A 72,089-nucleotide genomic window follows, 5' to 3' on the forward strand; every position below is an offset into this window, starting at 1 on the left:
GTGACGCGCCCGTGAGCTCCGCCGGCAGCCAGCTGTGCCTGAGTGACCGAGCCCCAGGCCGAGAGGCCGGGGGCACCCCACCTCCGAAGTGGCCCGAGCGAGCCCCAGGTTCCAGGCCCCGATAAGCGGCCGCCAAGGAGTGAGCCGGTGTGTACCCGGACGCCCACCCCCAGACACAAAGAACCACCAACGCACCGACACCTGAGGGAGTCCACCACTGGCAGGGGAAGTGGAACATTTGTTCTTGTAATGCACTTGTAGAGAAATGCAGCACATTTGTAGCAGTGTTACTCCTTCCACTCTTCAGTCTATTTCTGGATTTCTCTTTATCAAATTTGAGATAAGGCAGCAGTAAGTTCTGTAAAACCCATAGTGCTTAAAAGTCCATTATTGCATTCATAATGTACAGCATGCCTTGTGGGTTTTTAGCTGTGATGGTGATCATTCATTTGGTTCCTATTCTGCTGCACTGAATGACAATGATCACTGATCTAATTCACAGAAGAGATCAGGGGCTACTCTGCTGATATCAAAGCCGGTAAAGGCACAGCAGACATTTGTATTACTGTTTACTGTCCTTTTCTCCAAGCCTGACACACACACACACACACACGCGGGTGTGTGGGCGTGTTTCTGTTGTGTGTCTGTCCAGCAGGGGGCAGCAGCACTCTGTGTGTGAGCCTGGCTCCAACTTTAGCACACAAACAGCCAAATCAGTTTTCTGGCTGAATGACCCCCCCCCCCCCCCAACCATCCAGCAGCTGAAACACACACCAGCTTCCACCTTATTATCGTCCCATACACCAACATCGCCCTCTTTAAAGCCGACTGTAACATGCTACATTTTCCATTTATTACCGGTTTCAGAGGCAGCGCTGGCTGCGTGCTGTTGTGCTCATCAGTCCGTGGCATAGGTCTCCATGGTAATAATCACAGTATGTGCGCTTGTTGATGTTGACAGTAAACATATCTCTCCACGGGGGCGCTGATGGTTACAGCCTAATGAACAGGACGTAGCGGCTGTCAGCCTCCATCCTGCGCTCTTCCTCTAACAGTCACATTTAAAGGAAGCACAGCCGTCCACTGGGAGGCCGGAATAATGTACATGATACGTATGATACAGACACGCCTCCCAAAGGAGGCTGGATATGTGAGAGCAAAGCTGGGAACTCGTCGCCTTCAGTGTGTGTGTGTGTGTGTGTGTGTGTGTGTGTGTGTGTGTGTGTGTGTGTGAGTGTGCGTGAGTGTGTGTGCGTGTGTCTGTCTGTGTGTGTGCGTGTGTTTGCGTGCGTGTGTGTGTCTGTCTGTGTGTGTGCTTAGCTGTGACCTGGAGGAGGACCTCTTCACTTATTCAGGGTAAAAACAGTTGATCTTATTCTTTGAACAAAACCAGGACTCTTCTTCCTCCCCCCTCCTTCATCCTGTGTGCAATAATGGCCGGTCCTGTGAGTGACAGCCACAATTTCCTATTAAGTCTCTGGTATCCCCTCAGCTGTCATTAGAAAAAACAAAATCCTCCTCCCGTGCTTTGGAGAGACGAGGGGAGGAGACGCGGGACAAAAGGGACAAACATGAAAGAGAAAGCGGGGGTACAGATCTGCCTTTCATTCCCACCAATAAGGATCTGATGTAATAAGATATAAAACGATGCTGCTAATGAGGCTGGCAGACAAAAGCTGGAACATAGACGGGGATGTGAGAAATGAGCAGTACGTCTCAGGGTTCCTGTGTGACTAATATTATTCCAAATTCCTAATCTGATCTGGAAAATTATGAGTCAGTACCTGTGTTCTCTGCTTGTTCTTATCATTCTCAGGCTCCCTCATCTTTTCCACTTTGTCTCTTCCAACCACCAGCCTGAATGTATATTTCAGTAGATGACAATGGCTGCACAGAGTCTGCTGTGCTGCCGCCTGCAGTCGGTACCAGCAGGGGTAAAAGTGCTGTGGCTTCAAAGACGGGCACATCGCAGCCCCAAGAACACAAGTGAAATCCAATGAATATCAAGTTTGCCTTATAGCAAGGTCAACAAAGCATTACAACCAAGGGCGTAGATTTGGTTTTGGCATTGGTGGGGATGGATGATTCAACCACCAAACCCTGCCCTGTTTCTTTTTTTCCCTTTTTGTTTTTGCAGGAGAAACATACTTGCCTACATATGCTATTCTACCTGCTTTTAAACCATTTAAAACTACAATTCATAATTTTATATGTGAATTATAGATTGTTAAATTACTTTAGTATTTTAGGCTTTAGTTTACTGCAGACATATTCCATATAAATCAGGTATCATGCAAAAATAAAAATAGCTTCAAATAGAGTCATGACAATAAAATAATATGACTTTAAGGACTTAACGACATTACTTCAGTTACACCAACATCTCTGACACATTAGCACAAAGGGAACACTGAGTAACCTGGTGGGTTTTGTCCATAAAACTATTCATCTAAGATTATCACAAAGTAAAAGATCTCTCAGCAATATGAGGCAACATTTTAGCCTCTACTGCCCCGATCAAGTCAGTGAGCTGACATCTTTTATGCTAAACATGAACTACTGTTACAGCTACTGGTGTCCCACACAACAACTCAATGTCCACTATGTGAAGCAGCCAAACACATGCCTGCTCCTCTCATTAACTGAGATAAACTGCTGGCATATTGGTTTTACATCTATACTGTCCAGTTTCTGCTGGTGGACATACAGCAGCATTGTTTAATCTGATTTGAGTCATTGTTGACCTTAGCCATGGTTTTAGTCTCCTGAGAGCACTGAAGCTTCTTTCAGCCTCAGTACCTGCGTTTTATCCTCAGATTAAAATTATTACTATGTGCTTGATGTGCCTCACCTTTGGCCCTGGCTCCTCCCCTCTGACTGCACTAGGACATACTGCCACCTGATAAAATAACACATTGATTCTTGCCATATAAAAAGTGAGACATGTCAATTCTGATTCTTTGTCAAATATACACTAATGAATCAATTTACATCAGCAGCCTAACAACTGTCATGATAATAAATACTAGTTAATCTATAGCACCAAATCATCAGCCAGTCACCCGTGACCTCGACTCTTCACCTCTGTCTGAGCTACAACATGGCAGAGCTGCCTCTGTCACCTGATGAATAACAGTGAGACACTCCACATACATGCAGTCACACATGTGCTTCAAATACAGTCATGAACCACCAAGTCATCAAAGGAGCTTGCAAAGAAAAGCGTCTGGACTTCTTTAAGTTGCTTGAAGACGTTTCACCTCTCATCCGAGAAGCTTCTTCAGTTCTAAGGTCAAATGGTGGAGAGTCCCAGATATAAACCTAGTGGGAGTATCCCCCCACAGAGGGACAAAAGGACCCCCTGATGATCCTCTAATCCCCTGAGCCAAGATGTGAAACTGGGTGTGGGTCTCAATCAGCCAGAGTTTCGGGTGTGTTCATTGTGAAACCTGGCCCCACCTTATCATGCGAATTCCTGGGATCAGATGGCCCAGGATGTGAGTGGGCGTTAAGGCGTCTGGGGAGGGATCTCAAAACTGGATTATAGATGGCAGAGAGTTGGTGTCGTAACCCCGCCTCTGTTCAAAGATGGTCGCTCACAGTGGACATAGATGCTTCTTTCACTCCTCTTTCAAACCATCTGTCCTCTCTGTCCAAAATGTGAACATTGGCATCCTCGAAAGAGTGTCCTTTATCCTTAAGATGCAGATGGAAGTGTTACTTCAAGTCATCATCCAACTTCACCTGTGATCTTGTCACCATTGCTCTCTGAGCTTTGTGTTGGTTCTTCTGTCACCTGACAAATAGGACATAGATGACAATAAGAATAAAATGTGGAGCTGCTTCAGTGTGTCTGTCACTTTGTGCAGATCTTGGCTCATCAGTAATGTTTGTAGTGTGAGTGCATTTTTAAAACAAGTTGTGCAAACTGCACTACAAGGTGGAATATTTACAAAATAATGACTATGACCTATGAATACGTCAGTGCCATTAAGATGAAATTATTGTGTCACCAACATTTTAACGTTAGACATATAATTCTAACAGCCTCTGTAAACTAATATCGTGGCTGCTCGAGGCTCCGTTTTCTCTGACAGCTTCACTTAGATTAGAATTAGAAAAGCTGCTCTGAGACTGAGAGAACTAACAGTGCTGCCTGCTGTGCAAACACGTTATTCATGGTTACATACAGTTTTAGACTGATGTGGGCCAAAGCCTAGCATAGCCTGTAACGTTATTGTGACGGACACATTTTATGAGTGAACTTGGCTTTAAGTGACTGACAGGTTTCTCTGAAAAATACTTTCTTACATCCAGGTTCTTCCTCTTTGCTGCCGTCCTCCTCTCCTCGCAGCGCAGGCTTGCCGCTGCTGAAACTAAGCAGAGCTCCCTGAAAGGCTCAGCCAATCACATTGGCCATATTTGTCACATGAGGTAGGACTCCAGTAGAGAACGTAATTTAACTCTTTCTGCACCGCTGGGTGAATGAGACGCTGACAGATCGTTTTTTTTCTTTCTATCGGGTTTGTTTTTCTTTACTCGAAGAGATCAAATTATTGGTGGGGACAATTCAATAATCGCTGGATATTGGTGGGGACATGTCCGTTCCGTCCATGCCAAATCGACGCCCTTGATTACAACACACATTCAAGTTCACACAACAAGGCTAAATTTAAGGAAAAGAGCAGGGAACAGTCGAGACCTGTTCCCCGAACCAAAGGTTTAGGGCAGCAACGCACAGGCAGCATACACAGAGGTAGGACATAAACACATCTCCACATCCAAGAGAACAAATTATATTTCATTTTTGTTTTTTTCCTGACATCAGCAAACATTTTCATTTTTTCATTTCATTCAAGAAGTTTCCCTCAAAACAGTTTCCATGTGATCAGAATTCACAGGAAGAATAACTGTGTTGTGTCCATCACACAGTCCTTACTTCTCTGTATAGGCGGTGATGATCTATATTTTACAGTAACAGTCGTTAAGAGACTCCAGTGTAATTACCCTGGGTGGGTGCTGTGACTGTGGACTAGCAGCTTTATTACAGAGAGGCTGCATCGAGAGGCAGAAAGGAGTCAAAGAGAAGCTGGAGGGAGCCGGAGACTGACCTGCAGAGAGCGCTGCAGACTGATCGGCTGAACATGATGAGCCATGGGATTAGCGGCTGATAGAGCATTGTGGTCATGTGGTTTATCAAATGCACAACCGCTCCTATCTGTTTTCATGGCACACAGAGGAGATAAAGACGTACATCCTGGTTGTAACCAGTGTTGGGGAGTAACGGAATACATGTGCCGCCGTTACGTAGTTAAAATACAAAATATGAGTAACTGTATTCCGTTACAGTTACCGTTTAAAAAGGTGGTATTCAGAATACAGTTACTTTGTTGAAATAAAGGGATTACACTGCAGTATTTTCCTGTTTCACATGTTCGGCTCTGCCCTCTCTATTTTTGACAAAACCAGACATTAAGAGGCTCCAATGCCTGTGTCTCAATCTCGCGGCCCATCTCACCCCTACTTGCGGCCGCATAATGACGTGAAGAAATATTTTTTTAAATTATTCACAAAGAAGATTTAATATGAAGGCAACAGGCAGAGTGTTACAGGCATCGCCCTAAAGCATGTAGCCTCATGGGCAGTGTAGTCCGTGCTGCAGGGAGAATGGACTGCCATACCCGTGATGTGTCTGTGAGCGAGGAGGGAGAAAAAGGAAAAGTACGAGCTGTCACCGAGCAGAAAGCTGGAAGCATGTAAATATAATAATAACCACTGCAGCCAAACAGAGAGCCTGACGAGCCCAGTTGTAAGTAAGCTATTAAGACTCGACTGTACACTGTGTTCGTGTTTTCCTCCGAAACAATAAGTTCTGTTGGAGCAGCCTTTCAACGCCTCTCTCTGTCTCTCGCAAGAAAAGTTGACCCACACAACAAAGTAAAGCTATTTTTCGGCTACGAGCCCGACACGAACCCGACGTATTAGCCAGAGGTCCCTGTACTACAGTTCGGAGCCGCTGACCTGTTTTATATACGCGCGGAATAGTTTTCTATACGAGATCGCTGCAAAAAGGGCAGCCTTAGCTAATGTCCACCTACTGTTACTCATTTATATTAAGATTTAAACATCTAGTTGGTGTTGGTTTGGAGAGTAACCTGCAGTAATAGTAATAAATCACACAGCAATGGGACATTCATGTAGTTGTAAAAAGCATGACAATATAATAGGTAATCCAAAGTATTCAGAATACGTTACTCTCATTGAGTAACGTAACAGAATACATTACAAATACATTTTGGAGCATGTCACCTGTAATCTGTAGTGGAATACATTTTAACAGTAACCTTCCCAACACTGGTTGTGGCAGGCCGTTTGTTGGGATCAGTATGTGGACTTCAGAGACATTCGAAGTAGACGTTGACAGGTAAAGTGGAGGGGATAGGGACGGGGGCATTAGCATGAACTTGATAGGCAAATGGCACCAAAGTAACCAGGGTGGTGCTGGCTTCAGTAAGCACAGTGGAGCTGTAGCTGAAGCTCAGCCTTGTGTGGAGCAATCAGTGCAGCCACATTGGACTAATTAAGTCTCCTAACAAGCTTTGCTGCTGAGGATCCAGATCTTTGTGACACAGGGAGGCATCGTCTCCTCCTTTCTCTCATTTCCAAGAATGACACCTGGACCTTGGACACAGTTCAAACCTGTTGAGTCTCTTTGTGTGACGTACCGCAGTGAGGAGACAGCCATATCTCTCAGAATACAATTCCTCATATTTCATCATAACCTCTGGCATCTTCTTCAGCTTGCCCACTCCACTGACCGGGGACTGAATTGAGGCTGATGCTGCAGCTCTCCGGGTCAAAAGGTTTGACTCAAATTTCCAGGCAAACTCTCGACGCTTAATTACATGTTTTTCTTCCTCTAATCATCCACCCACGCACCCTCGGGCCCAGCCGACCCTTCTCACCTGATGTTTGTAGCGGTGCAGTACACATCAGCTGTGGTCTCACTCAAAAGGATTCAGAGAATATAACTCAGCAGGAGAGGGTTATAACCATGACATTTAATGCAGCACATTTCAAAAGCCTTGTAATTTCTGTGTACGAGCTGCACAGCATCGCTCAGTTGTATCAGCACCACAGGATAAATTGCTTACAGAAGACTGAAGTGCCCTGCTCATATTTAAAAAGGAAGAGTTCAAAATGAACATTGTTTCCGTGCCTCAGCTCCATCCGGATGGCTCAGGATGCAGCGTCGTTTAAATACGAGCCCTGGAGAGGGAAAGGAAAAAGGGCTGGTGTCTCTCTCTGTTTGTGTGTGTCAGAAGGAGGAATATTACAGGAAGGGGAAAGGGAGAGAAACAAATGTGAGAGCTGTCGTGCATGAAATTAAAAGATACCTTGCAAATGCTTCTGGCTCTGACGCTTACAGTGGCTCCTCCTGGAAGACTCTCTGTCTCTCTGTTTGTCTGCAGGGAAGGCAGATGTGAGGCGGCGCAACCTTTAAGGAACATCCAGATCGATGAAGCTCTTCAGTTCCCCAAGAACTGAACGCTGCTGTTGCCTCGAGCTAAAAGCTCAGGATGGGGATCCTGGGATATGGGATATTTGCTCTGCCACTTGTTTTGCTTTGAACTCCACAGTATTGTTGGAGAAAATCTTTGCTGGGACTACCTCCCCCAATCCATGTGTGCTTGTTTTTGGTTTGTACTCCCAGAGCAGACTGCCTGCAGCCAGAGCAGAAATGTGACCCAGCCCCACACTTTCCCTGGCTGCTGGCCACAAAATCATTCCTACTTGAGTGTCTGGCTACCACTGGATGTTTGAGGACAAGACTATATTGATTTTAGGAGCATAAATGCCTTTGAACTTTGCACCTTCTTCGCTTGGTTTCCACTGTTTTTTTCACAGGTTTAACTGAGGATGTGTTAGAAACTAGGCCAGCAAAACAGAGTGGAGTAGAGCATTACTGCTGCCATTACACACAAGTCCTCTGGGATGATTTTATTGTCTTTTTGTTTTTGATTTATTTGGGTTATCTTTGTCTAATATTAACGTTTCATCTGAAACATGTAAAGGTGACAAACATGCAAAAAACATATAAACTCAACAGGGGCAAACATACTTGCAGGTACGAGGAATTTCCTGTATGTGTCAGTGATGCTGAATCAGTGCCATAGCATAGGAACTCTGCTGTGTGTCCACTATGTGCTGCAGTGTCGGCGGGATCATCCATGATGGATAACAGCCACCTCCTCTCCACCGCAGTTTCAGCTGGGTCCAGTCTTCCTGCTCAGTTAACTCAGTCTGCTGGTGCCACCCATCAAACCACAGCACACTTCCTTTTGGGTTACAGCCTCTGCGCTCGTCTTCTAGCTGAGCCTGCTGTGCGCCCCCAGGTACTCTCACTCCCCAACCCCGTCAGATTCCCGTCCCAGGATAGACACAGTTCAAGTAGCCGTCCTCTTCCATCGTAAGTCCATCACTATCTCTCTGATCTTCTTCACAATAAGAAACACTCCCACACAATCATCCTGCCTATCACTCATACATACAACCAGCTCAGAATATTTCTGATGTTCTAATATACTGAAATATTAAGGTGTTCAAGGTGAACAGGAATGGAGACGGCCCAGTCCACTGTGGAGCTCCTGTGCCCAGTGCCCGTCTGTCAGGAATCCCAGAGAAGCTGGGCCTGTTCACTGGTACGACTGTCAGTAGCTGGATCATGTCAAATGCACTTGAGATATAAAAATGTGATGGTCACTGTGCAACTGCTATATTGGTGGCTGATTTGTTTTTGTTTTGTTTTTGAATGTCAGAAATGTATATTTGTGAATGTGGAGATGTTATATTGGTTTCACTGGTAAAAATAAATAATTGAAATGGGTATATATTTGTTTTTTGTTAAGTTGCCTAATAATTCTGCACAGTAATAGTCACCTGCACACACAGATATCCCCCTAAAATAGCTAAAACTAAAAACAAACTAAAAACTACTTCCAAAAACATTCAGCTTTGATATTAATGAGTTTTTCGGGTTCATTGAGAACATGGTTGTTGTTCAATAATAACATTATTCCTCAAAAATACAACTTGCCTAATAATTCTGCACTCCCTGTATTTTCTAGTCTTTGTCTTAGAATGAAGTTGGTTTGGAAACATATTCAGCGATGCTTCATCTCCTGCTTTGAGTTTCTGTGGGCGCCCCATGCTAGCAGTGTTCAAGCGTTTTGTTCCTCCCCCCCCCCCCCCCCCCCTTTTCATACTGCGCCCCCCTGTAATGGCTCTGCGCCCCCCCTAGGGTGGTTACTCAGAACCAGTTTCCAACTTGTCTTTACAAACTGTGGCTAACTGAAAGAACTCTATTCTCATAATCACCTGCAAATAAGTCATCAGAGCAGACTGCGGACACCACATGCACACTTTAGTTTCCTGGATTTCAGATCATTTTGTTTTTTAGGAAACCTACCACAGAACTGCATTGAAAAGCTCATTATGTGTGTAATTTTAACTGAATGTGATTCTGAGATGGCTGTTTATGAATTGTTGAGACTAGTAGTTAAACATATGCTATTTTATGACCAGTAGTCAATGTAGTAAATTAGTTTAACAGCTGTGGGCCATATACTATCCTTTAGTTCTAATGGTGTGCTATGTATGTAGTTTAGTCTTTATTATACTCTTGAATAAAAGAAACATAATCATTTGTAGTTCATTAGATAAAGTGTGCATTACTCTGTATCCTTGATCAGCTGTGAATGTCTTACACTGTTTTCTTGAAATGTTTTATTGCTGAATCATGTGAAGAAGGCTGTAAGAGGGAGACTAGGTGTCTGGGCAGAAGAGATAAAACCACATTCCTTACCCCCCTTCCTACTTCACACAGAAAGACAGGGAGGCAAGGTCAGGAGCCAGGCTCGCTAAGAATTAGAAAAACATGTGAAGATGCAGCTTTTATGACAAAAAGGGGGGCTGTGACTAGCTATAAAAGTCTGTGAAAGTTGCTACCATTTTGAGACATGCTGTCGAACCTCTGCAGGCATCTCTCCCGTCCGGACGTTGTAATGCTCTGACTGTTGAATTGTATGGAAATAAATGATTGTTGATTGAGCATTTATACACCGAGTATTGTCCTTCCTTCAGCCCAAAGATTCAAAGAATTGGGAGATTTCAACAGAATGATAAGCTTCTTTCTATTTACATTTCAGAAATCATTTCCCAGCCAGTTATCTTTTAATTATAACTTCATATTTCTTTAGTCGGTTTCACGATGAGCCTATAAATCAGTCGTTTATCTCTCTGATGTTTCATAATGATGACTTAGATATGTCTGTGCTGATGCTGTACACGTCTTTCTGTGATAAATTAGAGGTACAACTGATGAACAGCCACATGGATGTGTAGCTGTTGGAAAAGCTCTCAGTAACCAGTTCAAGTCTAGTTAACCAGAGTTCTACTCATTGTTCTAGTCATGATACAGATATATCTCTGTACCAAGCTCCTCACTCTATCTCTAAGGCAAAGCCCAGACACCCTTTGGAGGAAGCTTTTATCTGTAATCATGCATTTGGTCATTATCATATCTCATGGCCATAACTGTATAGGGCGCCGTTTGTAAACTGAAACATGTCGAAATTAACGACAACTTTTTTCCACATTTAGCTGTAAATCTTACAAAAACAGTCATTTTTTACAACATTTAGTAAAATATTTGTACCTTTTTATATTTAAACACAATTTTAAATGTTCAATCTAAATGTTACGGGAAACTAAATATTTAGCTAATATGCAAATTTATTGTACGGGTCAACGGAAATACCAAAATAAAAGCTTCAAGAAAACCTCCCGCGCTAAAGTGTGCCGGTCGTGGTCAGGTTGTGTGTCTGCGCTGCTCTCACTTTTCACTGCCACGAGCTGCTTCACTGATTCCCTACCAGCATGTCCAGCGATTTAGCTGAAAACATTGGAAGATCCAACGATTCAGCGGTAGTGCAGTCTCCACCTCATCAACGCCGCAGCACTTGGTAAGTTTATTGTATAGCATTTTGGACGGGTTGATAGCAGTGTTAGCAAAACTAGCAAAGCTAAATTACTTAGCTAGTCCTCAATTATTTCATTTGGTAGGCAGCAGACAGAGATCGAACATCATACAACTCTATTTATTTATTTGGTAGGTAACAGTCGTTCTTGATGTAAATGTTTCCTTAGGAATCCAGCAATGCACCCGGACCAAGTAGACCTGCCGTCTCCACTGGGATACCGCTCGATAGGCCTTCTTACACATATCATTTAGCTGACTGGCTTTGATATACAGTCAGGTTCATAAATATTTGGATACAGACACATTTTCTAATGTTGCTTCTGTACATTACCAGAATGAATTAAAAATGAAACGACTCCAATGCAGCTGAAGTGCTGACTTTCAGTTTTATTTCAATGGGTTGGACAAAATGATTGCATAAAATTGTGAGGGGAAAAAAAAGTATTTTGTAACCCAAATCCAAATGCTATTTATGGTCTCCTCACAACAATTATAAGAAAAATAAACTAGGCCAATATGGCATGTTTGTTAATACAGAGACACACATGTTAATGTAATCTCTGGTCTCCCACTCAGAGACACGGGTCTCCGAGTGTCCAGCATTCAGAGGCTACCTGAGGACTCATGTGAGAGAAAGTCTGCTCACACAGATATGTAGAGCCAAATACTGTCAATAAGGCCTCTGCAATGTTCTGAAGACAGTTAAACTTGTCAGGTAGTGATGTCCAGCAGGTGAACATGCAGCTCCATGAACACACACAGCTGTGGATTCCAGCTGCTTCGATGTTGCATTAACTGGCATCAGCCAGTTAATGCGAGACAAACCAGCTGCTGATTAAAGCTTTCTGGTTTGATCAGAAAATAAAACATTGGTCCAAACACCTGAAAGTCCCAAAAATGCATTGTGTCTCGAGTCTACGGATGTATCCGTGTATTTCCGTGGTGCTGATGCTGCGCTGAGCGGACAGCTTCTGAAGCATTTGAAGTGTCGGAATGTGGAAATTTCGACATCGCTTGATAAAACTGCCAGCTAGCAACATCCCTTTCACCTGTAGGCTAACTTATTTTTAGCCAATTACAAGCTGAATCTGGTGGTTGGGGTTGTTAGTTAAGATACCGTCATTAAGAAGCGGCACAACTAATGTGTCTATGCGAGCTAATTTGCGATTTGCACCGTTGGTGGGGCCATTTATTTTTTAATGCACCTTCTCAGATTAACTGCGTGTCGTGCCCAGGGCTGGACTGGGACAAAAAATCGCCAGGTATTATCGGGGCGATAATACCCCCGACTGTGGCTCAGGGGGTTGGGAATCGCATCTGTAACCGGAAGGTCGCCGGTTCGATCCCTGGGCTCTCTGTCCTGGTCGTTGTGTCCCTGGGCAAGACACTTTACCCTACTTGCCTACCGGTGTTGGCCAGAGGGGCCGATGGCGCGATATGGCAGCCTCGCTTCTGTCAGTCTGCCCCAGGGCAGCTGTGGCTACAACTGTAGCTTGCCTCCACCAGTGTATGAATGTGAGAGTGAATGAATAGTGGTATTGTAAAGCGCTTTGGGTACCTTGAAAAGCGCTATATAAATCCAATCCATTATTATTATTATTATTAAAGCCATAAAGCCTTTGAATGAAAACAGACGCTGTTGTGACAGTGATGTACAGTCTTGTTAGTATATGTATGATTTCTATACATTTTACATCAGATAAAAACTTTGGTTGTAAGATTCAGATAATTATTTGTTAAAAGCGAAACATTTTAAATGAGAATAAGAAAGTAAAGTATTTCTTTGTGCCCCCCTCTCCCTGTTAATGCCCTACCTGCCCTCCTGGCAACACTTTGCTAGACCCGCCCCTGCACAGTTACCAGCTGTCAGCTACACGGAAAAGGATCCTGGTGTTATTTGTCTCTCAGAAACAGTTCATAACTTCAACTCATTCATGTCACCTAAAAGGTAAACCTGTTTCTCCATCACCTGTTCAGCTCTGATGATTTAGTAAGGACATCTCCTGGTTTCATCTTCATGTTTCCCTCTCACCACATATCCAAACCATATCATGACCAGCAGGTTTACAGCTGTGGCTCCAGCAAACATCAGCTGATACTAGAAATTAATATTAAATAAATTCTAACAACAGCTGATCAAATGTGCTGCTGTTGTTTAGCGTGACATCCACTGGTTTCCGCTTTCTGGCGCAAAGTGGGCGATAAACAAACAAGAGAGACGATCAGCTAATCATCTGCAAGTTTTCTAACAGCAACATTTGTTTTTTGCACATCATTAGAATGAAAGTTATTGGCCATGTTTGCATAGCCCTTTTTAAAATGATGCTTTCATGACATTATTGTGTGTTGGGTGGTGGTCCCGGCTATCCAGACTGACAGTGGGACATTGAATGTCACCTCTCCGGTGGGGAGGGAGCCTGAGGTTGTCTAAATTGGAGTCTGTTTTATACCAAATGCAGAAAAAAAATGTTTTAAGAAAGCAATTAAGTTCATGTTCCAAAAAAAATGATTGTTTGCTCGCAGGACACCAGGAGAGATGAGTCCTCCGTCACAGATGGTGTGGTCAGTGAAGATGGTCGCCTGCAGGTTCAAGCTCATTGCATCTGCAACCCACATCCACTGCCACTGTACTTAAGGGAGGTTAAAGACTTTGTCTGCACCTACATTTGGATCACCTCGATCCATGACAGTCATTCAGCAGTGATGCCTGGACTGGAAACAAGCATCCTTAAAACATTGCAACATTCCAGCTCCTGTGTTGGAATGAAAAACAAATGTGTTGTTTAAATCAGAGACTGCACTTGTGACAGAACAACAACTATTTTATTTTGATTATATAAGTAAGTACAAAACAAAGTTGTGGTAGGCCTAAACTTATTTTCAGAATAATTACATCTGGGACTTTGTTTCATTGTAAGATTATAACAGTGATGGCAACATAATTGCTTGTTGTTCAGCAGAACAGTGTCAAGTATGTTGGCTGTTATACTTTGTTGTGTTTGAAAATAAAAGTTGGGCTGATTTTAACATCATTACAAAAAGTGTTGTTAATTATTTTTAATCATATTCAGGTTACCACAAATTGTTTTTTCATTTAGTTGAACTTGAAATGTTTGTCAGTAGGTAAACAATTAGTATTGTACAGTCAGAAATATCAAGTTATTCTTAATACTGCAGACTTGCACTGTATAAGTTGTTCTAACAGTCATCTTAAGTAAGCTTTACTTAGTTTTTTTGAGGCAACGAGTTTCCTCAATTTTTTTGAGTTCTGGGAACTAACAAGGCTGTACAGTGTACTCAAAATGAGTAAGTTGTCCTAACTTGGTCATCTTACGTAAACTTGATCCAATTTTCTTGACTTCTGGGAAAAAATGAGCTTGTACAGAGTACGCAAAATAAATAAGTCGTCCTAATTTAGTCATTTTTAGCTAAGCTTTACTCAATTTCTTTGAGTTCTGGGAACTAATTAGATTTTACAGTGTACATCTGACTGGTCTGAAGCACAACTTAGAGAAGAAAGAGCAGCAATCTTCAGAAGAGTTTTCTTTGGTGTGGCCAAAAAGTTGCCTCGATTTGTTCCACCACCTCCCTCTATATAACGGCAGGGCTACAAAAACCTGCGCAGGTAAACATTTTATATTGCAGTGCAGAAATATTTATTGTCTAAAAAGTGAGTCTGTTCCCTTAACGTAATTTTATTAATTTTATGAATTAATATTGCAGTTTTAGCAGGTGTAAACAGTTTTTAGTGCAGCCATCTGCCTCTGTGTTACCAGTGATTTGGTGCAACTGTATTTGATTTTATGTAGAACGTGCTTTCTGTTCCCTCAGGAGGAACCAGAAGAGCTGTCTGACAGTGACTTTGAAAGTCCAGTCTGACGGAGAAGACGAGGTATGTGACGTGAATGAAAACCTAGTGAGGTTCTAAGCTCAATGACCAGCTAGATTTTGTTACTGCAGTGAGTAATAATTCCTGGGGGGTTTGTTTGATGAGAGCATCATTAATTTGTCCGATTTTAATGATAATAATTATCACAGGTGATTACAGCCAAGGAGGAACATGTACCCAACTTTCACTTGAACTAATGTAAGGATATATAAAGGCTCTGTTAACATTAACATGGGCGATTGTGGCTCAAGAGTTGGGAGTTCGCCTTGTAATCGGAAGGTTGCCGGTTCGAGCCCCAGCTTGGACAGTCTCGGTCGTTGTGTCCTTGGGCAAGACACTTCACCCGTTGCCTACTGGTGGTGGTCAGAGGGCCCGGTGGCGCCAGTGTTCGGCAGCCTCTGTCAGTGCCCCAGGGCGGCTGTGGCTACAATGTAGCTGCCATCACCAGTGTGTGAATGGGTGGATGACTGGATATGTAAAGCGCTTTGGGGTCTTTAGGGACTAGTAAAGCGCTATATAAATACAGGCCATTTACCATTATGAAGCAAGTCATGCTTCTTTCTTTTATTCAGTGGATCATGCGTTGCCTATATCACCAGGTGAAAGTGAGGCCAAGCATCAGGAAACAGAGGGCTGCACTCAGGAGAGTGAAAATGAGGGACAGCAGATGTTTCCATGTAATGTGGCAGAGTTTGTGTAAGCTGTTGTGTAGGAGTTAAAGAAATCCTTCATTCTAGATGTTGTTTAGGATTTTGTTTTGATGCAGGTTTCCAATTTGCATGTTTGTTTGTTTTGTTTTGTTTTTTGAATCACTGCAACTTAAGGATTTACATTTAATCTTCTTTTTTTTTTTAAATGATGTAGTGTGACAAATTCTTCAAGGCTGACATGTTTTATGATTTCTAATATCTCTTGTCTACTTAGCCCTCTTTTTCTGGAGGAAGATGAAGCTCTTGAAGAGGCAATTCAGCGTAGCCTCCTAGAAGAGTCTGATAGACAGAGTGAAGTTCATATTTCAAGGTAAGATTTGAAAGTAACCTTTGATTATTGAATATCTTATTTGCATCTTTACTAATTTAATATGGACTATCACAACATAATTATCTGTTGTAACTCTGCACTTGAGTCAAATGTACAGCAAATTTCCATTTTCCCCCGAGATCTGTTTGTCATTGTCCCATTTTTATATAGTTCTTTTAAGAAGCTCAGCAAAGAAGAAATTGAAGGTCTTCTTAGAGCTCATAGTGAGAAAGTCATTACACCAGGAACAAGACAGCTCCATATCAGTCGAGCCAATGTGTGGTCGACTGCTTTGCGTCAGTTCAAGAGACCCAAGTTTGCAGAAAGCTGTGAGATGCTTTATGTCACATTTGCAAGCGATGAACATGATACAGAGGAAGATGCTCCTGACCTTGGGGGGCCAAGGCGGGAGTTTTTCCGTTTACTGGTGAAGGCCATCTTTCAGGTGGTGCTTTTGAAGGTAATATGATTTCATAGACAAACTAACTAACTTACTTACTCAAGGCCTAAAGGCTTGTTGACGACACCCGTTCTTATAATGTTACAAACGCAACAACCACCTGATCTGAACATTGTTTGACAACATTAACAAGTTAATAAATGACTACAGATAACAAATCTGTTATATGTTCTGTGTGTCTGAAACAGTAAAAACAAAAAAAAACTAATACATTTTTGTCTGCCAATCTCAAGATATCACTTGGGGTCTGTACAGAATATACTTGTTTTGTATTTTTCAGCTACACCAAATGGATGCACACTGAAATTTAACATCCTAAACTTGCAAAATGGAGTATATCGAACCATTGGCAGGATGTTGTCCACAATAATAGTGCGGTGGAAAAGCACCTGCCTTTCTCTCTCCACATGTAGTCAGGAGACATTGTTCAAGTACACCTAACACCGGATGATATAGGTGACCCTGACTTAAGAGAGAATCTGAAAAAGGTGAATTGCAATATTATAACAAGAATATTGTAATATTTCCTATATTCACAAGTCTTCTTGCCTTTTTTATAAGTGCCTAGCCATAGTTTTGCTATAATATATACACTGTTGGTTATTAGAGGCAATTCCATGTATTATATTTTCAGTTTGTTTCCTTTTTGTTAAAAAAGCTTATATTGGTGAAGTACAGCCAAATAAACCAAAACAAAAATGTTTGAGTGCAATTAAAATGAACCATCTGCCATATTTGTACACTGGTAAAAAAACAAACATTTAAAGTGTTTTTCTTAAATATTTAGGTTGTAAATGCAACAACTCAACATGATTTGGAGAAAGCAGTCAGCTGCTGCGACTCATGGCGATATCAAGGTTGAAGGTCTTCCACTCACGGTCACCGTGGCCAATAAAGATCTGTTCGTGAAAATGCAGCTCTATACCTCGCAGTCCTGCAACGGAAAAGCTGTTTCGATCAACTACCTGATCGCTTGTCCTACTATGGAGTGAAAATTTATTTTTTCTGTATCAATTAGTCATTATTTTATAATAAACATTTAGAGTGAGCTACTTTTTGTATTTAAAACTGGAATTTAACCATTATTTAAACTTTTCTGTCTAGATTTTATCACTCCTGAGTAGGGATGGGTATCGTTTAGGTTTTATCCGATACCGGTGCCAAATCGGTACTTTTGAAACGGTGCCGGTGCTCAAACGGTGCTCAAACCGGTGCTTAAAGAATAGAGAACACAAAATTGGTCCAAAAACCTCTCATGCTCAGCTGTTTTTTGTAAAAAGATAACAATGTTAGCCTTTTCTGCAGCTATGGGGCATATATGGTATCACTCTTGGCTGGAAGCAGTGCTTAAACAATGGAAAAAACACAAACTTTGTCCAAAAACCTCTCATGTTTAACTGTTTTCCACTTTTTCTTTGGTCATTTTAGCCTTTTTGGCCAGGGTGAAGGGAGTATCTGCCATCAAACAAGAAGACAGCCGCATGTAGCTATGATGATGTTTGCTAGTTCACCTTACATGCATTAATGTAATAACGTGGTTAGCCTACTCAACGTAAATTACACACGAACAACATTTAGCTACTCACGCAGAGAAGAACGGCTGCTGCTGCCATCATCATCCGTCATCATTTATGCTACACTGGCAGGGCTAGGGGCCAGGACTCTCCTCTTCGTGTTTTTGGGGGCTGTTGCATAACAGGCAACCCACCCGCAGTAGATGCGCTCGGTGTGAGGTCTCGCAGCAAGCTATCAAATACGGCGCATTTCTGGGCTTTTAAAAAAAACGCTATGCGTCGCCAGGTGTTTCATCGGATTTGAGGTGTTACCTCCTTTGACAGTATCACAGTATCAGCTTAAAGCACTTGTTGCAGGCTGCTGAGTTTGCTCTAAAAGAACGTACGTACCTGGGCCCGCCTACTATTCTCGGAAACGTAAAATGATTGGCTAGAAGTGTATCACAGCTCAGGAAAAAAAAGCACCGAAATAAAGCACCGAAATGTGCGCTGCTTTTCGGTCTGGTTACTACCGTTTATGTCAGAACCGGTGCCATCATGGCACCGGACACCGGTACCCATCCCTACTCCTGAGAGAGAACCCCAGTTTGCATGTTCTGCTTGACCTATCAGGGGAGGACAAAGATCTGACAGCCAGTTTAATTGCTGGGGTTCTCAGGCCAAGCTATTCTGTCCTTGGGAGCAACAGAAGAGTTAGAGGGGAGCTGATGGTGGTCAGATTTCTGGAATTTCTCCAGTGTGTCGAAAGTAAGCAGAAATTCACATAGAATGTAGTCTGGCCATGAAACAATTCAGGACACTAAAGTAAAAAATATTTTGTATTTTTATGTCACATGCATACACAAAACAGGAATAAAAATGTATGAAATCTTACGACTGACAAGAAAAGCAAAGACAGAACCTCTGTACTTTTTAAAAATACATTAGCCATCATTTAGTTGTTAGCTCAAGCTTTAACTATTTTAGTGTCCCCAGGTTAACGGTGGTTTTTCTTTGTTTTTAGATAAAGAGCTGAGAGACGCACTTGGAGAAAGGAGTCTTACCAAGGATGAAGAGGCATTTGTGAAGGCTTTGAGGCCTGGTCACATCTTGGCTTTTGCCAGCGGGAGCAGCAAGGTTCCAGCCATGGGTTTTCAACCAGCTCCTAAAATAACATTCATTCACGATGAAAGCAAACATCTCCCGATTGCACACACATGTGCAAATGAGCTTCAGCTTTTTGTGAATGAAACAACAATGGCTGATGATGATGCTTTTCATTACTGCTTCTTAGTAGCACTCCTGAATGGAGATTTATTCAGCACCATCTAAACATGTTCCAAAAAAGTGAAATTAAAATGGTGGGCTGGTTAACTCTAATCCTGTTCATTAATTGTAGTTTCAAGTAACTTTGCTTCATACAAGATAGTTGAAATCAATTCTGACTGCATTTAATGTTGAAATGTAATAATTTTCAAAGCTTCAATAGATTTATGAAAATGCTAACTCTCTATTTTCAACGACAAATCAATAAAGCCACTGGTGTAGTACAAAATAATTTTATTAGCGTTTTCTTTTTTTTTTTAAACAAGGACATTTCAAAATTACGGAGCCCCGCAGGGGACACGGGAGAAAAAAAATTAAGACAGACTTTTGCGAGATCTCGCAAAACAAACTCGGGATCTCGCAAAAGTTTTGCGAGATCTTGCAAAACAAACTCGCAAAAGTTTTAGCCGCATTCTTCGGAGGCCGCCAGCTCGAAGCCGACCGGGAGGTTGAGGCACGATGTGCCGGGAAAGTGGTGTTCCTCCTGACTGTAATAGGTCTCGACCTCCCGTTAGCTTCGAGATGGTGGGTGTCTTGTTAACCGAGCAGATATCTGACGTTCACACAACTACATTCACGCCTCAAACTATCTTAAAAGTGTATTTTGTGACCCAGAAAGAGTAATATTACAACTAAGTAGCTGCCGCCATTGTTGGAATTCAACTTTTGCGAGATCTCGCAAAAGTTGAATTCCAAGGGGGGCCCCGAGGCAGACCCAGGACACGCTGGAGAGATTATATCTCTCGGCTGGATAAGCTGGAGGAGGTGGCTGGGGAGAGGGAAGTCTGGGCTTCTCTGCTTAGGCTGCTGCCCCTGCGACCAGGCCGGGTCGCGGATCAATCCTCTGGTTGTGCACAGAACTTCCCATTAAGACAGAGCCTTCACCCCTGCTTGCTCGCATGTCCTCCCAAATCTGAGCGTTCTCTCCTCCATGATCAGTCCTGATATGCAGGGGTCTGCCAAATTGTCCAACAGCTGCAGTAAAGAGGGCTTTCACAGTCTCAGCTCGATTATTGCTGGAGCACTGAAGAAACATCAACATCATCAAATTAAGACATCATCCTGCTGTATCCATCTATTGCACCATGAACAGCAAACTTCCAACGAATCAGCTTGTGATTTCCATCTATATGCCATATGAAATTTGGATGAGGCACAGAGTATACTCGCCGAGCAACTGGCGTTCTTCTCCTGGATAGAACACCAGCCGAGTCCACCCTCCGCAGTGACTCTCTTACGTGCCATCTTTGAACCACTATGTTTTTGGAATGCAGATGACCCATCAGCATCACTTCTCCAACATTTGGATGTTCAGTTTTTATCTGGGACACTATCTGATCTAACTCATGGTCACTGATTACACTGAATGTTGACACTGAGATATTATAGTCTTGCAGTAACTTATACAGAGTGGGCCTGGAGATGGAAAGGATAGATGCAGCTTCAGTAAAAGATGTTTTCAGGGAAAGAACATTTTCCAGTTCCTCTTTGGAAATCTGAAGCCTTCCTTGGTAACCATCCTAGAACACGGCAAAGATAATCTCAATGAGAAAAATTCTCTAACAGAAAATGGGTAATTTGAGGCAATTATACTGTGACAGATTAGCTAGGGAGTAATATTTTATCAATAGTTTTAAAATATCAAATTGGGCAATCAAAAGACACTTCACAGCAAAAACAGTAATAAAATATGATGTAAAACTTGTGAATGTTGTTGGTGGTGATGTGACACTGCTAGTGATGGACCCCTAAGAAGATGAAATATATGTAGAATCAGAATCATTACTTTGACAGGAGTTAATTTAAGGTGATATATTACACCAAAGAAAAAAAAAAGCCAGTCAGCTAAATGATATGTGTAAGAAGGCCTACCGAGCGGTATGGTATCCCAGTGGAGACGGCAGGTCTACTTGGTCCGGGTGCATTGCTGGATTCCTAAGGAAACATTTACATCAAGAACGACTGTTACCTACCAAATAAATAAATAGAGTTGTATGATGTTCGATCTGTCTGCTGCCTACCAAATGAAATAATTGAGGACTAGCTAAGTAATCTAGCTTTGCTAGTTTTGCTAACACTCCTATCAACCCGTCCAAAACAGTCAATGGTCCAAAATGTTATACAATAAACTTACCAAGTGCTGCGGCGTTTGTGAGGTGGAGACTGCACTACCGCTGAATCGTTGGATGGCCGACAAAACGGCTCTTCCAATGTTTTCAGCTAAATCGCTGGACATGCTGGTAGGGAATCAGTGACCCGTACAATAAATTTGCATATTAGCTAAATATTTAGTTTCCCGTAACATTTAGATTTAACATTTAAATTTAACATTTAAATTTAACATTTAGATTTAAATATAATATTTAGATTTAACATTTAAAATTGTGTTTTAAATAACAAAAGTTACAAATATTTTACTAAATGTTGTAAAAAATGACTCAAAAAAAGATGTTTTTGTAAGATTTAGAGCTAAATGTGGAAAAATGTTGCCATTAATTTCGGCATGTTTCAGTTTACAAATGGCGCCCCTTATAACTGAGGGTAGGAACATAGATCAAAAGGTAAACTGATAGCTTCACTGTAATGCTCAGCTTGCTCAAAGCCTGCTCATCCTCTTCTTGAATGCAGCTCCTGTAAGGGTGGCTCGATAGTTCATAACAACTCTGAGGTGAGTCACTGAAGAGACTAATAGTTGGTGATTCTGTTCTGAGATGTGATGCTAGAGACTCTTCCAGGGGCCAGAGCAGGCGACACTGAGGGAAATTTAAAACTGCTGGATAAGGGTAAATGTAAATTCAGTAAAATTAGAATTAAATAATCAGCTATGTACCACAGGCCTTCAAGCTGGCTGTAGTTAAACCGATAATTTTCTGTGCATCGTTGCTTACTTGATGAAAGCCCAATTAGGATAACCAAAGATGCGCAGAAAAGAAGATCGGACACAGGCTAGGAAGGATAAGAAAGACAAACGCAACAACACTGTCATCCCCTATGTAGCTGGTGTATCAGAGAAACTCAGGAGCGTTTTCTCCAGACATAACATCCCAGTTTACTTCAGACCCAGCAAGACACTCAGACAAAAACTGGTTCACCCGAAAGACAAAACTCCAAAACACAGACTTAACAATGTGGTGCATGCTGTACAGTGCAGCGAGGAATGCAAAGACTTCCACATTGGAGAGATGAAACAGCCACTTCACAAGCGCATGGCACAGGATAGAAGAGCCACCTCCACAGGACAAGACTCAGCAGTCCATCTGCATCTAAAGGTCAAAGGTCACTCTTTCAAGGATTCCAATGTTCACATGTTGAGAACAGATGGTTTGAAAGAGGAGTGAAAGAAGCCATCTATGTCCACTGTGAGCGACCATCTTTGAACAGAGGCGGTGGCTTACGACACCAACTGTTGTAAGCCACTGTCATCTATAATCCAGCTTTGAGATCCTTACCAGACGCCTTAATGCCCACTCACACCCTGGGCCATCTGATCTCAGGAAATCACATGATAGGGTGAGGCTAGGTTTCACAATGAGCCCCTCCGAAACCCTGGCTGATTGGGACCCACACCTGTGATTAGCTAGAGGATCATTAGGGGGTCCATGACCCTCTTGGGGGGATACTCCCACTGGGTTTACATCTGGGACTCTCCAAAATTTGACCTTAGAACTGAAGAAGCTTCTCGTATGAGAGGTGAAACGCCTTCAAGCAACTTACAGAAGTCCAGACGCTTTTCTTTCCAAGCTACTTAGACTGCGATGACCTGGATGACTGAGAACCTTCACAGACATCTTGATGGTTGGTGTTTCGATCCTTGGACACTCCAGTCTGCATGGTACATGCATGCCTTGGCCATGATACTAACTCCAAGTTGCTCTTAGCTCATCAGAGTGTGAATGTTGGTCAGAAGACATTTAAGCATAGAAAACAGTGCTTGTATGCAGTGGGTGAGGACGAGTGTCAGAAATGATTTATGACAGAGGGATAGCAGCAAGAGTGAACGGGAAGGTTTACAAGATGATACTGATGTATGGTTTGAAGATGGTGGCACAAACAAATGGACAAGAGGCAGTGCTGAAGACATCAACATTCCCACTAGAAGTTACCAGATTTGACAGGATTACAAATGAGTACATCAAAAGGAGGAGCTGTTTGGAGACAAAATTAGATCGTCGAGGCTGAAATGGTTTATAAATGTGTATAGGAGGGAGAGTGGATATATTGGACGAAAGATGCTAAATTGGAGGAAAAGAGCATCTCCTCTTGTCAGAAGAGACTGCTACCCTGCTGAGCAGCCTCAGCCTTCCTATTCTGAACATCCTCCGCCTTTGTATCCTAAATCTTTAGTGCAGGCAGGCACAGCACCTACACAGCTTTTAGAGCCAGCGGAGCCTGAGCCGGTATACGTCAGGTGATGCCTGAGCCCAGGCCTGTGGGGCCCACACAGTCTGAGGGTCTCCACCTCTGCTGGAGGCCACATGTCAAGTCATGGGTTGGTGTGACTGAAGAGGCAGATGATCTGCGACCCTACACAGCAAATTCAAAAGTGTTAAATGTTTTGGTGTTAATAGTCTTCTTGCAAAAGTAGAGTTAATTTTACTCTAAGTAGAGTCACATTCTTTTAATGTAACTCTGAGGTGTAAAATGATAGTAGTTAAAATCGAGTGTTAAAAATGAGTGTTTCTCTGTCAAATCTGGAGGCGTTACAATGGAAACATTAACTCTTGGCCTCTTAACTCTGAACTCCTACAGGGGCTATGACACCAATAGAGTAAATTCACAGACTCCGCCCCCAGCACCATAGGCTCCAATCGAAGCTGAAGTGAAGCCGTTTCAGAACATTTTGCTCTACATATTTGAGTTGTTTGCCATGCTTGGTAAGTCATTTTTTCAAAGATTGTTTCAATTATTATTATTAGCTTTTACTTCTGTGGCTCTTTGGAGTTGAGACAAAGCTGTGTGAAAGGCATTAGCCATGTTGCTCGCTGATAGCATAATATTCTGTTTTAGCTAGCTGAAAGGTATTGTTTGCGGGCAAATACCACAGCCTTGAAAAAAAGCTTGCATGTGAATTTTCAGTCAAACTTTTGGTCAAATACACCTAAAACAATGTCTAGAATGTGAAATGTTGGTATAATGGTGCTGCTTGAAGCCTGAAAACGATCTCCTATAAAAAAACGAGCAAACAGCAGTAGCAGACGTCCTGACTGGATTCTACGTTAGCATAGATCCCTCCAGAGTCTTGTGCACACGGTTTAGGTAAAAATGAAAAAGGTTGAGGTTTTACATTTAGTTCAGTATTACCTGTTGCCTGTGTCCTTGTCTTTTGGGAAAATACTTTACACCAGTAATGGCTCAAAGATGATTCCTTTTCTTTACTGTGCTGCAATTGTTTACTGGATTATTTGTGCCATTAATTAGTGTCAACTAATTTTTATTCAATCTCCACACAGGATATGCTTGTGAAGATGGAATATGGGGGAGAGCAGAAGTGCGTTGAAGTTCCACAAAGGGATGAATGAAGGACATGCATATTGTATTGAAGAAATAAGTGTTGAGAATGCTGTTATTTGCATTTACCACACTGTAAAAAAGGGCAGTGAAATTGACATAAAAACCATGTAAAACCCCTACAGAAATGTATAGTAAACCCCGAAAACACAACTTTCGTGTTTCGATCACAGTGAATTATTGTAAACCTTTAAACAGAATGTTCCTGTTATATTTACAACATGAATGTGTGATTATAATCAAATTTATTGGTTAAAACTATAAATACTGTGAATAAAAACAGTGAAACACTGTAATACTCATAACCAAACAATCATGTTAATTTGACATGCAAATACTGTAAAAATCACAGTTTTAGTCAGTTTTTCTTAAAAACACATGACCTATATGTAAGTCACTTTACAACTGCATGGATGTACTGGGCCTACTTTGAACATGATTCATGAAATGATGCAAAGTCATGGATAGGACTAATAAAAATGTTTTCACAGAATGTCATGATCCGGAGTCTGCGACTCCGTGTTTGTTTAGTTTATTAGTATTCTGTGGTTTTGGTTACCTTGGGTGTTTATACTCTTCTGTTTCATGGTTCATGTTCCTATGTTCTGTGTCCCCCAGTCTGTGTTAAGTTGGTGTGTTATGTCATTGCGTGTATGTGTTTCCTGTTTTATTGTGAAGGTCTGCGTCTTATGTGAGTGTTTCAGTTTGTCTCCCTACTCTCGTCACGTGATCACTCCCAGCTGTGTTCCCACCTGTATGTAATCTCCCTGTGTTCTCTGAGTGTATTTAAGTTGTGTCTTCTGTCATAGTAATTGCTGGTTCGTCTGTGTTGTTTCCCCTCGGTCTCCCTGCGTCTTCCCGTATGTATTTCTCCGGACCTCCCTGCATCCTCGTTTCTGGTTTGTCTTATTAGTTTACCCAGTTTAGGTTTCCAGTTTCATGTTTTGTCGCCACCGTTGTTTGTACTTACCCACCTCTGTGAATAAACACTCACCTGCACCAGAGCTGCCGCCTTTTGGTCCCTTTCTACAATTCCACACGGCTTGCCCCGGCAATCCGTGACAGTACGAACCAGCCACCATGGACCCAGCGGCAGTAAATCCGTCCGAGGAGCTCCGTGACGACGTTACATATAACGTGGAGATTCTCCTCGGGCTGTGGCTTGAGGACCCTCCAGAGGAGCTTCGCCGCGCCGTGGAAAGTCGGCTACAACGGCCCTTTTCCGGCCTGCCATGGCTTCTAACTTCGCTTCCTCCGACCGTGCAGGCTTTTCTCCGGCACACACCCCACCTTCTCTCAGCCACTCCTGCCTCGCTGCCCGACTCGCCGGATGTGATCTTGCCTGGCCCGTCGGAGCCGTCTGCGGGGAGGAAACGCCGATCGCGCCGCAAGCGCGCCACCCCACAGCCGGACGTTCGGGCTTCTAAATCGCCGGCTGTGGTGAGTGAGGACTCTTTTTCATTTTCAGACTGCATGACTGTTCATTCAGGGGCTGCGTTTTGTGTGGCGGATGTCAACGCGAGCTGCTTATCGCCTGTGCAGCTACCGGCAGCTCAGTTAGCTCCCCCACAGCCACTCTCAGCTCGGTTAGCTCCCCCGCAGCCACTCTCAGCTCGGTTAGCTCCCCCGCAGCCACTCTCAGCTCGGTTAGCTCCCCCGCAGCCAGTGCTCCTCTCAGCTCAGTCTCCTGTGCCTCCCTCAGCTCAGTCTCCTGTGCCTCCTTCAGCTCGGTCTCCTGTGCCTCCTTCAGCTCGGTCTCCTGTGCCTCCTTCAGCTCAGTCTCCTGTGCCTCCTTCAGCTCAGTCTCCAGTGTCCCCTTCAGTTCAGTCTCCAGTGTCCCCTTCAGTTCAGTCTCCAGTGTCCCCTTCAGTTCAGTCTCCAGTGTCCCCTTCAGTTCAGTCTCCAGTGGCCCCTTCAGTTCAGTCTCCAGTGGCCCCTTCAGCTCAGTCTCCAGTGCCGCCCGTAGCGCAGGCCCCAGTAGCTCCAGTGCCGCCCGTAGCGCAGGCCCCAGTAGCTCCAGTGCCGCCCGTAGCTCCAGTGCCGCCCGTAGCGCAGGCCCCAGTAGCTCCAGTGCCGCCCGTAGCGCAGGCCCCAGTAGCTCCAGTGCCCCCGCTACCCGTAGCTCTGGCTCCAGCAGTACCGGTTCCACTCATTCACTCCATGCAGGGAGAAGATTTAAGGTCCAGTCAGGGAGTTTCTCGCGCTTTAGCTGCTTCAGGCACCGTTCTGCACTCCAGGGCTTCCCCAGAGGCTAGGTCTCAGTCCCCAGCTGATTCTGGACCCCTGAAGATTAAGCAGCCCTCAGAGAACAACTCCGTGTCAGTGCTGTCTGAGCAGGGCCAGTGCTCAGCACAGCACCCATTGCCTTCATGTCTGCCAGAGGACTCCATGCCTGCTGGCTTTGTGATGGCTTCTGCTGGAGGGTCCAAGGGGCCCGTCCAGCCTTCGTCTCGTGTCTCCGCTGGAGGGTCCGAGGGACCGCTCCGGCCTTTGTTTCCTGTTTCCGCTGGAGGGTCCGAGGGACCGCTCCGGCCTTTGTTTCCTGTTTCCGCTGGAGGGTCCGAGGGACTGCTCCGGCCGTTGTCTCCAGTCTCCGCTGGGGGGCCCGAGGAGCCCGTTCAGCCACCTGTCTCAGCTGGAGGGCCCGAGGAGCCCGTCCAGCCACCTGCTGCAGCATCATCATCATCCTCGCCGGCTGCAGCATCATCATCCTCGCCGGCTGCAGCATCATCATCCTCGCCGGCTGCAGCATCATCATCCTCGCCGGCTGCAGCATCATCATCCTCGCCGGCTGCAGCATCATCATCAGCCTCGTCTGGTCCAGCCTCAGAGCCTTCAGCCTCGTCTGGTCCAGCCTCAGAGCCTTCATCCTCGCCTGGTCCAGCCTCTGCAGCCTCGCCTGGTCCAGCCTCATCCGAGTCTTCATCCTCGCCTGGTCCAGCCTCTGCAGCCTCGCCTGGTCCAGCCTCTGCAGCCTCGCCTGGTCCAGCCTCTGCAGCCTCTCCTGGTCCAGCCTCTGCAGCCTCTCCTGGTCCAGCCTCCGCAGCCTCGCCTGGTCCAGCCTCTGCAGCCTCGCCTGGTCCAGATCACCATCGGCTGAGTGGCCGCCGTTGCCTTCCGCACGGCCGGCCCCCGGACCGCCATCGCCTGAGTGGCCGCCGTTGCCTTCCGCACGGCCGGCCCCCGGACCGCCATCGCCTGAGTGGCCGCCGTTGCCTTCCGCACGGCCGGCCCCCCGAACTGTGTCCACGTCACCGCCGTTGCCGTCCGCACGGTCGGCCCCCCGAACTGTGTCCACGTCGCCGCCGTTGCCGTCCGCACGGTCAGCCCCCTGAACTGTTTGGACTCCTGTGCTGTCGGCCCCCTGGCCGGCCCCCTGAACTGTTTTGGACTCCTGTGCTGTCGGCCCCCTGGCCGGCCCCCTGAACTGTTTTGGACTCCTGTGCTGTCGGCCCCCTGAACTTTTCTGTTTTGGACTCCGTTTTTCTTGGGCTGTGGTGTGTTTCGTTTCATTGGTTTTCTTGGGTTGGGTCTCGTGTTTTGTTTTTCTTTTTGTCTTTTGGCCTTCTGGTGCTCCTGTTTTGTTTTGCCTCGAGCCCTCCGTCCTGGACCCCCGCCGCCCGCCCTGGTCGGGTTGTTTTCTGTTTTTTCTGGCTGTTTTTCTTGTTGGGCTGTCTGGAGCCAGCCTTTGAGGGGGGGGTCCTGTCATGATCCGGAGTCTGCGACTCCGTGTTTGTTTAGTTTATTAGTTTTCTGTGGTTTTGGTTACCTTGGGTGTTTATACTCTTCTGTTTCATGGTTCATGTTCCTATGTTCTGTGTCCCCCAGTCTGTGTTAAGTTGGTGTGTTATGTCATTGCGTGTATGTGTTTCCTGTTTTATTGTGAAGGTCTGCGTCTTATGTGAGTGTTTCAGTTTGTCTCCCTACTCTCGTCACGTGATCACTCCCAGCTGTGTTCCCACCTGTATGTAATCTCCCTGTGTTCTCTGAGTGTATTTAAGTTGTGTCTTCTGTCATAGTAATTGCTGGTTCGTCTGTGTTGTTTCCCCTCGGTCTCCCTGCGTCTTCCCGTATGTATTTCTCCGAACCTCCCTGCATCCTCGTTTCTGGTTTGTCTTATTAGTTTACCCAGTTTAGGTTTCCAGTTTCATGTTTTGTCGCCACCGTTGTTTGTACTTACCCACCTCTGTGAATAAACACTCACCTGCACCAGAGCTGCCGCCTTTTGGTCCCTTTCTACAATTCCACACGGCTTGCCCCGGCAATCCGTGACACAGAAGATGTCATTGTGAACCTGAGAGGTTGCCTCTCCATTTATAGGCTATATAAAAATATACAATTAAAATTGTTTACATCATGTTTTTTTCTTAAATCATTCGGGCTATTTTCAGCCTATTGTAGGGTAACCAATAAGAAATTATTATTTAACGACTAAGTAATGCTTCTGTCATAATGCTTGTATTCTTCATGTTTCTTTTAATTGCAATGTGATACTTAGACTAGAATACTTTTTTGGGTTAGGTCAGCAATGTCTCATTATTACAGGCTAAACAAACTTACAGTGCCTCCCATAGGATCTCTATGGTGCCTCATCTCCACAGAGCTGTAAGCTACTTCAAACCACTCACCGTTGCACTGAGCGCGCCTAATTTTGAATGTGCATCTGAAGCTCGTCTCTGATTGGATGAGGGCGGGAGGGGAAGAGCGCCTAGTTCACGACTATAGCTAACGAGCCAGCACGAGAGAGAAGACGGGAGAAGAAAACGTTGAACTTTCAGCAACTACATTGTTAGGACAAATTACAAACATACGATTTCAAGTGTTTTTTGAGGATCTGTGTTTGTTCGTCAGAAAGTCTGCACGGTAAGTTCAATATCTAGGCGACGTTTTTTCAAGATAAAAGCACCAGTTGATCTTTAGACCAATGCTCATAACCTAGCGCTAGCATGCTAGTTCAGCTGAAAAGCACAGGCAAACTTTTGAAATACTAAAAATGATCATCTGCGTCTTTTGTAAAAAGGTATTGGTCACATTAAGAGGCTATGTACCACATTGCAGAGTGCATAAGAATGAGCCTTGTTGTATTTTTAAATGTGTTGGCGCCAATTGCAGCCAAACATTCACCACATATTCTGCTTTCAAGGGGCATTTTTATCGTGTGCACAATGCACCTGCACTTCAAGCTACTCATAAAGCTCTTGTTGCAGATTTAAAATGTGCGGTTTCATTATGTGCCCGCCATTTTCAAAAAGTGAAAGAGCTAGTGTCTCACTTAAACGATCATATTGCAGAGGGCAGGTCTGTGTCATGTCCAGTAAGTGGTTGTAAGCATATGTTTACAAAAAAGTCATCATTTACTTCTCACATGTGTAGGAAGCATAAAGCTTGTTCCCCAGATGGTATTGATGACATGTACAAGGAATCTCATCCTCAGCCCCCAAATGACAGTACAGAATATTCAGAAAACACACATGAAACCATGGCATCTGCTAGTTCAGCCAGTGATATGCCAGAGAAGGATAGTCATTCTTATCTCAGAAACATGTGTGTCTTTTAACTTAAACTGCAAGGACAGCTGCTAATTCCTCCCTCTACTATACAGAGTATTGCTGAGGAAATGCAGAATGTGCACGAATTGGGTCAAGCCTACACAATTAATAAGGTAAGTTGTTTACTAAAAAATGAAATGAACCTATCAGATGAAGCAGTCACTAAAATCTGTGACTGCATTAAAGAGTCAGATTTGTTCTCTGCTTGCCATCAGGGACAACTAGGAACAACACACACCAGAAATCAAACATTCAAAAAAATGTTTAAATACACAGAACCCAAGAAAGTGCCATTGGGAATGGATGAAAACATGACAGAAAAATGTGCTTACTACATACCAGTTGGAGAAACCCTGAAGAGCTTTTTAGAGTCACAGTTATGGAGGAATACACAGTCACAACAGTTTGGGGTCCTGATGTAGAAATTTTTAAGGATTTATATGATGGCAAAATATTCAAATGTCACCAGTTCTTTAATGAAAACCCGGAAAGCCTCAAACTGATTTTGTACCAAGATTCATTTGAGGTAGTGAATCCCCTGGGTTCTGCTAAAAAGACGCACAAACTTCTTGCAGTCTATCTGTCATTAGCAAATTTACCCATTCATTTGCGTTCAAATACAGATAACATGTTTTTAGTCTTGTTGTGTGTTGAGAATGACTTCAAGCGTTTTGGAATAGCCAAAGTTTTCTCAGAGTTGTTGGCAGATCTGAAATCTTTGGAGACAGATGGAATAGATGTAGATGGAGAAACAGTAAAAGGGGGTCTTTACTGTATTGCTGGGGACAACTTGGGTTCTCATTGCATAGGAGGGTTTACAGAAAACTTCAGCTGCTCTCAATATTTTTGCAGGTACTGTGAAGTAACACGAAGTGAGTTTTATGCTGATCCAAATGCCTGTGGTCCTCCACGCACTCCAGAGACATATGACGCGGCTGTTGCTGATCTCCAGTCTGAAACTATCCAAGACGTCAGAGGAATAAAGGTAAACTCCATCTTCAATACCCTTCAGTCTTTTCACGTATCCCAGCCTGGTCTCCCACTATGTTCACTTCCCCACAGCATTTTGGTTATACTTTGTCTTGAACGTGGTCATGGCCATGACTGTGTGTATATATATGTATATACTTAATTTTTACTTACTTTGTACGTGTATTTTAACTGATCAATTATAAAAATGCTTAATAAACTTTTATATGATTGTTATTCTACAGGTGTTTCTTCTCCATAAACCCAGAAAAAGGAACCAAAGTAGAGAACAAAAACTCAAAGCGTCGTCTCAGTGTGAACCCTCGAGTCCTCACCCTGATTCAGGATCTCGCCGACCACGAGTGGCGCTAAGCCTAAATTTTGACTCTCTGTGGACTGTTAGTTTTACTTTGTTAATTTTGTTCCACAATGTGTACCGGAACCTTTTACTGGTCGAATGCATGAAGCCAATTCATGAAGATGTTCTTTCTTTGTAGGAATGTTCTTTATTTACATAAGAAAAGAAAAAAACAACATGCGGCTACTGCAGTGTTTCTAGACCACATGTGTAGGTTTGTTTCACCACGTGGTTTTGCTGATGTTTTCTGACCAGGGCCATGGTTGTGGTGACAGCAGGGTGCGTGTTGCGTTGCACGGTGATTATGATCATTTTTGGCACAATATGTGTTTTTTGTTTTAAAGTCTTAACAGGTTATTTAACTTTTTCTGGTGGAGGGTCTAACAAATGCTTGTTTCATGAACGTGGTTCTTGCTTTGCAGGAATGTTCCACAGCTTTTATAGCCTATATTTTGATTGAATTGTGTAGTTGCTGTGTGCATTGCATATTGTGTTAGTTGGAAAAATGGATCCATTTGCTGTCATTTTGCTAATGTGGCTGCAAAATAAATTTCCCAAAAGTGATATTTTCCTCTCTTGTGTTTTCTCAAGATGTATTTTTGCATGTTTGGGTGTAGGCGTAGCAGTAAGAAATTTGCTGGGTTATGGTTAAAATTTTACATTAAAACATATAATATTCAGCATAGATTTTATGTATAATTTACAGAGCAGCTCCATTTAATATGCACAGTTTCACCATAGTTCTACCATGTTAAATTAGTTCTTTGTACGATATTTCCCTGTTAATTTTGCAGTTTATGGATCCACAAAAAGCATTTATTACTTGTAAAAGATACAGGAAATAGTGTATTTATATATCACATCTATGTGTGAAATTAACTTCTTTTTCCTGTAGATTTAACTGTTTTAATCTGAGATTCATTCACTGTAAATCAATTTACAAGTTGCATCTGTAAAGCGTTTTTACAGGAAGTCCCTGGTAACCCCAGCTGCCAGGGTTTTCCTGTAAAAACAGCACGTTTTTTTTACAGTGCAGCTCACCTATGTCAGACCTTTTGATAAACACAATTCTAATGAAAGTGAGAACATGTACACTGTTACATCTTTCAAAAAATGTTTTGAAATTGTGGTGCACAGTTCAGAATAAATGTTTTTCAAAAACTATTGCATCTGTTTAGTAAATTTTTATTTCCAAAAGAAATTTCTAGAAGTTCAGAACAGTAAAATTCCCGCTTTTTAGAATGAATTAGAAGATAACTCTTACGTAGTTAAACTAAAATACTCTTTGAGAGTTAATATATAAACTCTTAACACCAAGTGTTAAATTATCAACTCCAGCCAGATTTGGTGTTTAACACTAAATCAGAGTTAACGTACCAACTCTCCAAAACGAGTTAAATTAACACTCTCTGGTGTGGACCCATATAGACACTTTAATAGTGTTGAAATCAAATCCGACAGTGTTAATTTGGACATGCTGGATTTGCTGTGTACAGAGCACCAGGAGGAGAAAATCATTACAGTATGTTTTTGTTTGTAAAATAAAAGCTTTGCTTGATGTTTCTGGTCTTAAACTTATTGTATATTCAAATACCCAGTTTAATAAATTCTATGGTAAGTTTCCAAGTAATATTTCACATAAACACATAATGTCACTTTAGATATATGGCATATAGCAAATATGGTGAGTCATCCTTTATAGGGTGCCAGAGGAGCCACGCAGCTCTGCCTGCCTTTGCTAACTTAAAGTGACACGGTCATGTCGACTTATCACAGTCACCAGGTCTTCAAGTCCAAACAGGCATGGAGAAATGTCCTGGATAAAAATTGGTCTTCTTCTGGAGTTCCTTTCTAGTAAATACTTCAATAGATATTATATTTTGGTATATGTGCTGGTCGGCCTGATGTCAGCATGTTGGCAAATACTATAAAATAAATATTTTATATTTCTTTTTTCCTTGAAAGAAAATTGTGACTAAATGACGAGAGAAACAAAACCAGCAGATCTTGATACAATATCAGCATTTGGCCCTCAGGCAGACTGTTGTTTTAAATCTCAGTTCGTCCCCGGTTAGCACTAATTCTAAAAACAGCCAAAGTATTATCAGGGTGGCTAATACAGAGGCACAGACCATGAACTGAACAGCACTTCATCCTCAGACTCATAGAAAAGTAATCAGACACAACAATAAAACCATCTGACTGATCTTGTGCTGCATTGAGAGAACCTCAGTGAGTGTGCTGCCATCAGGACTGTGCATTAGATTTATCCCATTGTTTCTACAGACTGTGTGTAAATTATATAAAACTGAAACATGAGCTTGCTGTGCGGGTTATGGTTCACAGCAGCATCTACAAGCGAGAGCTGTCGACTCCCAGTTACAGTTTTAAAGCTTAGCAAAAGGATAACAATTGAAAAGTTTCATGCAGCTGTCATGACGGTAGAAGTTATCCATGGAGGTTAAACCTGCTTCATGCTGCTGAGAGGTCGAGCAGTGCCTGACCTTGACAAACATGCAAGTGTTAGGTCTGCACTCGCAGGCCTCGCTAGCTCAGAGACGCATCCCTGTGAACAAAGCAAGACAATCAGAGCTCAATCCATTTCAACTTGCAAGGGAAGCAGGATCTTGGATCTGAAAGTCCCTCACCTGATCCCAGCCAACGTAAAAGAACCAGCGTCCCCTCACAGCCTTTTATTCAGTGAAAACAGTTACAGAAATACCTCATTGCAAAACCCATATGGTGAGTCGTAAAAGCTATGGCACTGTGTGTATATATGCACGTGTGAGCATGTGAGTGAATGTGTGTGTGTGTGTGTCTCCCTGGTTACAACCGTGTATCAACATCCCGAGTAATGAAAGGGTCATCTCCCCTCATCCCATATAACGGTCCACCATATACAAGCACAGGTGAGCCCATAAACGGCAGGAAGTAAACATTCCTTACTAAATAAGGAAACCAGAACCTTACATGCAATGTGCCTGCAACACTATAGCTCATAGCATCCCCCACCATCCTAGATGTAGGGGAGGAACAGAAAAATATCTGAACATGCACGGCAAGGTTTACAGTTTTAAGCACAACTTTTATCAAAATCACTCCAACAGTAAGGATGTTGAACACATTGGACCAGCAAAAACTAAGTCTATCAATTCATCTGTTGGTTTTTCCAGATCCTCATCATGCGGAGCACAACACGTGATGCTGCACATACTAAGCCTGCCCGTATGATCACCAGTGGGAAATATTTCCTGCAAACAAAGAGACTAATTAAAAGAAAGGACTCCACTGAAAAGCAGTGAGCAGGTGTAGAACAGTCATGTAGGACAGCTCACACACACATTTGGGGTTCAGTATCTTCTTCACAGACACTTTGACATGTGGCCCATAGATAGGAGCCAGGGATCGTACTACCAACCCTCTGATCTGCAGCACAAATTCAAATTCAAATTTAAATTCAAATTTTATTTGTCACACACACACAACCATACACAGTATGACATGGGGGTGAAATGCTTGTAGCTGTACAATGCCCGACCATTAAATGACAGAAGAAAAGTTTTACAATATTTACAATTTACAGTTTACTACAAAAATTTACAAATTAACTTAGGAATTTACAGTAAAGAATGTGCAAATAGCAGAAGAGATTATAAAGATAAGGATTAGGAATTATAGGAATTATAGGATTATAGGAAATGTGTGGTGGTGCGTGTGGTGACGTGTGTGAGAGTCCAGTCTTATAGTGACGTGTTTGGGAGAGTCCAGTCCTACACCAGGTTCAGGGCCCGAATAGCCTGGGGGAAGAAGCTCCTCCTCATTCTCTCTGTTTTGGCCTTAAGGGAGCGGAAGCGCTTCCGAGACCTCAACAGTGAGAAGAGTCCATTGTTGGGATGGGAGAGGTAAACCAAATTATACCGTACAAGGAAGAAGAATGTCAATGAAGAAGACACAACCCTGATGCACGGTCACAAGTCCTGGTGTGCTGGACGGCTGCTGTGATGTATTAATGGATCTGATCTCGGGCTGAGCAAATGTCAGGGCAACAGGTGACAACTGAGAGGGACATGAAGCACGGCCGCGCCTCTGATTATAAATCTGTCGTGGTGGCTGCACATGCAGCACAGGTGCAGCGTGGGCAGGCTGAGAGGACAGGCTGAGTAAATGATGCTGTGTGTGTGCGGTGTGACTTTATATGAGAGGTGCACTGATTCACACACACAAACACAGTCTAATCTCTCTAAAACTGAAAAACACCCTTAACTCGAGGGACCGCTCCGTCCTCCTCTTCCTCGCCTCGCTCTGCAGTGCAGAACAGTAATAGTTTCTGCAGATGCTACAGTGTCCACTGGGAGCTCTTGTTTGGACAGAGGTTTCATTTTCTGCTGTGGAGTTGTTGTTAGTCTCCTGTTGACGGCGTCCTCAGAAACAGGCACAAGCACACTCTCATTACCCCACTCAGCCTGTACAAGTGTGCATCGCAGTGGACACAGGGGTCCTCCCTTGTCTGCTGGATGCCATCATGTTGCTACCAGTGGACAGCTGAGGGCTATGCTACAGTCACTTTCATGAAAGGAGACTCAGTGGATACCCAGAAACTACAACAACCATGTGCTTACTCTCTGCTACCAGAAAGAGAAACACCTGAGACTAAGATTAGTAGTTTGCAACAATCCTGAAACAAAGCAGCATTATTTTCAGCAGTGAGAAGAAAATCCCAGCAGGAGAGGATACAAAGTCTGCACACAACAGTCTAAACCAAAGACCCTCTGCATCTGTTTATGTAGCATTGTCTCTGAGAGCCCATTTACAAGGAGTAAAATACTCAAACATCAAGGACATGAAATTAAAAAGAGGGACCAAGACACAATAAGAGCACGAGAAAGGAAAAAGAAATCAACACGTCACTGTTCCTCCCACTGCCACACATTTTACCTGTCCTGTCGGTGTGTGTGTGTGTGTGTGTGTGTGTGTGTGTGTGTGTGTGTGTGTGTGTGAGAGGTACTGATGAGTGAGTCTGGGTGGGGCATGTGTGTGTGTTCAGTACAGTGATTCATGGTGGAAAGAAACTGCTCCTGAGTTCTGGTTTGTATTCACCTGTATCGCTCCCAAAGTGCAGCAGGTTGAACAGGTGAGCTGCAGGATGGTTGGTGCTCTGTGACTGCCTTAGCTCTGCTGACACCTAGATGTCTGCAAAATAGGGGAGGGGCAGCCAATGACCTTCTGTGCTGCGGTGAGCACTCACTTAGCCTTGGTGAAGTGTATAAATTACACTGTGAGACAGTATGTAAGGCCTTGGGGAGTTTCAAGGAATTTATTGACAGCACTGAGTGAGGTGGTAGGACAGACTGAACCCTTACTCTGATACTCTATTTTAGGCGCACCATCCCACATGGCAAAATTGGTATGGTCTGGATTTGGCCCACACAATGTGCTTACACATGGCCCACATACTGCAAAGAATGACTGCCCTTTGGTGGCTCATATCTGGATGACGTACCACTTACCATGCCAGAAGTCAGCCAGCAGTGACGGCTTGACACCAGATCCAGGCCGGACCTGTCTGCTATGTGGGATGTCTGCTGAGAAGGAGTGCCCCTGAGCTGATGAAGCCACATGCAAGGAAAGAGAGACCTGGAGTCAGATAATGTCAGCAGCAAATAGTAAAGCCAGAAATGGAACGGAGAGATCCCGGGAGAAGCACTGAGTGACTGAGTGAAATCAAACAGTAGAATCATTTGCTTGCTGCGTATCAGTTGTTTGACAGGCAATCTGTCAACAGCACCCAGGTAAAGCTGATTTGTGTACACACAGACATTGATCTGGTGTCAAGCTGGCACTGCTGGCTGGCTTCTGGCATGGTCAGTGGTATCTCATCCAGGCCAGGCCTGATGTAGATGGCACTGTTTATGTGATGGCATGCCACATCTGGCCCGATTGTAGTTTGGTTTATGTGGCCCAGGCTCATAGAAAACAGGTCTGGCCCGGATCTGGCATCAAGCTGGCACTTCTGACTGACCGGTGTCATGGCAGGGTGTATGTCAACCAGATGTGGGCCAGGTCTGGCAATGATGGCACTATTTATGTTCCTATTTTAGTTAGAAGACCCAAATGCCATGCTGCAATACTATATTGCTATGGTAGCCAACGTTTCAAATGCAGGTTTGACAGGTTTGTGAGTGTACACTTTATCCAAAACCTTGAGAGGGTTTATTCATGTTTACCACTGGGTGGCTGTAGCTCAGGAGGTAGAGCAGGTCACCTACGGAGCAGAAGGTTAGTGGTTCGATCCCTGGCGTCTGCATGTTGAGAGTGTGAATGTTTATGAATGTAGTTAGGAAGCACTCAGTTTAGAGGAAGTGTGTGAATGTGACATGTTGTATAGAGCACTGGGAGAGCAGAAAAGCACTATATAAGAATCAGTTCATTCACTGTCTGAACAGAGTTTTGTCATGTTACTTTTGCGCTATCATGTTCTGACACATGTTGTTATTACATGGCTTGATTAAAGTACACATTAGGCTGACATCTGGAGCCAGAGCTGAAACTGTTCTGGGCCAGTGTGTGTCTACAACAGGGTCGCGGCTGCACACAACTTACACATGGCCCACATACCTTAAAGAATCCAGCACAGGACCACCAGTGTGTCTGCAACTGGCCATGTGCTGGCCCATGTGTGGGCCACATCTGGCAAACCAGATCTGGGCCACCAAAGGCCGTCATTCTTTAAGGTATGTGGGCCATGTGTAAGCACATTGTGTGGGCCAGATCCAGGCCATACCAATTTTGCTATGTGGGTATGTACAATGAAAATCAGGTTGATCAGCACAGGAAGCAAGGTTTTGTCATGAAGTGAGAAGCGTCAACATTCACGCCTGTGCCCTCATAAATATAGCCCTGTCAGTCATCACACTTCACCAGATTCTACAGGGGGAAGCAGCTGAGGTACAAAGTGATCTGACAGGATACGTTTACTCCAGATGAACCTCAGGCACATCATTTGATGTGGCTTTGAGGAAAGACAAATAATTCAATTCAATTCAGTTTTATTTATACAGCCCCAAATCACAACAACAGTCGCCCCAAGGTGCTTTATATTGTAATGTAGACTCTACAATAATGCAGTATTAGTATTTAATTGAAACATATCAATTTTAGTTCCAGTTTATTATTAATTTTCGGTATCGTTCACACACATTAACATATAGTGTCAATGTGTTTTAATAGGCAGACAGTGTTACAAACTTGCTGTGCAAATGCAGATCAGCCACCAGTGGGTGCTACAGTGGAAAGGTTTAATAGGTGACTAGTATGACAAAATTTTTAATTTCTGTCATTCACTTGGAGAGAAGAAATCATAACTAAGGGTGCTTGTGCAACTGAAAGGTTTATGGGGAATTCCACTGTGACGTTCCACAGGTAAGCTCCAGGGTAGCATCTCTGACACAAGACATTTTCGTCCATCCCATTTTTGCTATGAAAATTACAGTGAGGGAAAAAAAATATTTGAACCCCAGCAAAGTTTGCCCACCAACTAAGAAAGGATCAGTCTATAATTTCAATGGTTAAGTTTATTTGAACAGTGAGAGACAAAACAAAAAATCCAGAAAAATGCATTTGAAAAAAGTTATTTTATTCATGAAAATGCAAATTAATTTATAAGTACTGTATCTGATCCCTTTGCTTTAGTACTTGGTGGCAAAACCTTTGTTGGCAACCACAGAGGTCAGACGTGTCTTGTAGTTGGCCATGAGTTTTACACACATCTTTGGGGGGGTTGTCCCACTCCTCTTTGCGGATCTTCTACAAGTCATTAGTGTTTCGTGGCTGATTTTTGGCAACTCGAACCTTCAGCTCCCTCCACCGATTTTCAATAGGATTAATGTCGGGAGACCAACTCAGCTGCTTCTTCTTGAACCAGTCCTTTGTTTCACTGGTCCTGTGTTTTGGATCATTGTCATGCTGGAATATCCACCCATGACCCATTTTCAATGCCCTGGCTGAGGGAAGGAGGGTCTCACCCAACATTTGGTGGTATATGACCCCATCCATCTTCCCTTTGATGCGGTGCAGTTGTCCTGTCCCCCCAAAGCATAATGTCTCCACCACCATGTTTGACGATGTTCTTGGAGTCATAGGGATAGTCATCCTTCCTCCTCCAAACATTTACGAGTTGAGTTGATGCCAAAGAGCTGGATTTTGGTCTCATTTGACCACAACACTTTCACGCAGCCCTCCTCCACTGAGATGTTCAGTTACAAACTTCAAACCGGCCTGTACATGTGCTTTATTGAGCAGGGGGACCTTTCGGGCACAGCAGGGTTTCAGTCCTTCATGGTGTAGTGTGTTACCAACTGTTTTCTTGGTGACTTTGGTCCCAGCTGCTGTGAGATCATTGACAAGTTCCTCCGAGTAGTTCTGGGCTGGTCCCTCAACGTTCTCATTATCATTTAAACTCCACGAGGTGAGATCTTGCGTGGAGCTCCAGACTGAGGGAGATGTTTCTTCCATTTGTGAATAATTGCACCAATTGTTGTCACCTTCTCACCCAGCTGTGTAGAGCCCATTCCAACCTTGTGTAGGTCCACAGTCTTGCCCCTGACATCCTTGGAAAGCTCTTTGGTCTTGGCCATGGTGCTCAGTCCAGAATCTGGACTGATTCTATGGAAAGCTGTTATTTATGTAGGTACCGAGTTGAGAAGGCTCCCAGTGTCAGCTTGTTACATCGTCACTCTATTAACATCTTACTTGTGGTGACCTTTTTCTTAGATCAGTTACAGCATACAAAAAGATGCACTGACATTTTCAACAAACTTTCATTAGAGACTGTTGTTTTAATAACTTTGTTTTATGCATCTTCACAAGTGTCTCACATTGATGAAGTGTGCTTATTTTGCATTCCCAAGGTCACACTGACTGTTCAATGCTTTCAGATACCAGCAACATAGTAGCTGGTTATAAAGTGTTTTAAGGAAAGTAATGGAATTTAACTTGCACTTGTGTAGCATAGCCTTGAGTGTTAATTAGCTCCAGTTAGAGGGAGTTAGAGGAACTCAGGGTTCAATTAGTGGGTTTATCCTTGAACAAAAGGCAAACAACACCTTCTTAGTTTTCTCTTCAAAACAAAACAAACAGAAACTCAGGAAGAAAAGACTTCATGTGAAAACGATGTCACAACATGGCTCTAAAATGATACCTTTTCTCCCTGAATGTGAGTGCTTTGAAAGATTTAATATTATACAGACACAAGTGGTTTGGAATAGCACAGCCTCTAATTAATACATTCAAATTAATTAAAAAAGAGTGGGTAGAATCTGTCTCCACCTTCAGGTTTCTTGGGACCCACATGTCCACCAGTCTCACCTGGACTAACACCATCGCCCTGGTAAAGAAGGACCAGCAGTGGCTGCACTTACTCCGTGTCCTGAGGAATAATAACCTGGACCAGAAGCTGCTGCTGGCCTTCTTTTTTTTTTTTTTTTTTTGCCTGTCCCGTTTGGCTCTTTTGCCATCAGAATTGTTGTCTAAAGGCAAAGAAAGATGCCCAACGGATTTACTTTACCAAATTGACCATCCCAGCCTTGCCGTAATGGTCCATTTGATTCACCTTTTATTGTTCATTTTATTTTCACTTACTGAATACGGGACAGACTTGACTGGGGGAAAGAAGGGGAGAAAGAAAGAGGGAAAGAGAAACAGCTGAGAAGAGGGACAGGGGAGAAGGGCAAAAAACAAAAACCAACAGAATGAGCAGAAAAAAAAAGAAGAAAAAAAAATGCATATATCGATCACCTGGATCACCTGCTGAGAAAGAAAAAAGAAAACAAGCAGAAGAGAACAAGAGTAATAGAATAAACAACATCACAATGATATATGGGAATATGGCAGTAAATACTAAATATTAAACATTATTGTGCAGCACATAAGATCAACAGAACACAGTGTGCTTTGAGGTAGGAGCCAAAAAGGGTGTAGTTTGTGGGTGTGATCACCCGTGTGTACACCTGTGAGCATGGACGTGCTTGTTTTTTGTTTTTTTTAAAAGGTTCCTTCATGTAATGATCTGCTAGAGGGTGTGTGTGTGTGTGTGGGGGGGGGCACAGCCCCGTCCTCCAGGGCATGAAGCGGGTATGGAGGAGATCAAAACTCCAGACATCCAGAGGCCCCCAGAACACAAGAGACCAAGGAAGACCAACAGAGGGGCAGCCGCGCCACTGTCCCAGAAAGAGCTGAGGAGAGTCCCAGATGAGGGCTCACTCAGCAGCCACGGAGCAGAAGCCAGGGGGAGTTGCAGTGACGCGCCCGTGAGCTCCGCCGGCAGCCAGCCGTGCCTAAGTGACCGAGCCCCAGGCCGAGAGGCCGGGGGCACCCCACCTCCGAAGTGGCCCGAGCGAGCCCCAGGCTCCAGGCCCCGATAAGCGGCCGCCAAGGAGTGAGCCGGTGTGTACCTGGACGCCCATCCCCGGACACAAAGAACCACCAACGCACCGATGTCTGAGGGAGTCCGCCACTGGCAGGGGAAGTGGTGGTAGGGGGAGATAGGCCTCCAAACCTTGGAGGGCCTAAGATGTCCCCAGAGAGGTGGCGTCTGACACCCAACCTGACATATAGACACAGACATACAGGCACACACATATACAAACATCCATATTTTTCTCCTCCCCCTTTGTGAGTGTGGACGCTTCATCTCTTTGCTCTCTAAATGCTTTGCTTCTTTTATTGATTTTTACCAATTTTTATGCTGATTTTTTCCCTTTTTTCCATATGAGCTTACCTGCGATAGCTTCTGGACACTTATAGATCATTAGGACTAAAGTGTTCTTAACAGAAACAGCAACATTTTTATAGTTACCTTATCTTCAGCGCTCCGTGTGTCTGTGGCCTAGACACAGCTGAAGCCTGATTACAGCGTCTGGGCACCGAGCAGCCTCGATAGCCTAGAAAGGTGCTAACCACTAGGCTAACTAGCAACAAGATGCCTTCCCTCTCCACAGATGACTACCACAGCCTCCTGCAGAAGATTGCAGCACTGGAGACAAAAATTCATCGCTTAGAAGAATTAGGGCAGGGATAGCTCAGTAGGTAAAGTGGTTGCCCCATGATCGGAAGGTCAGGGGTTCGAATCCCCTGAACGGCTACCCTGAGGTACCCTTGAGCAAGGTACCATCCCCACACGCTGCTCCCCGGGCGCTGCGCTGGTGGCTGCCCACTGCTTCACTGAGTGAATGGGTTAAATGCAGAGAAGAATTTCCCCACAGGGATCAATAAAAGTGTACATTATTATTATGTGGAGGTAAATGGACTGTGTGGAAATGAAACAACCTTGCCTTTGACTCAAAACAATGGCGATGAGCAAGCTAGCACACAGCTAAGGAGCACAGATAACATGACCAAGAAAGTAGACTTTGTGCACTATTATAAATCCTCAAGCGATAATCCCCCCTTGGACTGTCTTGGTGCAAAACCAAGACATAAATCATGTCTCCTGGAAGGGGGAGGACGTACCACAGGCAGGGCACAGCGAGCTGAAATCTCTGAAACCGACTGGCCTTCACTTCCTACGAGACAGAGAAGCTCTTCTACCCCTGTATACGAGAGGAAACAGGACTGGACAACCGTGAATAGGAAGGTTAACAACAAACCTTCAAAATAACTGAATGTGAAACTGCAGAACAGATTTGCTCCACTATCAAAGGACCCTGGATCTATATCGGACAACCATCCATCTAAAAGTAGCGAAGTAAGGCCTGAAAATCCACGGGGAAAGCTAAAGGCTAGGCCTGAAACGCTGATTGTGGGTGACTCTGCTGTAAAGGATGTACAAAGCATGTGCGGTAAGAACACTAAAGTCCTCTGCTTTCCTAACGATATGGTCAACATCCTGAAGGAGAGAATTCTTCAAATTGTAGATGAATATCCAACTGTGACAAACATTGTCCTGCATATAGGGTCAAACGATGTGTCCAAACAACAATCGGAGGTTCTGAAACGGGACTTTATTGGATTATTAAACACTGTAAACTCTCTGAATGCAGCTGTATTCATCAGTGGGCCTGTACCGCCGGTCAGAGGAGGAGACGAGAGATTCAGCAGGCTGTTTACACTGAATAAATGGCTTATATCAGCATGTGCTGACCACTCAGTGCACTTTATCGACAACTTTAATATTTTTTGGGAACGCAGGCATCTGTTTAAAGCAAATGGATTTAATTTTAACAAGTCAGGGGTGAAACTGTTCACCTCCAACTTGTTTTATTCCATACGTCATCCATCTGTGCTTGGAGCCAAGGCTGAGATAAACGAGGAGTTATCTCATAAAGAGGAACAAACAGTACTCCAAGAACAGACAAAGCCCAGCAGAAACCTTGAGGAGGAGCTCCATTTGCCCCCACCCGGGAAGAGCCTCAGAGAGGAGAGACATCTGAGGCAAGAAGAGGCAAGAAGAGGGGTCCCTATTTGCCTCCAACTCTCTCAACAACACCAACAACCAGGACCAGGATCTTCCCCAGTCCCCCAAACCCCTGACAGGCCATCACCCCCATCACCCTCCTCCCCCTCCCTTTCTCCCTCCTCCCCACACCTGAAATTCACTGAAGAGATGATGGAGCGAGTCAATGATGGGCTCAGATCTACCCCCCGGCCCAATCCCTCTTTGTCCCCCATAAACCCCCCACCAAAGCAGCCAAAGGTTCGCCACCGAGCCCCACCCTCAACAGAGCAATCGAAGTCACATTGCCCAGCCTCGCCCCCCTTAGTTCCTCTTCATGCCCTGTCTCCACAGTCTGATGTGTGATGTGTGAAGGGTCCGGGCTGTGAGGATTATGGCAGTGATGACTTTTCCCAGGAGAAGCTGGGACCCTGTTTACTAGAAGGTTTTAAAATTTCTGTACTTTTAGGTGACAGGAGACATGTGGCCTGGTCAAAACACAGAGAGCTGCACTCTAAAAGATCTTTAAACATAGTAAACATACCTTGTGTGCCACAGACTGCTCCCAAACACGAGGGGACAAGTAATACCTCTAAAACACTTAAGTTGGCTTTATTAAACGTTAGATCTTTAGCTGGGAAAACATTTTTAATTAATGATTTAATCACTGAGCACAGCCTTGATTTTATGTTTTTAACTGAAACTTGGTTGGACCAAAATAACAGTGGAGCTGTTCTCATCGAGACGACCCCTCCTAACTACAGTTTTATCAGTGAGGCCAGGGTGAGCAGGAGAGGAGGGGGGGTCGCTGTCTTATTTAATGAATCATTTCAATGTAAGCAGCTATCTCCTGGAAGTTTTCAGTCTTTTGAATATGTGGCTTTACAGCTGAAGGCCCCATCCAAAGTTGTGTTTCTTAATGTTTACAGGCCTCCCAAATACTGCACAGACTTTTTTAATGACCTCAGTGAACTGCTGTCTGTGATCTGTGTTGATTTCGACTGTGTAATTATTGTTGGGGATTTTAACATCCATGTGGACAACCCTCAGGACAAAGGGACTAAAGACCTGAGTAACACTCTGGGCAACTTTGGGCTGACTCAGCATGTAACAGAGGCCACACATAACAGAGGACACACTCTTGACCTACTGATCTCCAAGAGCCTGAGCATTTCAAAGGTTACTGTGTCTGATGTGGGCCTGTCTGATCATTACTGTGTTTTCTTTGAAAGTAAAATCTCAGCCCACACAAATATATCAACAGCAGTGATCACAAAACGGTGTATAACTGAAGACAGTAGTGAGATCTTTAACCAGGTCTTCCCATTAACACCTGACCTGTCCAGAGGGTCAGTCAATGAGCTCGTCAATAGCTTCAATGCTAACATGTTAAATGTAATGGACACTATTGCCCCCATTAAGGTGAAGGTTATCTCTGGAAGGAAAAAGTCTCCATGGAGAAACTCCACACTGGTGAAAAATGAAAAAAGAGAGTGTAGGAAAGCTGAGCGCAGATGGAGAAAAACAAACCTCCAGGTTCATTATGACATTTATAAAGAGAAACTTCACAATTATAATTTACAACTGAGGAGTGTAAGAAGGTCCTACTTCTCTGACATCATCACTAAAAACAGCCATAATGCTCGGGTCTTATTTTCTACAGTTGACAGGCTAACAAACCCTCCTGTGCCAGTGGCAGCTGAACTTCATTCAACCATGGCCTGCAATGACTTTGCCAAATTCTTCACAGACAAAATCCAAAAGATTAGACAAGCAGTTGGTACATCAACAGCAGATCCAGGATATGTACTGTGTCCACCGAAAAGCTGTTTAAACACCATCAAACAGTTTCACCCGATTAACAGCAAAGATCTGGAGGACATCTTAGGTCAACTGAACTCCTCCTCTTGCTGTTTAGATGTCCTGCCAACAAGTTTTTTCAAAAAGGTCTCAAAGACTTTAGAGTCAGACCTGTTACAGATCGTCAACTTTTCCTTAATGTCAGGTGTGTTTCCAGAACCACTAAAAACTGCTGTAATCAAACCTATACTGAAAAAGGTCAATCTTGACAAGACACAAATGAACAACTACAGGCCGATCTCAAATCTCCCATTTTTAAGTAAGATCACTGAAAAAGCAGTTTCTCAACAGCTCAATTACTTCTTAAAACAGAATAACTGCTACGATGCCTTCCAGTCAGGTTTTAGACAGAACCACAGCACTGAAACCGCTCTGACAAAAGTGTTTAATGACATATGTCTGAACACAGACAGTGGAAAAATGTCAGTTCTAGTTTTACTGGATCTCAGTGCAGCATTTGATACAGTTGACCACAACATATTACTCAAACGACTTGAGAACTGGGCAGGTCTTTCAGGAACTGTACTAAACTGGTTCAAAACATACTTAGAAAACAGGAAATACTTTGTATCAATAGGTAACTTCACATCCGAGCAGACAAGTATCACATGTGGAGTTCCCCAAGGTTCCATCTTGGGACCCCCTCTGTTTAACATTTACATGCTCCCACTGGCACAGATTATAAAGAACAACAAAATAAACTACCACAGCTATGCAGATGACACACAAATATATATCACAATGTCACCAGGAGACCGAGGCCCTGTACAGGCTCTTGGTAAATGCATTGAGGAAATTAATGACTGGTTGTGCCACAATTTTCTCCAACTAAACAAAAACAAAACTGAAGTAATAGTCTTTGGCGCCAAAGAAAAACGATTACAGGTCACCAGAGAACTTCAATCTATACATCTAAAAACCACAAACCAGGCAAGAAATTTGGGTGTAGTGATGGATGCAGACCTAAACTTAGAAAAACACATTAAGACAATAACAAAATCAGCTTACTATCACCTCAAGAATATATCAAGGATAAAAGATCTGATGTCTCAACAGGACCTGGAAAAACTAGTCCATGCATTCATCTTTAGTAGGCTTGATTACTGTAACAGCATCTTTACAGGTCTACCTAAAAAATCAGTCAGACAACTACAGCTCATTCAGAACTCTGCTGCTCGAGTCCTCACTAAGACCAAAAAAGTGGACCACATCAGTCCAGCTCTGATGTCTTTACACTGGCTGCCTGTCCGTCAGAGGATAGACTTTAAAGTTCTGATGCTGGCCTATAAAGCTCTGAATGGTTTAGGACCAAAATACATCAGTGACCTCCTGACCCAGTATGAACCTTCCAGATCCCTCAGGTCATCTGGATCCAGTCTTTTATCAGTTCCCAGAGTCAGAACCAGACATGGAGAAGCTGCATTCAGCTTTTATGCTCCTTATATCTGGAACAAACTCCCAGAAAGCCTCAGATCAGCTGAAACACTCAGTTTATTTAAATCCAGGTTGAAGACTCACCTATTCTCAGCTGCATTTGAATAAAGCACCAAATCCACACTTTTAAGCTTAAATTTCAAAACTTACACTAACTACTGATCTTATCTATTTCTGATTTTATCTGTTTTGATTTTATATACTGTTTTGTTTGTTTGTTAAGCTTAAATTTCAAAACTGATTTTATCTACTGTTCTGATTTTATCTGTTTTGATTTTATATACGGTTTTGTTTGTTTGTTTGTTTGTTTGTTTGTTAAGTGGGTTTAGAGCTCTGGGTAGCTCCCCAGCTGGGTCTAGACTGGGTCTAGAGAGTATTTTAAATTCAGGGAATTTAAAATAGAAAGTAGCTCGTCCACAGAAGGACTGGTAGCTCCCCTTACGATAAGGGTTCAGATCGCGCGAACAGGTGTGGGATTAGAGCTCTGGGTAGCTCCCCAACTGGGTCTAGACTGGGTCTAGAGAGTATTTTAAATTCAGGGAATTTAAAATAGAAAGTAGCTCGTCCACAGAAGGACTGGTAGCTCCCCTTACGATAAGGGTTCAGATCGCGCGAACAGGTGTGAAATGTGTGTGTTTAGTTAGTTTGTTTGTTTGCTTGTTTTAATCAATTTTAAATCATGCTTTTTATTTGTTTTTGTTTCTAATGTCTCTGTAAAGCACTTTGAATCACCTTGTTGTTGAATTGTGCTATACAAATAAATTTGCCTTGCCTTGCCTTGCCATTCCCACCCTCATGCTCTCATATGCACTTACTCCACACTCAACCAACGTGGAGACAGACATAAAGAGACGCTGTACACACGATCACACTCCCAAAGTGTACTCTACAAACCGAGTCTAGGTACCCTTGCCCCTGGAGGGGGGAACTGCACCCAGACCCAGGTAGTGTTACCCTTTTCCCTGCGGTGGGGGGAGGCAGACCGCCCCGACTCCGCAGCAGCAGGGAGGCCCCACACTCCAGACCGCAGTCGGACGGCCAACTCCTCCTCCTAGCCCCCCCGCTCCAGCAGGCCGCAGAGAACGGGGGTGAGAGAAGACTCCAAACCTCCCTCCACCCGCTCATTGTAGTGTTGATGCATGTGTGTTCTAAGGTGCTTTTAAAACCCAGGAGGGCATGGAGCTACCTGCCAGAGAGCAGCAGGTAAGCGCATAGCCCCTCCTGATAGCCCTCAATGTCTACATGTATTTGGGCCTGATCTCTGATAACAACGAGACGGCCTACCTGAAGGAGATTAGGAATCTGGAGAACTGGTGCCAGAGGAACAACCTCCTTCTAAACGTCAGTAAGACAAAGGAGCTGATAGTGGACTTCAGCACTAAGCAGGAGAGGAACTACCAGACCCCCGTCATCAACGAGTGCCCAGTGGAGAGAGTGGACAGCTTCAAATACCTCGGAGTTCACATCACGCAGGACCTGTCATGGTCCTGTCACATCAACACCGTGGTGAAAAAGGCCCGACAGCGTCTCTACCACCTCAGACGCTTGAGAGACTTCCAACTGCCCTCCAAGGTGCTCAGGAACTTTTACTCGTGCACCATAGAGAGCATCCTGACGGGAAACATCTTAACCTGGTTCGGGAGCAGCACCATGCAGGACAGACGAGCTCTACAGAGGGTTGTGCGGTCAGCTGAGCGCACCATCCGCTCCGAGCTCCCTGACCTGCACTCAATCTACAGCAGGCGGTGCTGGACCAAGGCCAGGAAGATGGTGAAGGACCTCAGCCATCCCAACAACAGACTGTTCTCTCTGTTGAGGTCAGGAAAGCGATTCCGCTCCCTGAAGACCAACACAGAGAGACTGAGGAGGAGCTTCTTCCCGCAGGCGATACGGTCTCTCAATCACACCACCACACAGCACTGACCCACACATATGGTTCTTACACACACACTGGACCTTCTGGACATTGTTTTCACTTCATCACTTAAATCACTTTAAGCATATTTGCACTGCACAAGACATAATGTGGATTGCACAACACTGGTCACTATATTCTTCATTTCTGGTTAATACTTGTACAGCTGCTGTTATTGTGTATATATTTATTTATATTTATAGTTCTTCATACATTCTTATATAGTTCTATATTGTGTATTTTGTTGTACAATTATTTTATTTTCAACTTTAATTTATATATTTTATCTTATTCTTTCCCAGTTAAATTTACCCTTCATTCTAATTTGTGTTGTACAGTTATTTCCTTTTTAACCTTAATTTATATTTTATTCCTTCCTAGTTAAATTTACCCTTTTTAATTTTTCATATTTATTTCCTATCTTATTCATAGCCTTTTCCTTTTTTTGTTTTCTTTAGGTCACGAGCAGTTGTCCAAGCATTTCACTGCATATCGTACTGTGTATGACTGTGTACGTGACAAATAAAATTTGAATTTTGAATTTGAATTTGAATTTATTTAAAATTGAGAGGTGGGCAACGACGCCAGGGGTGGGGTTTACACCCTGATGGTACTTTGGATTCCGTGTATCGTGCCCACCCCCAAGATCCTATATGTATGTGTAATGAGAGTGTGAGTAATGTGAATGTCTAAGTTGTGGGATAAAATTGAGGCAGAGGCAGCCAGAAGGGGACAGAGGGGGGGGGGGGGGGGGGGGGGGGGGTAGCCTCCTCTGCACCCTGGTGACATACCCCTACTCCAAGGCCCTGCATTTGTGGGTCGTTGTGGTGGAGCGGGAAGAGGGAGGCAGCTGGAGATGGGGAGGGAAGGAAGGGAGGGGCAAGTGACCCCTCCCTGGGGCCAGCTCCCCCGCTGACCCCAGTAGGCACCCCCATACTCCGCGACCCGCCAGGGAAAAGGGGCCCAGGCCCATCCAGACCAGTTGAAGAGCCCCCCCAGGTGGCTCGACGCACCGGCAGCACCCTGCTCCAGGGCTGGGCCCCCATCCACCCACCCGCCCACAACCCCGGCAACACACCAACCAGGACCCAAACCCCCGAGGCCCGGCCCGGGCCCCAGCCCAGAGACGGAGCGCCCCCAGAACCTCACGCCCATCCCGGACCTGCTGCTGGCCTTCTACCGCTACTGCCTGGGTGTTTGGTATGCAGGGGCCACGACTGAGAACAAGAAGGTTGTGCAGTAATTAACACCTCCCAAAATGTCATTGGGGTGTTAGCAGGGTAAGCCCTGGGCCTCTTCCAGCTCATCTGAGGGAACACCAAGGTATTGCCTGGAGAGCTGAAAGATGGAATCTTGTATGTAACTCATGAAAGAATAAAGTTACGTTGAAACCAAGCACACCATTGTTTTTCTTGTGACATTACCAATAAGTGTGATGTGTCACATGACCCTCTTCCTATTGAAAAAACAAAAGTTGTATCCAAGATGGCCGACTTCTAAATGGCCACCATGGTCACCGCCCATCTTGAGGAGTTTGCCCCCTCACATATACTAATGTGCCACAAACAGGACTTTAATATCACCAACCATTCCCATGTTATTACGCTGTATCCATAGAAATGACCCACCCTGTATATTAATAGAAGTTAACACAAATGCAGACTTTGTAAAGGGTCAGGAAGAGCCACTGTTACAAACACACATGAGCACAAGCAGTGAAAAACAGGGTTTGCCTCATTGCTTCCTGTGTATGCTCCCAAGGCTTTCTGGAGTTGTTTGGAGCAGCCATGTGTGTTCATACCACCAAGAGTTGTTTGAAAAACCAGAAAACGAGCAGAAGAGCTTCTCCTCTACAGATTTTCCTTTACAAAGCTGCACATGTATGTTGCTCTTGAGGGGTGATTGTGGCAGTGAAAAGAAATTCCATAAAACTGTCTATTAAAATATGAAACACGAGATGTGTGCAAGCACTGTGTTGAGTACGATTTTTAGTTAAATGTTTGTATTTTATGTCACTAGCCAGCTCAGTTTATTCCAATGATAGGGAATGTTCAATATTACGATAAATGAGCCAGTGATCATACCATCAAATGCATATTGTCCTATGAAAACTATGTACACTACATATCTCACTAGCTTGTGGAATCCTTTTTATACACCAGTCTCTCACATTGTTGTGGAGTAATTTTGATTTTCAACATTGTGTTCCAGGATCCACATGTGCTGCACTGATTCATAGGCTGATTCTTCTAGTCAGTCCAGGCAGTGCACAGCCAGTCTTACAGTTGTGAGTGACTGCTCTGTCTGTCTGCAGCTGCTGTTTTTCCCATCTGGTGTTTCTGCCACCTCTGTTCTGGGCCCTGCTCATGTATTGAGCCGTGTGTCTCTACAGGAGCTTCCATGTTGTACCGAGGCAGGTTATTGGCTGGGAGTTAGATGGGTCCCTTCTTGAGACCATTGAAAATTAGGCCTGTCCAGCCTTCAGTCAGCCATTCTGTGTGTGTCTCGTCTATTAGCAGTTGGTTCATTTGTGCTGGAGTGGAGTGCAGCAGCCAGTAAGTGTGAATCATGTCAGGACCTGGTACTGACCGACTCCTCATGCTTGAGACTCTTTCGTGGATGTCTGTGATGGTTACTGGAGCCTTTTTGCTGTGGTCTGCTTTTACGTCCACTACCCACTGAGCATTTTTGTGTTGTGTTGCATGCTTCTCCTATATGCCCTTCCAGTATTGCTCCATCTCCAGCCTTGGTGGGGCTGTTCTCATATGGTTCCCCTGCCGCTGAGAGCTCACCTTAGATGATCAGTGGAGAACAGCTGTTTATTCTCCTGGCTTCTGTCACTGTGGTGTACTTCTTCAGGTGGTTAGCCAAGGCCGTCAGTCTTGTAAAATGTCTATCTTTCTGTATAGACATGACAAAAGACTCACTGTGGAACCAAGACTGTGTGGGAGCGACAATGTGCATATGTAATGTATATTTGCATATACACAATACATTTATGAGACCACCTGTCAGAACAAACACAAGAAAACTAAAGAAATGTCAACTAAGTTCACATTTTTATCCCCAAGTTTGAGCTGCGTTCCTGTATCCATGTGTGCAGCACTGAGTCAGAGGCTGATTCTTTCAGTCAGTCCAGGCAGTGCACAGCTGGGTCAGTCTGGGCTTTGTTCTCATACATAGAAATTAGTGCTGTCAAAATTAATTTAACGTAACTTAATCCACCATCACGGTCAATGCGATTAAAGGTTTTTACACACATCTAGAGTGCAGAATGACTCAAAATCCCTGAAATGTTTCTGTCAATGCATTTCGGGCCGTTTGTCCAAGCAGAGTTACCTTCGCACATGCGCAAATGGGCAGTTGAGCAGGTAGTGACGGGCAGCTGAACCAATCAACTCAATATGGAAGATGATAAACGCACATCAGCCCTCTTGATAGGAAATGTGAGTATTAAAAAAATAAGAAGATGGAACAGTCAACCGACATAAAAAACAAATATTATGCAATATTACGGCATATTATGCATGTTGTGCAAGAAGGAACTTTGTTTTCACGAAGCACTTCCAGCTTAAAATATCACATTGACATGAAGCTTATGTTAATCCGGGATGCTGCTAGCACTTTGGCTAACGCGTCACCCAGCTCACGGAGTGAGTCTACCTCCGAAACGTTGACTGACTCAACTGCCAAGTGGATTGCAAAAAACTGCAGACCTGTTAATATTGTTAAGAATGCGCGCTTCACATAGTATTGGTTCCTCGTTTCACTCGTTTCAAGGACTTGAAGCCTCCCCAAGAGTGAAAGAGAGAGTGGATAAACGTTTACAGAGTTTTTTGTTAACATGAATGTTCAACATGTTCAATAAACATGTTAAAAGCGTATATTAGTTTTTTCTCGAGTCTGTTTGCTCATGCAAAATGAAATGCGATTAATATAGAAAAAAAAGAATGATATTTAATCGCGATTAATCAAAATAAATCCACAGTAACCCTGTGATCAATCTGATTAAACATTTTAATTGTATACTCACCTATTAGTATATAGGTTTTTTGAAAAATTGCATTTCACAGGAGAGAAATACAGGAGAGAGAGTTAAAAGATTGAAGAAAACTATTCAAATTGTCACGGTTTGCGGGGCAAGCCGTGTGGATTTCAGAATCAGAATCAGAATACTTTATTGATCCCTGGGGGAAATTATTTGTAGTAGGACCAAAAGGACGGCAGTTCTGGTGCAGGTGGGTGTTTATTATGATAGTGGGTCAATACAAACAGCAAGGGTGGCAAAACATGAAACTAGAAACCTAAACTGGGTAAACTAATAAGACAAACCAGAAACGAAGATGCAGGGAGGTCCGGGGAAATACATACGGGGAAACGCAGGGAGACCGAGGGGAAACAACACAGACGAACCAGCAACTACCATAACAGAAGACACAACTTAAATACACCCAGAGAACACAGGGAGATTACACACAGGTGGGGAACACAGGTGACACTGATAAACATAACGAGACAGGGCAGGAGTGAACACAACATGTCGCATACTGACGAGAGACTGTCAAAGTAAAACAGGAAGTACACAGAGGTTCAGACAGGAGGAGAGAGAGCACGGGGAGAACACAGACATAACAGGCTGGGGGAAACATGGAATAAACACAAAGAGAGACGAGAGCTCATAAATACACAGAGGGGCACAAAGGGGGTAAGAGTCACAAAGGGAAAACACTTAGGGAACACCACAACAGGACACCTCAGAAAACATGGCCTAAATAAGGAGCGAAAATACAAGGAACCAAGAATACTGGGCCAACATGGCCCAGGACCATGACACAAATTCTCTTTGAATTTAAGCATTTAACATGCTTTGTGTTTACTCTGCATTTAATTCATTGTATTGCATAAATGTCAGTTACAAGATTAAATGTAAAGTTGAAAAAATGTAATTGCAACCAGGCTATTGATCAAGTAATTGTGATTAATCGCGACTAATTACAGAAAATTGTGAGATTAATTTGTTATTTTTTTTTAATCTTTTGACAGCACTAATAGAAATATATCTTATTTAATCTCACACTGGGGAAATTCACTTGTTACAACACCACAAGGAAAAGGAAGATAAAGTGAATTAGAGATATGTTAGGTTAGTAATTTGGCTTTTTTTGTACAATGTTTTTCACATTTATTTTTATGTCTGATGGTCAGAGCAGACAAACATAGAGCAAGTTGGCTATGAATACGAGAGATGGATGGAGGAGTAAATGTGTGGCTTTCAAATCTAAGACACTAACACGGTACCATCTGCCAGTGGTACTAACACACTGCACAAAGTGGATGCAATAATGTAGGACGACCTCCAAATTCTTCATCTTCACCTAAAATCAACAAGAGATTGAAATCCCAAACACTAGTTTTGGAATAAGAGGGGAAAGGCTAAACCTCAACTCTACTGAACAGTTGCAGACTATGATTTCCTGACATTTTCATGTGGATTTATGGATATTTTAGACCCTTTTTGTCTAATATTGATCCTGTGTGGAGAAAATCTAAAATAAAGTCAACCTTGAGCATTAAATTATTGTTTTTTAAGTCATTTAATATACGTTGCAGTTTTATTTCACTGTTTATGAAGAACGTTTTAAAAAGGCCTCAGATACAGACAGCTTTTGCACATCTTAGGCTTCCCTTTCTTCTTTCTGCAGAGCTAATGTAATTACCTTACTTCCCTTTGTGCTGCCTTGATCTTGGCCTCTACTTTCTTTGTCTAAAGAGGTTGCTGCTCCTTGTGCCTGTTTGGCTTGTAGACAAGCAACAGTCATTGTTGTCGTGGTGTAGATCAGCTGATTGGACTGTCTGTAGCAGTGCAGCCACATCTTCTAGTCCACTTTCAAAGGTTACATCACAAGATAATCAAGCACGGAGGGTCCAGGTTTCTATCTTAGCCATAATCCTCTCTGTCAGGTCAGCTGTTCTAGTATTCAGCACCTTCATGTTCACACCAGTTGTTCCCGGATGGGAACTGATTAGATTTTATCAGTTGATAATGGAATTATCCAATGATTCACCAGGACCTGGTGGGAGGACGGAGCTGAGCTGGAGGCGTGACAGTTGGAAGGCTGCCACAAGTTTTGGTGGTGCAGTTGTACTGTAAATAAATCATCATCACTTCCTTGCAAACACAGGCTGTGTGTGTGTGTGTGTGTGTGTGTGTGTGTGTGTGTGTGTGTGTGTGTGTGTGTGTGTGTGTGTGTGTTGTACTGGAGTCCATAACTCACCCTTGGGGGGCTCAGCTGTACCATCACTCTGGTTTCTTGGTCAGGTTAGTGCTATCATGCTGTGTGTGCAGGCGCTTGCAAAGAGTTGAAGCTGTATTAACAGCATTTGCAGTGGTGTGTGTCCTGGATGCAGTTTGCATTGCAGCATGGTGCTCTTGTTCTTTTGTGAAATAAAATATAAATAAAATGTCCTTAACCACACTGTAGCCTGGGCCGCTGTTTCCTCCTCGGGCCCTCGAACTGAAATCAGCTGATCGTAGTTCAACTACAGTATATATACTTTGGTGCTACGAGGCACAGAATCAACAGTGTGCTGGAAACATTGCAGAGATTTGGCTCCATATTGACATGACCTGACATCTCAGTTGCTGCAGAACTGTCAGCTCCTCATCCTCTGAATATTTGTCTGTGTGAGTTGCTGCTTATTGCTCACAAGTGTGGACACATTCCTACATCTGTGGATATACGGTCCATAACAGTTCACCTGAACCCGTAAGGGAAATGGAATGTGCCCATTGTTGTGCTCATTACACATCTGTGCTGGTGCAGCAGACTGTGTTCAGCTGAACCTCAACCCACACCACCACACGTCACCTGCCCACTCCACTGCACTGAAGGCTGAACACCTGTTCAGAGCAACTCCTACAAGGAGTGTGGCTTAATGCAGTACCAGTCAGACTTTGTTTAACTCGTCTACCCCCCGTTTAGGATTCACTCACAGATTTGTTCACAAGTGTTGTGTGCTATAGACCTCGCATTAACTACAAGTTAATGTTTTTAATTTCTAAGCGGGCTGGGAGGCAAAGCCTTTAGCGACGAGGTCATTCCCAGTGAGCGTTCAGGAGACAGGGACCTTCTCTCTTCTTTACACTTAAAACTTTCTTTTAAATAAAGCATAGTCAGGGCTAGATGAGGTTACCCCAAACCCTCCATTAGTTACGCTGCTACAGGCTGCTGGGGGCTTCCTGTGATGCAGTCAGCATTTCTTCTTACTCAGTGTTTCTGCACCACTACCGCTGCTATTATCTGCTTAATAGGTAATAATGTAACTGTGTGTTTACTTTCTCCGCTGAGTAATTAAGTAATGTACTGCATTAGTTTTAAGTAAAGAGTATTGTGTAATAGATTACTTTTTTGAGTAACAACCCCTGGTTCTCACTCACACACGTGTTTATTAGCCACCGTTGCATGTCAGCGACCTTTGGACATCTCACAGTTTCTTTTTGTTCTTGTGTCTCTGAGCTTAATGTCTCTTAGTTACTGATATTTGTGTGGAAACATTCTTATCATGCACTAAATTTGAGCTTGCATGGAAAATTAATATCAGTGTTATCACATGTGTGCACTGTTGTGTTCTTGACACTGCTCATATGTTAGTCAAGCCCCCATTGGAGCTCCTCTCTGAGGTTTGATGGCAAGTTCAACAGAAAGGAGAGCGCCCCGAACTCACTGCAATTATTCTAATGGGGCTGTGATTCAGGCAGACAACAGAGTCGAGCCATGACTCTCATGGACACCAATGACCAATACACCATTGAGTATGTTTGTTACTGGATTTTAATCCATAATCCAAATAATCAGCATGAATGAGAAATCTGGAAACGTTATTAGTTTAATCAGCTTCACATAATACACTAAACTATTAGTCTGGAGTTCTGACTAAATGGATCTCAGTATTATGGTTGTAGGATCTGAAAGCTCCACATACCAGAGGCTGATAGCGTGGTACATGAATTAGACCAGCGTTTGTATTCAAACCAATTTATTTACAAAATACTACAGAGAAACAAAGAAAACTCTAACGACTGCATTCTCATTTAAATAGATATAAATAATGTGTGTGTGTTAATGGTTCAATGAATCAAATGTAGGATCCCATGAAATCATTGAGGAAGTCAGAGCCTGTGCACAATGTAGGATAGATACCACTTAATAAGATATTGAACAGTGAAGTGTGAACTCTTTGGATCACAGGTTTACATGCAGTACATGACTGCCCCCATTGTCAGGCCCCGGGACCACTCCTGTCCTGCACATGAAGTATTTTGCATGGATTTCTTCTGGTCAGAAGAGCACATCGCCGGATTGTAACACCTTGACTCCAGTATCTTTGCTACCATGGAGCCTTACATTTGGTTATATAGAATTATATATTGAGCGAGTTGGTGTCTTCCTTGCTCACACATTTGTATTAGAAAGAAAAAGCCAGTATCATAACCTCAAGGCAGTACTCTAAAAATGTGTAGCACCACAGGTGTGCTGCTTAACACAGTGTGGAGCTGTCTCAGGTAACACAAGGTGAGCATGGGACGTTTCAGACAGTACTGAAGTTAAAGCCATGACCAGTTTCATGCTACAGGTGCAACAGGTTAGCCTGGCTGCTAGTTTACCCCAAGTATGTTTTCCTTGATGAGCTCAGAGTGCACTTGACTTTGATGCCACTAAGCTTATAAAAATAGAGCTCCAAAGGTGCGTGGAAAGGCATGCATCTCCATCTGCTTTATTGATTCAGTCAATCTTTCAGCAGAGCCACCGCAGCTAGCAGAGCAGCAGCAGCAGCTGTGGTGCCCGTCTGTCCACAAACATGAGTGAAGCTCGCTCGATGAGCGCGTGGGTGGAGGAAAGCTTCTTTAAAGTGCAGTTTTTACTTCTATAACTACCATGCACACAGTGAGTCACTGAAACGGCACATAGCTGCTGGAGAAGAGAAAAACAACTTCACTTGACCAGCTCATGAAAGTCTCACTTTCCCCCCTCGGTGACAGAATGACACCGAGGGGGAAAGAATCAGTGGTTCCAGTCAGTGCACTGAATACTGAACCGAGTGTCCACTGGACATCAGATAGATACATCAGCAGGGTAAGACTTGTTTTCTGCACTCCTGCTGACTTTGGTCTCCAGTCTGACGAGCCCTGACTTTCACACGTCTGCGGCCGAGTCTCACTGATTCAGTTTGAGATACTGAGCCATGAGAACAAAGCTGATGATGTGACACTGGGCCTCATTTAAAAAGATGGAAATGTTCTTACTGTGCATAAAAACTGAGTTTGAGCACTGTTAGTTTTGTGACGCATGTATAATGTTGTGTGTGTGTTAGTAATTCAGACTCAGTCTCCATCAACAGGCTGTGGATTCTGCAAACAGCCGTAACCTGATTTCTCTTTACAAGTAAACACATTGGAAGTGGAGGAGTGGTCACAGTGAATTAAGGGAGAAGGCTTCAAGTAAAAATCCAGCTGGAGAAACTTCAACATCAGGTTTCAAAGAGCAAGCCAGAAAAGGAGCATCTATCCAAAGGGTTTCCACAGGAATATTGTTTCTCTGGAGACACACGTAGGAGAAAAAAGTGTGTAATTAGATTTGACAATATGCAAATGCATTTCGCTTTAAGCACAGAAGAAAACCGTTGCAGCTCGTCTGCTGTGTTTTTCACTGTGAGTGTTGATGTGTATGTGTATGTGTGTGGTGAGCTGGGTTTCAGTAGCCTTGAGCACAGGCTCACAGGCTGCCTCTTCCAGACGGCGTATGGCTCTGCTGGGACCTCATCCCGTACACCTCCAGCCAGCCATGGAGTCCAGGGATTACACTACACCAGGCTGCTCTTGAGTGGTTTTGGCTGCTGAACTGTGGCAGACTAAACAGAATATGGAAGTGTTGATCTAAATACGCACTTACTACTGACAGCGGTGTGCAGGAGTATCACTGAGTTAAGTGAAATATTATTGCTCAATAAATTACATTTGTTCAGCTGAGAAAACTCTGCCAGCCGGCAGCAGCAGGCTCACTGGATCAATTAAAGGAGCTGAGAATGATGCGTACACAGCATCAGTGGAGGATATTAGCAACCTTTTCCTTTTTAGACTGATGGGTCTGAAAATCACTGTGAATTATTGAAGATAACCTGAGATAGCTTTAAACCGCACCCAGGTTTGTCATACAGCCAATACAAAGAAGCACGGAGCTGGAAGGCTTGGAATCATTTCCTGTAAGTACCTTTAACTATTCCCCATAACTTAAAACAATATGCTTTGTTGGACGTGCGTTCAATTCTACGGGAATTATACATTAACATTAATTTCTTTCTGTTAGCAAGATAGTTGTGTGAAAATATCTGTGTCTGTGTGTATGAACAGCCACATTAGTGATGCACGTGACCTCATGACTGTGTTTACTTTGCATAGTAAACACAGTCATGAGGTATGATGTTGTGCTTACATGAAATCCCTGTGAGACAAAACACACTTGTCTCTACTCTTAGCTCTATGGCACCAGTGACAGAGGACATCCTGGTCACACAGGATAGCACAGGATAGGAGCTAACCATGTTTGTTTCAGACGCAGGAGGAAGATGGAGTCGGCGGCTTGAATAGAGCTCTGGCTGAGGTGGAGATGGTTGATGCACAAATGACTGTCTGAAAGCAAGAGCACAGATTTAAACCATCGAAAATGGAGGTGATTGACTCAAAGGCATCTGGATAGAAGATGACTGGACTAGAGAAGCAGCCGAACGGCCAGGAAAGCAGGCAGAGGGATTACAGAAATATAATTACAGAGCTGGAAATGAAAATAATACTTGTATTTTTAATCTTTCACGATGCTGCTAAATGTCCATCTTTGCATATTTGGAGACATTGGTTGATTTTTATCTATAAATCTCTCCTTGGGCTGGTTCCATCTTATTTATGTGTTTATATGTGTAAAAACCACAACCAATACAACCTTCGTTCGAACAAAATCATACAATTGATTGTCCCAAAAATCAGAACAGAATTGGGGAAAAGGGCTTTTAAATACGCTGCCCCTGCTTCCTGGAATAATCTGCAGAAGGAACTGAAATGATCAGAATTGGTTACCTTGGGAGAGTTTAAGTCTGTCTTAAAGGAACGAGAGAACAGCTCTTTTACTCAGTGTGATTGTTTTTAATGTACTCTTAATTTGATCTGTTATTGTATATTTTACACATGTTTGTATGGGATATTGTATTTGTTTTAAATGTTATATACCTATGTGGTATGTGACTTTTGTTGCTATGATGCCAGGTCTCTCTTGTAAATGAGATTTTTAATCTCAATGAGATTTTTTACCTGGATAAATAAAGGATTAATAAAATAAAATCACTGTATTTTTGTATTTTATACCTGAATCAAGTCAAACACACACAATGGGTCAGCAGAGATGACTGCCAAGAACCACGACTGAATACAAATACTACTGTGAAGCCAGCTAAAGCCCAGCTCTCTCTCTATGAGTGTGAGGCTCTCTCACTCACGTGTGCTGCTTTGGAACACGCCAACAAACACACGAATCCACAAGAGGAGCCAAAGTTCATGGAGTGAAATAGGAGTCAGAGCAGACCTCGTCATGCTCCACTCCACCCACACGTTTAATCAAACCCCCACACCATCCTGCCCTCACGGGCGAGCACAGGGTGGAGAGGTGCTTCTTCTTTTTTCTTCTCCTCGTTTTAAGTGTTTGACACTGAATATTTCAGACAGTGGATCAGCGGCCTGAGAGCGGAAAGACGAGAGGAACAGAGGAGAGGGAAGCTTTACACATGAGTGTTTTTAAATCAGACGGCCAGAGTGGCGTTTACAGCAGTGTGTGTGTGTGTGTGTGTGTGTGTGTGAGGTTTTAATGTGACTGATGCTTTGTTAAAATACAACCACATGATTCTATTTCAAAAGGTACACATCTCATGTTCCCATGCAAACATCACACTGCTGGGAGCTGCTGCCACACACACTGCGTCAAAGGCTTGTTGTTAGCTTGTTGGTGATGCTACACACCGGTCTTGCTCTCATAGCCAGTCACTCCTTAGTCTTTGTTCTCTTCATTGTAGACAAAGAGACTGCTTCAAGCACACACTTCACAGGCCCAGAGTTCATGTAAATGTTAGAAATATCTGGAAATGAAATATTAGCTTTTTGGCTTTTTAGTTACATTGTTAATAAAATGTTAGATTTAAAAATGCAGCAGAAGAAGGTTTCATGGGAGTGTCATGTGACCCAGAGTCCACATTATTATCCACAGCTACGTTCAGCCTGGAGAGAAACCGTGCTGCCTGTGTGCACCCTGCATGCACATCTGCAGCTTTCCACTCTCCTTCACGTCATATTAAAACATCAAAGAGTTTGTGATGAGAAATTCTCAGGAGAAAAATTCAACATAAATGTTATCATTTGGTTCCAGCTAATAAATATGAGACAATAAAATGTATGACTGTTAAAGCCTTCTGCAGCCTACAGGTGGAGAGAAACAAGAAGCCTTTTGTCTCTGAGTGCAAGACAGGTTTAAAAGCTCATCACAAACGGAGATGAAAAGCTTGCTCATACACAGATTTATTTCTTTCATAGATGTTAGCTGTGTTTGCAGTGTTTCACACATATCTGTGAAGGAGTGTCAACAAACTGCATGAGATATGAGCCACAAACTGGTGAACTGAGATTACTCACAGTTTGTGATTCTCAGTAATTCCTCTCTGGTGCGTTTAATCTGCCATCGATGCCAGACTGTTGAGAAGCACGCTTTTGTTAAAGTGCAGAAATTGTATTGATTACAAGTTTGATTTTAGAGTTATTGTACAAAGACCTGTGGACGGACTGTTATTAACAGATATTTAATATTTAATGATGCTGTCATCCACCTCCCACATCCATCACGCACTGACCTGGAAAATGCTGGAAACGCTGTGAGAGTCGTGTTTGTCATTCCACTGGTGCCCACAGTCCTGAGGGGACACGCTGGAGGACGTGGATCATCACCACATCACATGGATCCACACCGTGTGCCTGCTGTGATCATCTGCAGTCCTGTTGTTGTGTTATTGTTATAGATCAGTCGTTCTGTGTAGAATGACTGGTCTCCAAGATTTCTTTCAAATATACATACATTAAAAATTATTTACCACACGATCACCAAAATTCAGTTTAAGCCAGGTTTTGTCTTTTTTGAAAAAGGGATAGTCTTTTTTATATCAGCCAATAGTCACGCTGACTGGGCCCGCCGAACTAGGAGCTACAGGGCTGACAAACACAATTAAATGTTTTGATTGTTGCCATGGAGCTGGTATTATTAATATCCATCTGCTGTGAGTGTTTTAATGCAGTACAAATGTTAATAACCTCACTGAGTGTTTCAGTCAAGTACAGTTATTTTTGTTTGTATATTTATATTTATTTATATTTATTTTTGCTAAAGAGAGACTGAGGAGGAGCTTCTTCCCGCAGGCGATACGGTCTCTCAATCACACCACCACACAGTACTGACCCACACATATGGTTCTTACACACACACTGGACTTTCTGGACTTTGGTTTTGCACAACACTGGTCACTATATTCTTCATTTCCGGTTAATACTTGTACAGCTGCTGTTATTGTGTATATATTTATTTAGATTTAGATTTCTTCATACATTCTTATATAGTTCTATATTGTGTATTGTGTATTTTGTTGTACAGTTATTTTATTTTCAACTTTAATTTATATATTTATCTTTATCTTATTCTTCCCAGTTAAATTTACCCTTCATTCTAATTTGTGTTGTACAGTTATTTCATTTTTAACCTTAATTTATATTTTATTCCTTCCTAGTTAAATTTACCCTTTTTAATTTTTCATATTTATTTCCTATCTTATTCATAGCCTTTTCCTTTTTTGTTCTCTTTAGGTCACGAGCAGTTGTCCAAGCATTTCACTACATATCGTACTGTGTATGACTGTGTACGTGACAAATAAAATTTGAATTTATTTGAATTTATTTGAATTTATTTGAATTTATTTAAAAAAATAAAATTCATATAAGAAATAAACCTGCCTCATGTAAACTGTATGTGTTGCTAAATAGGCCAGTACTACTGTACTTTAATATTGTGGTACGTGCAGGGTCATATCTTTTCTGAGATGGTACTCATTGTGAAAACTTTGAGAACTACTGTTATAGACTGTGCTGCATCTGCTGATTCCAGCTATATTCATTTAGCTGCTGTAACAATGTGAATTTTATCTTATCTTATCTTATCTTAATAATTACAGCTCTTCAAAGGAGCCAGGGCACGAGTCCAGCCCTTTGCACAACTTACTAAAGCCCTGACTTTACTAAGTTGTGCACATTTCTACATTCATTAGTTCCAAATGCTTTCTTGTTTCTCATTTGTATCTATTTTTCTTTTGTTTTGACTTTCTGTTTAAAATTCAGTGCTTCCACAGTGAATTTCCTTATTTCAGTATGTTTTTATTATTTAAGCTTTATTCGTGTTTAGTTTTAATTAAAAATTATTGTACGGAGGACATATGTCATATACAATGTTTAGAAAAAAGAAGACGTGTATCCAGTGTGGCAGAATATCCCTGTGCTGCTGCTGTTGCTGTTGGTGGGAAAGACAATGTTTGGCTTGGCAAATAGTTAAAACAAGCATCATAAGCAGATGCCCGAACCACCTCGACTGGCACCTTTGGATTTTGTGGAGCAGCCACTCTACTCTGAAGCCCTTTCAGAATGTCTTCCAAAAACAGAAGACCAGGAAGGCTCCAGGAGTCCATGCCAACAGATCTCTGGAGCTGTGTGAAGTGCCCTCCTCCTCCCACCGGCCTCCTCCAGGGGTGTGTTCCCCCCTCTACACTAATGACTGTACCTCAGTAGAACCAGCTCTGAAACTCTTGCAGTTCGCCGATTACAGCTCTTATTCAGAATGGCGATGAGTTCATGTACAAACAGGAGGTGAACCAGCAGGTCCACTGGTAGAGTCAGAACCATGTTGAGCTGAATCTGCTCAAGACCTGCTCAAACTCTCCTCTTACAATCCTCAACAAACAGTACCCAGTGTGGATCACTTCAGATTCCTAGGACCCATCTTTTCATGGGATTTGAGGTGGTCCTCACACACACTCTGACTGAGAGAAGGCCAAGCAGAGGTTATACTTCCAAATCAGGAAGTTCAACCTGCAACCTACAGTTCCACCATCCAGTCTGTCCTGTGCACATCAATCATTGTCTGATTCGGCCACAAAGCAGGACAGGGCCAGACTGCAACCAGGTCAGCAGAGCGGATCATCTGTGCTGATCTTCCCTCCACCAGGACATGTACACGTCCAGGGTTGTATGTAGTGCCAATCAAAAAAACAAACTTAATAAAGTTGATTCTGATTCCAACTGTGGTTCACTTAAAGAGGCAGAATGTGAACATAATCCACTGAGCAAACAGGTTAGTGGCATCACGACACAGCTGGGAAAACTGCTTTGTAAAATCTGAATGTCATTTCGAGGAGACACACTTGGTACAGTATTGCAGTGAATCTCTCTTTGTGTCAAACTTGGGTGAAACTGTTGTTCTCTTCTAAGCATCTCTGTCAAGTTTTCTATGTAAATGAGCTCTCTATATTGCCTCTATCTTCTGCTCTCTGTCCCAGAACAAGGTGGGAATCCTCCGCAGGGATCCAAGTTACTTCTCTTGTCAGAAAACAGACGGGATCATTGCTTTGTTCTGCAGCCCTGTTATCTTTGGCTGTGTGATAAGGAACTCCACAGAGTTTCCCTATCTGGAGGAAGAAGAAAGACAACCCCAAGGTAAGCTCAGATTATGACATGAATTTATCATTGCCATCACTTCTATTTACACCGGCTTTGTTGCTGCTTGCATGCACTCACAGCGAGACAAATGTGTATGCTTGTTTGCTCATGTGTCAGTGCAAGCTTAGATGAACACATTTGGAGGATGTGTCAATAACTTTCCTTTAATTACACTGGAGAACTCTGCAGACTTCTTGAGGTGTCAAAACCCTGTTTTCTCTGTAGGTTAATGGATTCTAAAATATTTGAATATCATGTTGCTGCCACACCCTGTAGCCTGTAGCAAAATCCAAACTCCTGAGTTCTAAAAACATTGATTTTAAATGAATAACATACTGTTTCCTTCTCAGTAAATAGCTCTCAACCCAGCATTGATCCCACTGTCATCATCGTGACCTTAAATAAAGGAGTATCTGTTAGAGGGAAAAGGTAATCCACCCCTGCAGTACAGCTATGGAGACTCAATTCTGTTTTGTGAGTCGTGGCACTGGGATATTAATATACAAGCAAACACAATACAACCTTACACATTTGCTCATTTCCCAACAGTAGTTTACATCCGTGCCCACACTATCCTGACATAAATAAATAAAGATTTAATAAGTACCTGTTTGGAGTTTGAAGACATTTAGAGTAAAGCATCTTTATAATACTAAGTGCAATAATCCTTTCTGTCATCGTTGTATTTTTACTCAGTTGTATATAGTATTTGTATTTGTATTCTATTTTTATCTTATTGTATATTTATTTTATTTTATTCTACTGTATATAGTATTTTATTTTATTCTATTCTGTACAGTTGTGTACTGTATTTATTCTTATTGTATTCTAATTTTTGCCTCATAACTTTTGCACTGTCCACTTCCTGCTGTGACAAAACAAATTTCCCACGTGTGGGACTAATAAAGGTTATCTTATCTTATCTTATTTTATCTTCAGGCTCGAAATTAAAATGAGTTCCTTATTTGTATCACATTTTTTGTCTTTAACTTCAGCTACTCTGTAAACACAAATGTAATGCAGTGGGCAAATATCTATCGTACAAATGATCTTATTTTACCCGCAAACAACAAACAAACACAAAAACAACCTTGAAGTGATTCTCACATATCTGGTTCGATACGTGGTCAGGTGCAACGTGCGTCAGGCAGCAGTTTGGAGGCCGTGGTGGTCCAGTCCGTTTAAGGTTGTGTAGACTGAATGTCGCCTCACTGGTAGTGAAGGAGCCTGAGCTAAACCACGAGGTTGAGAGATGCTGGCGAGATGTAGTCAGGTTCACTTCAACACAGCGCTCTGGAACTAGCCTCCTGGACTGGGGACTAGACTAGACAGCTCCTGTTGGGCTTGATTAGCCAGTGACAGGTTCTGTTGAGCTGAGATGAGTTCAGCTCTGGAAGTTGACGCAAAAACTCTGGTGTGGAAGGAGTCAGGTGAGGCTGTAGCACAAGACTTTCAGATGGCCACAAAGTGATGTAGGGTGGAGATCTTAATACCACGTGCCAAAGTGGTACAGTGCAGCTCCACAAACTCTATTCCCTCATGAGTCAATTATCTAAGTAATAGTGTTACATCCTGCATATGTTCTGGATACTGTGGATCACCTGAAAAAGAAAACCTCAAATCAGAAGAACTTGATCTTCATTTAGCCTGAAAAAAGAGTGTGTTGCTCTAAGAGGGGGGGAAAAAAGTAAAAATAGGACATCTGTGAAGAAACGCTGTGTGGCAGGATCGGAGCCAAATGCAGGACTCGCACACACAAAGGGATGAACTGGGCAGCTTTATTACACTGTGCAAACACTCAAAAAATAAACTCACGAAACACAAACTTGAAACTGGCTGGGGTGACTGGAGTCTTTGATGAGCCTCCCCGCTTTCCTCAGGCACCACTTCCTGTAGATGTCCTGGCTCATGCTGAATCTCTTCAGTCTCCTGAGAAAGAAGAGGCGCTGCTGCGCCTTCTTCACTGTTTTGTTTGGGTGTCCTGACCACGTAAGATCCTCAGCCAGATGTACCCCAAGGAAACGAAAGCTGCTCACTCTCTCCACAGCAGCTCCGTTGATGGTGATGGGGGTGTGTACTTCTCTACTCCTCTGCAAGTCCACCATCAACTCCTTTGTCTTTGCGTCGTTGAGGGTGAGATGGTTGTCTCGACACCAGTGGGTCAGGGCGTGCGTTCACCTTCCTGAAGCACCTCCGCACATCCTCCTCAGACACAGTGTGCGCACTGACGTCATCTGCGGTGCGCACACTGTCCGGTCTCGTGGTGTTCGCTGTGTCGAATCTAGCGTAGAATACGTTTAGATCCTCACACAGAGAGGCCGTGGTCTGCGGTGTGCTGGGTTTCCCTCTAAAGTCTGCGATTGTGTCCCTGCCACATACTCCGAGGGTTGTCAAACTGTTGCTCCACCCTGTCCCTGTACTCACGTTTGGCTGCTTTGATCGTCTTCCAGAGTTGGTAATGTGCGTGTTTGTTGTCCGATGTGTTCGCGGAGGCAAAGGCGGTGCTCCGTGCCGCGCGAACATCTCTGTTAATCCAGGGTTTTTGATTTGGGAAGGATTTAACTGTTCTGGTTGGAACGACATCTTCCACGCATTTCCTGATAAATCCGCAGACTGAGTCTGTGTACTCATCAATGTCCCTAGCAGCCACGTGAAACATTTCCCAGTCTGCGTGATCAAAACAGTCCCGCAGCGTAGACTCCGATTGGTCCGTCCAACAGTGCACCTGTCATGAACCGAAGTTCCGAGCGCAGGCAGGACCCAGTAGCAGAACACACACACTAGGGTAGGAGCAAATAAAGAAAGTAATTTTTATTGCAACTAAAGGTGTCCCGTGAGGGTAGCCTGAAAAACAATGTATGGAACCAGAAGAAACCGAGGGACCGCGCAGGGAACGTCGAGAGCGGGGCTGTGAGAGGCTGTAAAACAAAAAGAGAGACAGATTACTGGGGTGCGGAAAAAAGGCAGCATACGAGGGAAGGTGGAGTGTGCGTCTCACGGTGATAGCCGGGCCGAGTGAACCAGAGGGGGGTGGAGCTCCAAAAGGGGTCGAGACGGCGAAGCTGATGGTGAACCAAATCTCAGGCGGACAGGTGGACAGGCAGGTGGCTCGAAAACAAAAACACGCCGAGTTGTAATCTGGGTACACAGGGAAAAAACAGTGTTAAGTCCGATGGAGAGTTTGTCATAAGAGTTCTTTTCCCGCAGGCGTACGTTACCACTGAGAGGCGACTACGGACTGGCGTGGAGCAGCAGGTAGGGCAGGATTAAATAGTCCACCTGGTGATCGCCTGGGATGGGATGCAGGTGTGGGGTTAGCAGCCACGCTCGTGGGCGTGGACATCCCAGCAGCACCCCGGATGCCGGGCCGCGGACCATGACAGTACCCCCCCCTCAAGGGTCGCCCCCAGGCGACCAGCCGGGACCCCGCCTGCGGAGAGAAGCACGGAAAGCAGAGATGAGACGAGGGTCCAGAATGAAGGAGCGCGGGACCCAGAGGTGGTCCTCGGGGCCGTACCCCTCCCATTCCACAAGATACTGCCAGCCGCGCCCGCGCCGGCGCGCATCCAGGATCCGCCGGACCGCATAGGCCGGATGGCCGCCGACGAGCCGGGCGGGAGGAGGGGGCTCGGAAGGAGGGCACAGGGGGCTGAGGCGGACCGGCTTAAGTTGAGATACATGGAACGTGGGATGCACACGCCGGGAGGCCGGAAGCCGGAGCCTGACCGCCACCGGGTTGATGACTCGGTCCACTTCGTACGGCCCGATGAAACGGGGAGCCAGTTTGCGGGACGTGCCCCGGAGCGGGATGTTCCCAGCAGCCAACCAAACCTTCTGTCCCGGCTGGTAGTCAGGGGCTGGGGCGCGGCGACGATCGGCGTAGTGCGCCTGTCGTTCCTTTGCGCGCAGGAGGGCGCGGCGAGCGCAGCGCCACACACGTTGGCAGTGCCGGAGGTGATGAGGGGCCGACGGGACGGAGAGGGACAGGTCCTCTTCCGGGAAGAGCGGAGGCTGATACCCGAGGGACGCTTCGAAAGGAGACAAGCCGGTGGAGGACGAGGTGTGAGTATTGTGGGCGTACTCCACCCAGGGCAGGTAAGTAACCCAGGAGGAGGGGTTTTGACTGGCTACGCACCTCAGCATAGTCTCCAGCTCCTGATTAAGGCGTTCAGTTTGCCCATTGGATTGCGGGTGGAAACCGGAACTCAAACTGACCTTGGCGCCGAGAATGGAGCAGAAGGTCCTCCACACTTGTGAAGTGAACTGGGGACCGCGATCGGAGACAATGTCCAGGGGAATTCCGTGGAGCCTGAAGACTTCCGTGACTAACGCTTGGGCAGTCTCAGCAGCCGAGGGCAGCTTGGCTAGCGGGACGAAGTGGGCGGCCTTAGAAAACCGATCCACAACGGTGAGGATGACACATTTTCCAGAAGAGGTGGGGAGACCGGTAACAAAGTCAAGCGAGATGTGAGACCAGGGCCGGTGGGGAGTAGTGAGTGGGTGGAGCTGGCCCATGGGATGTTTCGTGGATGATTTATTACGAGCGCAGACGGCACAGGCAGACACGTAGTCCCTCACGTCCCGTAGTAGCGATTTCCACCAGAAGTGTCTGCTGAGGAGGCGCGCCGTTCTGCTCATGCCCGGGTGGCACGCGAATCGTGCTGTGTGGATCCAGTGGATGACTGCTCCCCGGGCGGCGGCGGGAACGAAGCGCCGTCCTGGCGGTCCAGTCCCTGGGTCAGGGTCCCCCGGGAGCGCTTGGCGAATGGTCTCCTCAATCTCCCAGGTGAGAGCACCCACCACGCAGGAGGCAGGCAGGATGGTGGCGGGGGGGGGGGGCGCCTCGCTGTCGGGGGAATACAGACGGGAGAGCGCATCGGGTTTGATGTTTCGTGACCCGGGACGATAGGAGAGTGTGAAGTTGAAGCGGGCGAAGAATAGGGACCAGCGAGCTTGACGGGGATTTAACCTCTTGGCGGTTCTAAGGTGCAGTAGATTTTTATGATCCGTCCATATAACGAAGGGCTGTTCGGTCCCCTCCAGCCAGTGACGCCATTCCTCCAATGCGAGTTTTACCGCTAGGAGTTCCCTGTCGCCGATGTCGTAATTCCTCTCCGCGGGGGTGAGTCGGCGTGAGAAAAAGGCGCACGGCCGGAGTTTGTTCAGGGGCCCAGACCGCTGGGAAAGAACCGCCCCGACTCCCGCATCAGACGCGTCGACCTCAACAACAAACTGTTTAGAAGAGTCAGGATGGGTCAGAATGGGTGTGGACGTGAATAATCGCTGCAATTTAGCGAAGGCTGCGTGGGCCTCAGGGGACCATGTGAAAGACACCTTGGGTGAGGTGAGTTGGGTGAGAGGCGCGGCCACCTGGCTGTAGTTTCGAATGAAACGGCGATAAAAATTCGCAAACCCCAAGAAGCTCTGCAGCTTCTTTCGTGTCTCCGGAACCGGCCATTCCAATATTGCTTTGATCTTCACCGGGTCGGTCTTCACCTGCCCACCAGCGAGGATGTAGCCCAAGAAGGAAATGGATGAGGCGTGGAACTCACACTTTTCCGCTTTTACGTACAGTCTATTTTCGAGCAGCCGTTGTAGCACGCTCCTCACATGGATGCGATGGTCCTCGAGCGTCTTGGAGAAAATCAAAATATCATCCAGGTAAACAAAAACAAACACGTTCAGGAAATCCCGTAACACGTCGTTGACTAGGGCTTGAAAAACCGCCGGGGCGTTCGTTAACCCGAACGGCATCACCAGATATTCAAAATGCCCTAGTGGGGTATTGAAGGCGGTCTTCCACTCGTCGCCTTCACGTATCCGTACCAGGTGGTAGGCGTTCCGCAGATCTAGTTTGGTGAAGACCGTAGCTCCCTGGAGTGAGTTAAAAATAGAACTAATGAGTGGGAGGGGATATTTGTTTTTGACGGTGACGTCATTCAGCCCCCTGTAATCGATGCACGGGCGGAGCGTCCCGTCTTTCTTTCCCACGAAGAAAAAACCCGCAGCCACGGGAGAGGATGACGGCCTAATACGTCCTGCAGTTAGCGACTCCTGGATGTAATTCTCCATGGTTTCTCTTTCGGGGCGAGACAGGTTGTATAATCTGCTAGAGGGCAGCGATGCACCCGGGAGCAGATCGATAGCACAGTCATATGGACGGTGAGGCGGGAGTGAGAGCGCCTCATCTTTACTGAACACCTGCTGGAGATCGTGATAGTCGGGGGGCACGGAAGAGAGGTCCGGCGCGGGTGGCGGGGCGGGCCTCCGTTCCGTTGAGGCGGAGGGAACCGCTGACCTCAGGCAGTTCGCCAGACAAAACACACTCCAGCTCCGGCCCAATCTATGTGTGGGTTATGTCTCTGTAACCAGGGGTAGCCTAGGATAAGCGGGGTGTCAGGAGCAGGAAAAGTGAAAAAGGACAGCTGCTCTTGGTGGTTACCGGATGTGATTAACCGTACAGGCGCGGTTTGGTGAGTTATGTATGCAAACACTTGGTTGTTTAATGTAGACGCAGGGATGGGCGGTTCGAGTGGAGTAAGAGACACAGCTAGCCTCTTAGCCAGCTTCTCATCCATAAGGTTCTGTTCCGCCCCGGAGTCCACTAACGCGGGGCATGTAAAAGTCTGATTAGAAGTCACGATAGTAACGGACAGTAACAATCGGGGTCTAGTAGTGCTTAGAGTGCTGCCCACCCGTATCCCCGGACTCACCGGTGGGCCGGGTCGTTTGGGCGGACCGGGCAAACAGCGATGCGGTGACCGGGCCTCCCACAGTACAGACATTCTCCAGCCCGAAATCGGCGTTCCCTCTCCTCCGGAGAAAGCCGAGAGCGTCTGATCTGCATGGGTTCGGGCGGGGGCGGCGACGGAGAGCGCGCACACGCAGCTGGGGGCGGGGGCGGAGAAACGCGAAACCCGGGGCGCAATACGGAGCCCATAGGCTTAGACCGCCGCTCGGCATCCCTCTCCCGCAAGCGTCTGTCAATCCTACGGGAGA

The 72,089-nt window shown here is 44.3% G+C and overlaps 1 protein-coding gene and 2 long non-coding RNA genes across 5 annotated transcripts; 2 read left to right on the plus strand and 1 right to left on the minus strand.

Annotated features, from left to right (window-relative positions):
• Nucleotides 1-20,608: 20,608 nt before the first annotated feature.
• On the minus strand, nt 20,609-21,447 carry LOC308408814. The gene is made up of 3 exons (XR_013973846.1): nt 21,364-21,447; nt 21,102-21,164; nt 20,609-20,749 (listed from the first exon to the last, which is right to left on the minus strand). It is a non-coding gene; the product is annotated as an uncharacterized lncRNA (long non-coding RNA).
• A 1,155-nt stretch (nt 21,448-22,602) lies between these two features.
• LOC308408828 (uncharacterized protein) lies at nt 22,603-28,279 on the plus strand. 3 transcript variants are annotated; one of them, XM_080901233.1, is made up of 3 exons: nt 22,603-23,061; nt 23,979-24,103; nt 24,680-28,279. In XM_080901233.1, the coding sequence occupies exon 3, from the start codon at nt 25,818-25,820 to the stop codon at nt 28,161-28,163; it is 2,346 nt and encodes a 781-aa protein (XP_080757359.1). In that variant the 5' UTR covers nt 22,603-23,061; nt 23,979-24,103; nt 24,680-25,817; the 3' UTR covers nt 28,164-28,279. The 3 variants fall into 3 exon arrangements, with proteins under 3 accessions (XP_080757359.1, XP_080757358.1, XP_080757360.1); XM_080901232.1 differs by having other exon boundaries at nt 22,603-23,024; XM_080901234.1 differs by having other exon boundaries at nt 22,603-23,024; nt 23,979-28,279.
• Nucleotides 28,280-29,581: 1,302 nt separating this feature from the next.
• Nucleotides 29,582-32,232, plus strand: LOC308409063. The gene is made up of 3 exons (XR_013973918.1): nt 29,582-30,399; nt 31,139-31,271; nt 31,501-32,232. It is a non-coding gene; the product is annotated as an uncharacterized lncRNA (long non-coding RNA).
• The last annotated feature ends 39,857 nt before the right edge of the window (nt 32,233-72,089 follow it).

Source organism: Rhamphochromis sp. 'chilingali' (genome assembly GCF_963969265.1).
Source record: "Rhamphochromis sp. 'chilingali' genome assembly, chromosome: 13".
NCBI lineage: Eukaryota > Metazoa > Chordata > Actinopteri > Cichliformes > Cichlidae > Rhamphochromis > Rhamphochromis sp. 'chilingali'.

Excerpts from the sequence above, each read along its gene's own strand:
- LOC308408828 (XM_080901233.1), top strand. The coding sequence starts at position 25,818 with ATGGACCCAGCGGCAGTAAATCCGTCCGAGGAGCTCCGTGACGACGTT.